Source organism: Myxocyprinus asiaticus, chromosome 44 (genome assembly GCF_019703515.2).
Source record: "Myxocyprinus asiaticus isolate MX2 ecotype Aquarium Trade chromosome 44, UBuf_Myxa_2, whole genome shotgun sequence".
NCBI classification, from domain to species: Eukaryota; Metazoa; Chordata; class Actinopteri; order Cypriniformes; family Catostomidae; genus Myxocyprinus; species Myxocyprinus asiaticus.
The window spans coordinates 27,412,138-27,484,226 of record NC_059387.1 but is presented as its reverse complement, the minus strand read 5'-3'; the positions used below and the strand labels follow the sequence as shown (position 1 = coordinate 27,484,226).

The following is a 72,089-nucleotide window of genomic DNA, read 5'->3' as shown; positions in this document are numbered from 1 at the left end:
TTGATATGCCAATGCAGTCGTGGCCCTGTCCAGGAGCCCGTGGCTGCATGCCCGTTGCACACGCTGCCCCAGTATAACTTGGAGGCATCTGTCGTAACAACACCTGGACACTTGCTCTAAGGGGACCCCTGCCCGCAGAAATGCAAGGTCCATCCAAGGGCTGAATATGCGGTGGTAGATCGGCGTGATGGCCATGCGATGTGTGCCGCGGCTCAATGCCCATCTCGGGACTCGAGTCTGAATCCAGTGCTGGAGCGGTCTCATATGCAACTGTAACTGTTTCAGTGGGACCGCCGTTCTCCACCTGAACGACTCGTAGGTGTGCTCGTCCGTGAGGCACGCTGTCATAAAGACTGAGTCTAACTCCATCCCGAGAAAATAGATGCTCTGAACCGGGGAGAGCTTGCTCTTTTCCCAGTTGACCTGAAGCCCCAACCGGCTGAGGTGCCTGATCACCAGGTCCCTGTGCGCACACAACAGGTATTGAGAGTGAGCTAGAATCAGACAGTCATCAAGATAATTGAGGATGCAAATGCCCACTTCCCTTAGGGGGGCAAGGGCTGCCTCTGTGACTTTCGTAAAGACACGAGGTGACAGGGACAGACCGAAGGGGAGGACCTTGTACTGATATGCCTGGACCTCAAAGGCGAACCGCAGAAAGGGTCTGTGCCGAGGTAAAACTGAGACATGGAAGTACGCATCCTTCAGTCTACCGCCGTGAACCAATCTTGATGCTGGACGCACGACAGAATGCGCTTCTTGAGCATCTTGAATGGGAGTCTGTGTAAGGCCCGGTTCAGCACTCGCAAGGTCTCCGATTCTGCGATCAAGAGCTCATCATGCGCTCAAGCCCCAAATGAGACATGAAACTCGCCCTGGGGCGAGCCACCTGTCTCATCCCAGAACTCGACCGGGGCAAATGAGCGTACTGGGGAATGGGAGGTCCGTGGGGGATTATCCGGCAGAACCACTTCCATTGGGGTCCCCAAATCGGCCCCAGCGCTAACCGACATGGCCTCATACCCATAGGTAGAAGGACCAGGGCGGGGAGCAGCTGGAGTGGCTTTCCCTCTGAAGAAGGAAAGCCGCGACCGCAATGTTGCCATGGTCATGCTCTCGAATGCTCTCTCAGCGTGGCTGCAGCCCATACAGGTGAGACAGCGATCGTGGCCGTCAGAGGTGGAGAGATAGTGACCGCAACCAGGAACTATACACAGACGGAAAGGCATCTTTAAAAAGACATTCTCCATCAGTGCCACTCTTTTAGAGGAAAATACTCTTTTAGAATATACTCTCTCTTTTTAGCTGTTGAAGCGCTCAGGGGCATTCTCTGCACTTCATCTGTGCATGAGGGGTAGAAACCGCTGAAATGCGCCATAAATCCAATAGCATACACTCTCGAGGTGTAAGGAACGGCAGTGGAAATTAGTGAATCTCTGGTCTGAAAAAAAATCTGAATGAGTGGTTGAGCGCCAGCTCCTTTTATACCCGTATGTCCAGGGGAGTTGCATGCAAATTCCACTTGCCAATTCCCACTGGCCTTTTCTCAAAGATCAGAGGTGTTTGGGGCTCCCAAGAGCGACCCCTAGTGTCACTACATTGACACAACGTCGAGTGAGTGACAGATAGGGAACCCAGGTCTGGAATGGATCACACGTTGAAACCAAGAAGTAATCGCATTTGCATAATCAGTGACGAGCGTAATTCGGCAGTTGCATTTCCCCCCCTGACCTAACATTTACTCCACTGATGGTTAGGTTTAGGTTTGGGGTATGGAAATACAGTTTATAACATATGCATTCCTCTTCACTGTATTATAGCCTATGCAGTTGAAAACAACTCCCTTAACAACTTGCTTTTTGTGCCCATCTGTGGACATTACAGCTGGAAAATGGAGCTCACACGTGCCCATATGGCGACGTCTGCCTCTTCCATTGAGCAAGGGGTTGTGGGCAATATTAGCAGAAAATCAATCATACTTTGAATATTCACCAGAGAAAGTATGACATCCAGGCACTACTGACATTTTATTTTTTTATCATACTTTGATTTGGGATACACCAATTTTATTGTCACATTATCACATATATGGATTTAGGTGATAAAGTATTTAAATTAGGATGCATGGCTAGTATCACGTCCCATCGCCTGCTTGTAGTGTAGACACAGTGTGACAGAGGCAGTCTTGAGAGAGAGGACAAGGAATATGTTCTGTAAAAATCCCTGAAGGCAAAAGATATGGCACATTCATATCTTATAGTTAGCCATGGCAAAGGACGAAAGGCTAATTGCCCCAGACTTCAAACCATTTACACAATATGTTTCTTTAAGTTTTCTTTAAGTACACTAAAGCCTTTATCAGCAACATCATCAATTAAATGTTGAATCAAATTGAGGGGCGCACTGCAAATGGCATCCTAGGTGCCAACCGAAAACAAAACTGGTTCAATAAAGTGAAGAGGCAAACAGCAGGGTAGATGTCTGTCTCTCATTGAACCTGCACTCACACAGAGCTACTTTTTACACAGAACAAATGGCAATTACAGAGCATCTGCACACTCTCATACCTGCCATATTTAAACTGTACACAATTTGTATACAAGATATACTAATACATAATAACTATATATATATATATATTTACTCATATTCACACTATTCTACTTAACTGGTTAGATGACAACTTCCCAAAACCCCTTTAAATCAGCAAACAGACCAGACTGACCAGGGTTGGAGACCAGAAAAGACCAGTAAGCCATTTTAGGCTGGTTAATCTACCATTATGTTTATTAGTTGAGCAAAATCCTGTCTTGCCCAACCACAGCAAGCAGGAAACTGAGAACACAATAGTGTCTTGTGCCTGTGGGACTATAGTTTTTGCAGCAGTCTCTCAATGACGACTCTTATGGCTCAAAGACTGAGACCAAGTGCATATAATAAGTCAATTAGACCTTGTTATTTCCCAAATGAGAAAAGTATTTTCACACTTTGACAGAGCTGACAACTAGGAAAGTAAATTTTAAATAACTCCCCAGGCTAGAGCCACTCCTCTTAGCATATCTCAATAAACGTTTTATATTGAAACTGCCTCTGGTCTGATATGAATTAGAGTCTTACATGGCGGCATATTGTAGCACAAGAGTGGCAAGAACTCACAATAATGAATGCATGCAAAATGATTTACTGTGTATAATTAGATTTAGCTTGAATGCGTATATTTTGAAGGTGCATTTCAGTTTCTGAGTGCTATTGACTGCGCTTATGACTTAAAGCAAAAGTGCTGCGCTTAACGCTAGAGCTGTTAATGGTGCATTTAGTCATTTTTTCCCCATTAAAAAAGATTTACTTAGAAAGAAATTAATTGTAGTTTTGAAACACATGTATAAAATCATGACGACTCCTGTGAGATGAGGACTCTAGTCATGTCAGTAACCTTATAAAAGCTATTTTATTCTTCATGGGGCAGGGGTGCCCTCATGGGGGCTGCCATTTTAGAATTGCATGACCAGCTGAATACTACTCGCTTAATCTCAGTAACCATCTTGTTATTGGACACTTTCACTCTTGGATTATATTAATCATGGCTGACTGTGAATAGTGAATTTCTACAGTGGCATCTGTAACTGAAAACTATTGATTTTGAATGATGCTGCATCCACACTACTAGGTGTCACTGTAAGTCAAAGATGACATGAGTAAAAAGTTACTGAGTGCACCGTTAAAATAGGGCCCCAACAAATCAATAAACAACATATCAAATCAATACAATACAGGCATATATCCTATCCAACACTTTATTTTTAAGAATGGAAACGTCTAGGAAAAAATGTATTAATACAGTACAAATGACTGTTGTATGTCAATAACCTGTAAAATGCTTTCCACGTTTTGTTCCAAGTCCCAGTGTTTTCTTTATTCCGTGGTACACAAAAGTTATTTTCCTATTAAGATTATGGTTAGGTTTTGGGTTTCGGTAAGGGCATAGACTTTATACTTAGGTGTAGGTTTGGGGGATAAACATAAAAAAATAAAAAAAAAATCTAAATAACATCATTCCTTGGTTTATTTTTCCTCTGTGGAAGTAAAAGTCATATGTTTTTGTTGTACGAGCTAACTTGTACGATTTCGCCATCTTGTACTATTGTGACTTGCCATGTGATCGAGTTGTTCTTATTGCACATTCCTGGTCTTATTTTGCACAGTTTATAAGTGCACATTATTCCAAAGAAATATAATATATTTTGTCTTTGTAATCTGTATTCAAAATGTAATAAATTGCTCCACCTCTAAAACGACTTTCCTTTTCAGCTGACATCACCAAGTCCTCTAATTTTTAAAACACTCCCTTCAACCGTTTGGCACCAATTTGCTTTGTAACTCCCAATTTTCACAATTCAGTAAATTCCCAATGGATATATTTGGTTTCCACCCCACATTTTTTCTCATTTGCATAATCAATTGCACTTTGAAATATGTCATTTTATGGTAAGTCAAATGGGTTGCAAATGTTGTTTCTTGTTGACTTCAAGTGCAGTATTTTTTTTTCCAAAACTTTAGATTTAAAACTGTATGTAATTCATTTAAACAATCTTGTTGGAAAAAAACTGAGCTAGGGCCATACCTGAAAAGTCATCCATTGAAATATCTCTCCCCTATCATCTTTCTTTCTTTTTTCTTTCTTTCTCTCTTTCTTTCTTTTCCTGATTCAATTAAAACTCTGGTCTTTGTCCAGCTTTAAGTATATCCCACAACCATCTGATAGTCTAAAATTTGGCAGAAGATTAACTTAAATTCCAATCAATTCTGCTCAACAAAGTTTACCTAATGATGTTTCTTTAGTCTTAATGTTAAGAGTCCAATACAGAATAACATTTTTTATTGATTGATTCTCAAACACAATACAGAATAAAGCAAAATATACAAGCACAGAGTCAACCATTATCCCCCTTTAACCTCCATTAATTCCCTATCCCCCTCCCAGTCCCCAACCCAAATCCAACCCCCAACAAACATTCCTGTGATCCAAGCCTGAGTATACACATATAAACATGAAAAAAAGGAGTTTCTCTCCACATGGTCCTCACTGAGAGCCTGCCAGAAAGGTCATGTATTTGTCCCATTTCTTACTATATGCATCTAATCTGCCAAGCTGTTTATATGACATCTTTTTGAATGCCGCAACCCTGCCCAATTCAGTGAACCATTCTAGAAATGAGGGAGTGCCAATTGACTTTCATCCGCTAAGAATGATCTGTCTGCCAATCATTACACTAGTTTGGACCCAGCTTTTTGTATAATTGTCACCTACTTTAATAACTGCCTCATCACCCAATATACATAGTCTAGGGCAGAATGAAATTTGAGTATCTAAAACCTCTCAGATAAAATTCTGGACTCTTAACCAGAATTCTTGAATCTTAGCGCAGAACCACAGAGCATGGGCTATATCTCCATCCTCCAAATGACATTGCCAGCAGGTAGGTGTGTCTTTTAAACAAAGGTTAAACAATATATTGTAGAGGGAGTCCAGTAGAAGCGATGCAAAATCTTAAACTGAATAAGACATACCCTTGCATCCCTAGACATAGTTTTAATATATTTTTTTAATTCTTTCCTACTCCACATCCTCCAATACCAAGTTAAAATCTCTTTCCCATAATCTCTTAAGAGCTGTTAAGGCCCCATCACCAAGACTCTGAATCAACAAGGAATAATACACTGATGCTTCATGCCCCTTTCCAAAGGATATGATCACAACACAAAGACTGTCCAGTTTTAGGGGGCTGTGTACTACCACCGAAAATAGTCCAAAGTAAATTACGCAATTGTAAATACCTAACAAATTGAGATCTAGAAATCCCAAATTGCTGTGTTATATTTTCAAATGACCTAAAAGCTCCATTTTCATAAAGGTCACCAAGTGTAGCAACACCCCTGTCTATCCATTGTTTCCAGCAAAAGAGGGGCTTGTTAATACATAATTTGGGGTTCAGCAATATACTTGAGGAAACATTTGGGTAAGTATCAAAATTGAACATATAGGAAACCTTTGTCTATACTTAATTTAAGTGTGAAATAATGATGAATAAAACATTTTTGGGTAGGTGGAAACCTCTTTTGTCAATTGGTCTATGTAACTTAATGAAATGTAACGAGGTCGTTTACCATTTCAAATAAAAATCTTAGATATTCTATCAAATTGTTTAAATAAGAAAGAGGAATTTCTAGAGGGAGAGACTGCAGTAAATAATTTAATATGGGGATACAATTCATTTTTATAACATTGACCTTCCCAGCCATAGACAAATGTAGTGAAGCCCACCTATCAACATCACACATTTCATTAATGGGTCAAAATTAGCTCTAACTAAATCTCTCAAATTTGCTGGAAATAAAATGCCTAAATACCTAATGCCTTGCTTGGGCCATTTGAGGTGCCAGGTTGGAAAGCTGTGGTAGGGCAATATGCTGTCAGAGCAGGAGCTTCTGATTTAGACCAGTTCACCCTGTATCCTGAAATATTTGGAGAAAGAATGAATAATTCTATGGAGGCTAGGCATAGATCTTCTATGGTCAGAGACAAATAATAATATATATCTGTGTAGAGTAAAAACCACACCTCCTGCTCCAATACCAAGAAAATCATCCTCTTTACTTACTGCGGCTGCTAATGGTTCCAAGGCAAGACAAAACAGCAAAAGGGAAAGAGGACAGCCTTGCCGGGTTCCCCTACTGAGACAAAAATAATCTGAAATTAATCCATTAGTTTGCACTGGCACTGACGGTTGTTTAAAGAGTAACATAATCCACCCAATAAAAGTGTTCCCAACACCTTACATTTCCAAAATCTTACAAAGATAGTCCCATTCCACCAAATCAAATGTCTTCTCGGAGTCAAGTGAAATGGTAGCAATCGGGGTCTGATCATTCGCTGCTGACCACATAATATTCACTAAACGTCTAATATTATCAGAAGAACTGCGACCACAAATAAACCCCACTTGATATATATGTATAATCAATGTAATTAATCTGTTTAATCGATTAGCCAGAATATTAGACAATACTTTTACACCTAATTGGATCAGAGAAATTGGACGATAACGTTTACATTAATTTGGGTCTTCATCTTTATAAGAATGAGACTGATCAGGGCTTGGGTCATTGTTGCCGGTAGTTCACCTTTCTTTAATGACTCTTTTTTTTTAAACTTGTAACATAAGTGGAACCAGTTCTTTAACATAAGATCTAAAAAATTCTGCGGCAAAACCATCTGACCCCGGTGCCTTACCTGTTGGCAAGGCTTTAATTACCTCTACATGCTCTTCCAAAGTAATATCTGAGTCAATAAAGTCTTTTTGATCATTTGTCAATTTAGGAAGTTCTAATGGCTCTATGAAGCTGCTAATATCCTTATCCGTAGACAAAGACGTGGAACTAGAAAGATCAAAATAGAATTCTTTAAAGGCTTTATTAATATCTGTGGCAGAAGTAAATATATTGCCTCCAGTAAACTCCACTGAAGGAATGGTGGAAAAAAGCTCTCTGATTTATGTATCTCACAAGAGGCTTCCCTGCTTTGTACCCCAACTCAAAGTAAATCTGTATTGCCCTAAATAACCAAAACTCTACCTTCTGTGACAAAATAGTACTGTACCTTTATTTTAGCTGAGTCAACTCTCTAAGACCACTGGATGACATTCGGTGATTCAGCTCTGTTTCAGCACTTTTAATACTCTTCCAATTCCATGAATTCCTGTGCTTTGATATATTTAATGAGTGAGGCATATTGTATGATCCGCCCCCTAAGAACTGTCTTATGCGCCTCCCATGCCACGCCCACAGAGGACACTGAGGACCAATTGGTTTCTACATAAACATTAAATTCTGTCTTTAACATTTGTTGAAATGCTGGGTTTTGTAAAAGGGATGTACTGTATTAAAGTGCCATCTATATGTTTTTCTTTTCTCTATATGCGGCAACATCTCTAAACACACCAAAGCATGATCTGAAACTAAAATGTTCCCAATTGAGCAATCAGTGGTAAATGGAATAAGTGACTTAGATATAAACAAAAAAAATCTATTCTAGAGTAAATCTTGTGAACTGATGAAAAGGTATAATCCCTCCCAGATGGATTCAGAAATCTCCAAATGTCTGTAAGACAAAGATTTTTACACATCCTCTGAAGTGTCAATGTTGATCTAAAGGGTCTACACTCTTTTTCATCACTGTGATCAAGGACCGGATCCATTAACAGATTGAAATCTCTACCCAAAACTTGCTTCCAGAAACTTGATTCGCTTTTCAACATTGTCTATTCTTGTAATCAGGGTGGAAATTTTCACCTCCACAGATGTGGTCGCGTGACGTATTTCCTTGAGGCCCTCCATGTCTGTCAATATTTTCATTAGCACTGTCATTACCAACCAGACCCCCGCCATCTTGCTCTTGAGAGGCGTCAGACGCGTGCAACCATAAATGCTTTTTGTCACAATCAAATCGTACAACCTGAGTCTGTCGACAGTCTGACTCCAGTGCAAGGTTAGACTTCCTATAAGCAAGCTTTGGGCGGTTTAACACAAAGTCAGGAGGGCTTAGTGGAACTTCTGAACTCTTGAAATCTTTCCTTTTGTTATAATTCTTAAAACATTGCCTTGTCTTTGACTTACACTTTTGACCTCTCTCGATCCTTTACAAAAAAAAAAAAAAAAAAAAAAAACACTGACTTTTGGCCCAGAGGGAGGGAGAATAACAGGATAGCTTTTTTTTAAATAAGACTCCTGAAATATGAGTGAGAGTGTAAGAAAATTCCTCAGTCTTTTTGATTCCAATGGGGGTGAGAAAATGGGAAAAAGAAGAAAGCAGGAGGAAAGAAATTTGAACAAAGGGATTCCCAACCAAAAGGTGGCACCTCAAGAGAAACAGGATGCCTCTGTCTGATGGGCCATAAGACAGAGCACTCCTTCAGCCATATTTGTTGGAGCAAGGAGCTGTAAAGCAGGCACACAGGAGAGCCTGTAGAATTAAACATGGGGTGTGAGGAAGATCAGCCTGTCTCCATCCTCCCTGCAGGCAGACAATGAGGTAAGGAGGCATTTGGATGCATTGTGCCATGCAGGGGGTTTAAATGAATGCACCCTGCAGAGACATTTTTCCCTGATGCACTCCACTAACTCTTTGTTTAAACTAATCAGCATAGGATAATGATGGGAATGATTGAGATGTGCATCATGGGACAGTCTGACCAAACATGTACTGGAATAAACTGTCATTATTCATTTTCTGCAGAGGTGAGAGAAAGAGGGAAAAAGAGAAAAATAGAGTGTGGAAATAATTTTAACAGCTCACTGTCTGCATCCCGATTCGCAATATTTTATTATGTGCTAAAAGTTTGCACTTCTTTAGCGAAAGGAAAGTAAATACTTTTTGAGACAGTTGAGAGAGGACAAAAAAATCAAGGGGATAGGGGGAATGGGACAGGAACATTACTGACCACTTGGCAATTCTCATTCAGTTGCAAATGTTTTAATCTTTTTGTAGTTTTACAGTAAAATAAATAAATAAATATTATATAGAGAGAGAAAGTACCTTTTAAAATATTAGTATTTTGTTCTGTTTCACTGGCAGATTCACGTGTGTGTGTGTGTATGTATGTATATATATACCTAATAAGTTCATTGCACTCATTTGATTGAGTAAACTCATTCCCTCAATTTCATTGAGCAATGGGGTCTCCCAAAACTTGAGTATCTAAGTTCAATTAACTTGGTTTTCAAGTAGAGTGAACTTCACTATTTGAGTTAACTACATGCAGGTAGACTTAACTCAGATTTTAATTTAAATATTGTTGTTTCTACTGTTGTACATTTTAATTGAATTGATTCAATTTTAGATCAAACAACAGCACAACTCAAATAAAGATGGTAACTGATTCTAGGTCAGTTATTATATAATTATTTACAGAAATGCATATATGCACTTCAGCTGCACATGCACAAAGAGAACTGAGATAGTGTGACCAGGGTCCAACTTGACCAAAGAGACACAGATCACCCTAATGTTGACATTACACGAAACATCTATTTGCAATAAAGCATAAATAATACAACAAAAGAGCTAAAACATCTATGAATTCTTAATAACAATTATTTAAATTCCCCAATCTGTTCCCTCTGACCAAAGAAACATCATTCAAGCAGCAAGGGATCATAGCCTCAATTTTGTATTCAATAGTTTGAGTTATTAACACTTCAAATCTTAAGTCTATGGATTTTTAAGAAAAATAATTTCAATGAACTTCAATATTTGAGTTATGAGTCCAAAACTTGACATTTCAAGTAATACTTAATTAAGGCAACTTGATTTTTACAGTAAAGACAACTTTAAGGTTTACAGTGTTTCTTCATTTTTACATTTTCAAAAAACATAACATGTCCCCATAAACCGCATTTATAGCATAATACCCTTGTAATTACCAGTTTGTAACAAAAAAATAAATAAAAAAAATAAAACCTTCCTTGTAAACCACCCAAACCCACCCACACACAAGTGAATCTGCCAGTGGAACAGAAGAAAATACAAATATTTTAAGGTACTGAAAACATATTATCCTGTGCAATACTTTTCCTTTATAGGTTAATTTATCTTGTTGTATGGTATATTTTACTGGGAAACAAGTCAGTAATAATATTAATTTTTGCTGAGTGTACAGTTCTGGGTTCTTGGGACCCCCAGGGGGCCACAAGGGGTTGCTAGGGGGTCCATATTTCAGAGAATAAAATTAATAATTGCATAAAAAAAACCATTACATTATTTGACACATTACTGTTTCATTCTCATTTATAAAGACTAGCCAATCATGAGATTAATTGTAAGAATTTTATTCTCTTGACAGCTATAGTTTCTCCTCACCACTGTGGAATTGAGCTTGCTCACTGGGGATTGTAAGGAAATAAAAATTTTGTTGAGAAGGTTTCTATTAAACTTTATTTAATTATAAATCCAGCATTACACTAACAGTGAGTAGAAAAATGAAACACAGTCAACTTAATAAAACGTATTTTTATAAATAATATTATAAATATAATTACAAACATTATTATTAAATATTAATATCAGATAATAATTAATCTATATTATTAATAATAATACTACTATTATTAAAATATTAATAGTACTTTAATAGTTTCTTTGGGCTTTAGTACAACGACAATTTAAACGGCAATGAATTAAATATGCATGTTGTCTTCATAATATACCATTTATAAACTCGCTGATTTTCATACACAAATAGGCCTGTGACGAGGAGGAGGGCGTGGCCGGGCCGTAACGATAGACATCCGGTACTGAATCAGCCTAATCAGCCAGGAGAGGGATAAAGAGGAGCCAGGGATGCCAATTCGAGAGAGAGAGTTGCGGAGGACTGCTGAACAGCTGGCTGAGGACCAGTCGACAGCGTGTTTGGGGGCCGGTGAGCCAGTTCTCTCTCTCTCTCTCTCTCTCTCTCTCTCTCTCTCTCTCTCTCTCTCTCTGTCTCTCCCTCTCACTCTTTCCCTCTCCCCTATCCCTCCCCTTGTCCTTCTCAGATTCCCAGGAGGTGAGGAAGACCAGCAGGCGGAAGGTTGGACGAAAGGGCAACACCTCCCCTCCAGGAAGGGAGTGGGGGGGAGTAAGTCAGGTTTACCCAGCCTGAATCGAGCGTTGGGGGTATGTGACGAGGAGGAGGGCATGGCCGGGCCGTAATGATGGACGCCCGGCACTGAATCAGCCCAATCAGCTGGGAGAGGGATAAAGAGGAGCCGGGGATGCCAGTTCGAAAGAGAAAGGGACGCATGAAGTTGTGTGTGCGTGCACATCAGTTTTGTGTTGTGTTTTGTTCATTTGTGTCATTAAAATATTTACGTTGACTGCTCAGCCGGTTTCCGACTCCTCCTTGCCCATTGTGTGAACGTGTTACATGGCCTTAATGAATATGTATAGCCATTATAATTTAGGAAAGGGGTCCCGCACAAGGGGATCATATTTGGGGGTCTTTTGCATCAAAAAGTTTAAAACCCCCTGATTTGGGACACACTAATCCTAATGTTACATACTACAGTATTGGAATCCAACAACTGTCATCTGCTCTGTATTCAAAACAAAGCATTCACAACTCTCACTTGCTCACAGATGGATATCTCTCTCTCTCTCTCTCTCTCTCTGTGTGTGTGTGTGTGTGTCTGTGTGTGTCTCACTAACTTCTTGTACTGTCTCCCAGTTCCTCACTCCTATCCCCTGAGAATTGTGATAAAGAAGCTGAGAGTTGTGATAAAGCTAAAAATGTATTATTATAGAACATCAGCTGTCACAGAAATGGAAGTAAGTGGTAGTTCTGTCAGGGAGACTCGCATGGTACACGTCATCGGTTCATTCATAATTTCCTTTAACCAATCACTGTTCATCTCTTACTTTAAAGGTCTGCCAGCAGCCAACCACTCTGCTGCCTTCAGGTGTCAACGTGGCAATCCTTTCTACAACTTACTATGTCCGACGTCGAGCCAGCTTCGCTCCCCAATGAGCTAATATGGATTTAATTACTGCTCCTTACCTTTTATCCAGGATCAGGAGCTCCTGGCCGCAGCACGTCTGCAATTCTGGAGTCTCAGTGAGATCGCGGCCCTCTTAGAATAATAATAGATATGTTAACGAGGCATCTCCGTCAACCCCGATCTCTCCAGAGTCCAGACCATAGGTGAACCAGCTCACATAACATCTTGGGAAGCCGCCTTCCCTCCTCGATGATGCCGCTGCTCCATCTCAACTTTCATCAAACCTATGGGGCGTAAACGATCAGCAAATCCGGATCTTCATCCAGATCTCAGTCATGTAGAAGACCTCCCTCAGTTGAGCCCACGCATCTACCGCAACTGGAATGCACGACCCGGTGCTGGAAGGCCATCAAAAGCATGCATAAAGGCAGCAGCTGATCCCCATCAGAAATACGCTAAGTTCTCTATCATATTCCTCAATTTGCATTTAGAGGATGATTTAAGGGTTTTAGGCTTTCTACTGCAGTGTTGTCTGTTCATCACAACCCTCATCTGCATCAATATCACATTCAAGCGGCAATATTTCATTTCTATAGAGCATGGGCTCTCATAGTTCATGGTTGGCGATCATGCGTTTACAGCGTGACACCTTGCCATGGCGCGTAACTCAGTTAAAGTTCACAATGCATGATTCAGTCACTGTGTTGCATGCCTGAGTGTACCCCTATCGGGAAATCAAGATCTATTATTCATACATGTCGTGAAGCACAAGTACATATCGTATGGGAACTATTACTCCATTCAGTTAAGATGATGCATTGTTTTGTTGGTCGCTCCTATCGCACATAAATCACAAAGTGTTTCTTACTTCATACATCCACTATAAGGAAGCACCACTTGTAGTTGCATGCCTTTGACACCTAGTGGCAGGCTCCGCTCATTACATTTGCGTTTTTCTACAGTTTATTTCATAACCAGCGCAATGCATTTGGCTGCCTTATATAATCTGTCAAACAGGGGTGTGATTCCTATTCCACAGTAGTGATGGGCGGATCGATACTAAAGTATCAATACTTCCAATACTGATGTGGTTTTAAGAATATCGATCTACAGATAAAATATTGATTATGAAGTTGTTGTTTTTAACAGTGATCCTATTATTTACGTAGATTACATGAATATGAATGCATCTCAGAAGCTTTGAAGTAAAAAAATATTTTCAATTACATTTTCAATCAATGGGACTTTCTAAGCATTGGGGATTTATCAATGTTCCAAATTTCAAAGCTCATTACGAGTTTAACAACTATGTTGGCCTAACTACATTACATTTTATTTTAAGTATCAATGCATTTTAGTCTTTGCTCCATTCACTTTTAATGTGCTTGTGGTTGGGGCAGTTATATTTAGTAGCAGGTAAGTAAGGTTTTGTTTACTCCTTGGATAAATCTGTGCCGGATTAGTTTTTTCACGTGTTCGAAATTTCAAAAGCTCATTATTTCAATTCAGCTACAGTTAATTTTCTGTATCTGCTGGTAAGACATATACTTCCTCATAATGCTTTCTACATTATTTCTACAACTATGTTTGCCAAAACGCATTATTTTTTTAAAGTTACAATGCATTTTGCTCTCCGCTCCTTTCACTGTTAATATATTTGCGGTCAGGGCATCTTACATTTAGCAGCAGTTAAGTAAGATTTGTTCACTCTTGATAAATGTGCTGCATTAGCGTTCTTGCTAAGCTAAATTTTCAGTCGACTGAAGCTTTACGTGTCATGGACCATGCGTTTACGGGCTTTTCAGAGCTTCGCTTCAAACATCACATCATTCACTTCACATACTTCAACCCCATCCAAGGCGGGGCAATGCGCCCTCCTCACCAAAGCAAACATCAAGACGCTTCCAAAACCTATACCCACTCACCCCGCTGACTGGCCCATTTCGGCTTCATGTGGAAAAATGTATTCACTCTCCGGCTCATAATTGAGTGTAGAAGTAGTTCCCACATTTAATTCTCTGTCGGCAGGCTAATCTGGATCCTTCCAATATTTTAAGCTTCTGTCCGTACTTACCCGCTCCGATTCTCTGCTTCCCTATTCCTGTGCCTCTCACAGCTCCACACTGTATGTTTAAACGCTTTTTCCCTTTTATAAGGCATGTAATTTCCCCCTCTATGCTCAAAGTTTACGATTCCGCTTGGTCTCAATATTCTTCATTTTGCAACTCTCACAAGACCCCATTATTCCCAGTGTTAGTGTCAACTGTCGTGCTTTCATTGCTTTCTGTTTTAACATCCGATTATTGAAACCTTCATCCATTAATAAAATGTTGGTGGGCATTCAGTTTTCCGCTAGATGTCGTTCAGGTGAATTCCCCAGTCTTTTCTCTTTTCCATCCATCCGGCTAATTCTAAGAGGTATCAGAAAAAATGTCCCTACCATTCTCATTAAACGGCTTCCTATCACTTTAGACATTCTACACCTCCTTATTCCACTCTCAGAGCAGGTCGTTTTTCTAAATTCGATGACATCTTTTAGAAGCAGTTTTTCTCATGCCATTTTATGGCTTTTTGAGGAGTGGGGAATTCACGTCATATTCTCTAGTATTTCTGCCTTCTCGACTTTTAACCTTTTCTGATATTTTTTTTCTCCCCCCAAAAAACTATTTTTATTTCTTAAACATTCAAAAACAGATAGTTAAATGATGGTCGCATCATTTCAATATCTAAAATTCACGATAATTACTTTTGCCCATCCACCTCGATGATAAATTATCTTAAGTCATAGCCTCACGTTTCAGCTGCCTCCCCCTTACTTATTAATTCTTGTGGGACCCCATGACTTGCACTGGTTCACATCTCATCTTTCTGACTCATTAATACGCTGCGGTCTCTCCCCTTGAGCGTATTCCGGCCATTCCAGGATAGGAGCCGCTACAGCAGCTGCTTCATGAGGACTTCCTAAGTCTTCCATTAAGATGCTCGGACGATGGTTTTTTCATCATTCAAGACATACATCGTCCGAACCTGCATTCAATCAACCAAGCTCAGCTCATATTAAGCAACGCATCAAAGGTACCATTTTCTTACAACACTGGTGGTGGTAGAATCACAAATAGAAAAAAGAAAAAAGCTATGCAACCCTATCCCATACTCCAAGCATTGTTATTCTTTTCAAGGGTATTGCACAACAATGCTCCCTTTCCCCTAAATAAGTTTCAAGCTTTGGTTACTCTTTTCAAGGGTTTTGCTTAACCAATGCCACCCTTCCCTTTATGTGTCATAAGCTTTGGTTATCCTTTTCAAGGATATTGTACAGCCAATGCCCCCCTTCCCTTTCATGTGTCATAAACATTGATTACTCTTTTCAAGAGTATTGCACAAACAAATGTTTGCTCAATTCAGGGCTTTGGTTACTCTTGTCAAAGGTATTGCACAACCCCCACAGCATGGAAAAAAAATGTTTCTAACTGCTCCGTTATCTTTTACAGATTGTTTCCTGCCAACATGAAGACCCAGTTGGTATACCTTATTTTATTTTTTCCCTCTCTTTTGGGGGTCCTAGTATTAAAAGTATTTTTGGGGTAGGCTCCTCGCCACTGCCGTCTTCCCCAGCAGGATTTGATGGTTCACTAAAATGTTCCCAGACTGTCAGACAGGGGCTTATGCCAAAGACACTTTTATTTATTATTTTATTGTTCATCAATAAATTGTTATTCCCTTTATGCTATGCTGTCTGAGTCTTTCTGATAGAAGTTCCCTGGTGTTCAAGGGTTTTATAAAATGGAGCTGTTATTTATTTATTTAGCTGTAGTGAAAGTTTTCAATGATTAATGAGAGCAAAAAATTTCTTGGGTTTGTATCATTGTTTTGGATCAGTGCATGGTATTACAGATAGCTGCAAACAGGAGGCAAGATTATATCAAAACTACTAATACAAACATGCCAATGTGAATACAAACACAGTTTTGTGCTACTGGACAAATAAATACAAAATCATCTACAAACACACAGTCGCTTTTAAAATCCATAATTTAATAAGTGAAGGTCTGCATCACAGTCCAGATCTACTATTTCATTTTAGTCTTTTATTTATGCCTGGACACACTGTTTTTCTCTGCACTGTTGCTTAAGTATGACTCAGCCTAGGAAAATTAATACTCCTAGTTTTTTCTGCATTAGATAACTTGTGTGACTGGCTGAGATCAGTGGTAATTAGTGCAGTGGTTTTTCAATTTTCAAATGCCACATTTCCAGCATGGCGCAATTTTGGATTGCTGTCCTATTGGGTATGCACGTTCCATGTACATGTAACTGGTCATGTTTGTAGGAATAGTATGTGTGTTAGGAATTAATCTGAACTGTCCTCATTCTGCGTCATTATTATGTAGGAAGTTTATAATGGAATTAGTCATGTTCGACAACCATTATAAGAAAGATAAATGACAAATAATTAGATTATTTACCACCATTAAAATCGTAATACAACGTCTCATAGTATCTGCTCACAATTTCTATTGTAAGGATTTAGCTTTAATAAGGGAATTATGATTAACTTATTGGAGTAATATTATTCTCATGGCTTATTGAAAATAATATCACACATATTTTAGGTATAGCTTTGAAGCAAGATCTTTTAAAATAATGTGACGAGATTATTTATCAAAATATACCACAGTCAAATTATCTTGGAATACAAACAAACTTTATTGCTATTCTAAACATAGAAACTAATCTAAGACAAACAAACATGAAACAGGTTGGTGAGTAAAGTGATAGAATGTGAAATAAATGATCAATACAGAGAAAATGAACATTATGGAGTCTGTAGACAATGCCTTAAGAACTATTTATCCTTTGAGTCTAAATCGATTTGTAATCGGATTACCCAAAATATTTAAATAATACACCAGCACTTTCAGCAAAAGTCTGGAGATGTGCTTGCGTGTCGTTGTGTTTCCTTGCATTGCTTGGTTCTTTGGAATTTGAAGAAAGTTAATTCTGGACTCTGTTATGATCGTGGATAGTTGTTGTCTCGATGGATGATGAGGTGGGCTTTGAAGCGAGGCCTTCCGCAAGGAAGACTTGCGACTCCAGTTGGGTGTGTGAACCGTAGAGCAGTGAGTAAGAGGCTTCATCAGGACTTCGTGTCCCGGGTTTCCTTAGACTCTACATAGCACGGAGGCTGCAAGCCACGAGGGCAAGAGCGCAGAGGAGCTGCAGAGGAAGTGAAGAGCAAGAGCGCCAAAGAAGAGAGGAGACCACCACCTTCTTCCTTGGTAGGAAATTTTGATCTGAAATTGGCCGCAACCCCAAAGGTGTCCTGAGCCAATCAGAAGTGGCTTCTCAGAGTCACATGGTCGACTGGTCTGACCTTTTCAAAGTTGATTTACAATCCTTTGTGTGGAGGATTTTTACAAACTTCCCACTCATAATAGTGCAAGTTTAATCATGAGCTTTTAATCTTGAAAACGGTGCAAGAGACATGACATTCGTATTCATCAACATTCTCTACGTAAACAAGCAAGCATTTGCATACTAAATATGACATACTTTCATAAATATTCCACATGTAAGTAAAAAAAAAAGAAAATCCCTGATTACAAATCATGCTGGTTAATTCATTGGTTTTACAACATTACACGTTATATGAAACCTGATTGTCAGGGTATATTATCAGGTTAAGCCTTGAAAAGTTTCCATTCTTAGTAGAATTACATGAATAATACAAGATCAAAGATTATAATCATCGATTTGTCAGTTATAAGTGATTACAAATCGATACACATATTTTAAAAGGTACATCAGGCTATAATCATTAATTTGTCAGTTATAAAAGTGATCACAGGTCATAAAGTCATTTTCAGAATTATCTAGCAAGGCTAGGTATCGAGTACATTTTGGGTCCAAATGCATTCTGTACATTATAGAGGGTTAAACCACAAGTACTGGGACTTTGTGTGAAAAGTTAATGGATTCCTTTTCAGCTGCTGTTTGCAGAATAATGATCACAATGTCTCATGATCTGATGAGTCTAGTTTAAGTGTAGCAAACTGGTTTATATCGAAGGACGAAGGCCCATAACCTCTGCCCTTAGGCTGTCTTTGCAGAAATGGTCTTGATGGCAGTGTCGGGCAATAACCATTCAATGTGGGGGTATTTCCTCAGAAGCATGAAGTTCTCAAGTCATGTGCTATCTGGACAAGTCCCTTTTGTTCATTTTATTGGCCAGATGTGAGCTTCAGCTAGACTTCTTGGCATCTAGTTGAGCAGAATCTTTTAATTTATGATGTTGAGGAATTCCAGGATTAAAAGGTTGGGTTTTCTAGATTCAAGTCATATTTCAGCAATTGTTCGCTCTTCTGCACCTAATATCCTACATGTTCAACCCGGTCCAAACGGGATTCGGACCAGAGTCATCCGGCATGGGAAGCGGGCGCAATAACAAGGAGGCAAAAGGCTAGATGCTTAACACACATGACAAATCTAATCTTGAGTGTGCATGGATTGTTGCAATGAACCGGTGGCCAAAACTGTGCCTTTGTCTGAGAAAAGTGATCTTTTCTGTAAAAAAAAAAAAAAAAAAAAAAGAAGAAGAAGAAAAAAAAGGAAATTACCATTAACAGCAAACAAAGTGCTCGGGCCAAATTTTCAAAACAATGAAAGCCATCAGCAGGTGAAGTCAACTGAACTATAGAGTAAAGCAATAATGAACAAGAAAGAGGGAAGGAGATACCATGGCAAGTAAGATGGAAAGAAGATTAGGAGAAGGAGAGAAAGAGGATCAGCTTAGGCAAGTGAGGTTAATGTGATGGTGTGGGAAGCTCAGGTGCTTGCTGGGCACTTAAAACACTTCAACAGCTCCTTCACAGCCTGCTTATTAATACCAGACTAGACCACACACACTCAAACATCTACTCTTTCTCACATAAGTTCTCAAAAAACACAAACACATAGGCTGTGTTCTGAATGGAATACCAGCTTACTGCATACAGTGTGTACAGTATGTATTATTTATTGTCAGCATTGTTTTACAAATAGAATCAAATAGAAACAGTACACATTTTTCAAATAGACACACTGAAAGCAATAGTATGCTACATTGTTGGCGCCGAGGCATCATCTAGTAAATTAAGTATGACTCAGCCTGGAAAAATTAACGCTCCTAGTTTTTGCTGCATTATATTCCTTGTGTGACTGGCTGAGACCTGTGGTAATTAGTGCAGTGGTTTTTTAATTTTCAAATGCCACATTTCCAGCATGGTGCAATATTTGGATTGCTGTCCTATTGGGTATGCATATTCCATGTACATGTAATCGGTCATACTCGACCCGCTCCGAACGGGATTCGAACCAAAGTCAGCCGGCATGGGACGCGGACGCGCTAACAAAGAGGCTAAAGGCTACAGCCCCTAGAGGCAGTCGCTAGTGTGCCTTTTGAGGCCAGGGGAGTAAGGTTTACGCATACCACACAGCTATTAAGTACCAGCTGGCTCCCGTTACATACAGTTAACGTGGCCACATAAATTTGTCTCAGCAAAACTGAAATACAGGTGCATCTCAATAAATTAGAATGTCGTGGAAAAGTTCATTTATTTCAGTAATTCAACTCAAATTGTGAAACTCGTGTTTTAAATAAATTCAATGCACACAGACTGAAGTAGTTTAAGTCTTTGGTTCTTTTAATTGTGATGATTTTGGCTCACATTTAACAAAAACCCACCAATTCACTATCTCAAAAAATTAGAATACATCATAAGACCAATAAAAAAAACATTTTTAGTGAATTGTTGGCCTTCTGGAAAGTATGTTCATTTACTGTATATATACTCAATACTTGGTAGGGGCTCCTTTTGCTTTAATTACCGCCTCAGTTCGGCGTGGCATGGAGGTGATCAGTTTGTGGCACTGCTGAAGTGGTATGGAAGCCCAGGTTTCTTTGACAGTGGCCTTCAGCTCATCTGCATTTTTTGGTCTCTTGTTTCTCATTTTCCTCTTGACAATACCCCATAGATTCTCTATGGGGTTCAGGTCTGGTGAGTTTGCTGGCCAGTCAAGCACACCAACACCATGGTCATTTAACCAACTTTTGGTGCTTTTGGCAGTGTGGGCAGGTGCCAAATCCGGCTGGAAAATGAAATCAGCATCTTTAAAAAGCTGGTCAGCAGAACGAAGCATGAAGTGCTCCAAAATTTCTTGGTAAACGGGTGTAGTGACTTTGGTTTTCAAAAAACACAATGGACCAACACCAGCAGATGACATTGCACCCCAAATCATCACAGACTGTGGAAACTTAACACTGGACTTCAAGCAACTTGGGCTATGAGCTTCTCCACCCTTCCTCCAGACTCTAGGACCTTGGTTTCCAAATGAAATACAAAACTTGTTCTCATCTGAAAAGAGGACTTTGGAACACAGGGCAACAGTCCAGTTCTTCTTCTCCTTAGCCCAGGTAAGATGCCTCTGACGTTGTCTGTGGTTCAGCAGTGGCTTAACAAGAGGAATACAACAACTGTAGCCAAATTCCTTGACATGTCTGTGTGTGGTGGCTCTTGATGCCTTGACCCCAGCCTCAGTCCATTCTTTGTGAAGTTCACCCAAATTCTTGAATCGATTTTGCTTGACAATCCTCATAAGGCTGCGGTTCTCTCGGTTGGTTGTGCATCTTTTTCTTCCACACTTTTTCCTTCCACTCAACTTTCTGTTAACATGCTTGGATACAGCACTCTGTGAACAGCCAGCTTCTTTGGCAATGAATGTTTTTGGCTTACCCTCCTTGTGAAGGATGTCAATGATTGTCTTCTGGACAACTGTCAGATCAGCAGTCTTCCCCATGATTGTGTAGCCTAGTGAACAAAACTGAGAGACCATTTTGAAGGCTCAGGAAACGTTTGCAGGTGTTTTGAGTTGATTAGCTGACTGGCATGTCACCATATTCTAATTTTTTGAGATAGTGAATTGGTGGGTTTTGTTAAATGTGAGCCAAAATCATCACAATTAAAAGAACCAAAGACTTAAACTACTTCAGTCTGTGTGCATTGAATTTATTTAATACACGAGTTTCACAATTTGAGTTGAATTACTGAAATAAATGAACTTTTCCACAACATTCTAATTTATTGAGATGCACCTGTATATGCAAGTATGACAGAGTTCAATTCCGGGATGATATTAATACCAGGCACCGAAATGTTGCTGCACTTGATGCAACTCATAAAAAGTAAAAACAGGGTGCAACTAAAATTGCTAAGATTTATTTGACGATTGCGGTACAAAAGGCAACAGCTGTTATATACTGAATTTTCTTTACATCCGTATGCTGACATAGCTCAGTTTGGATGTTGTAAAGTTTATGTACATATGGCCTGAACAACCAGTTGCACTTGGTTGATTCATGTTTTGTATGCATCTCAAACCACCTCCTGAGGTGATCAAATTGCTATCCATCTTTAATGCAACTTGGAAGGCATTTACATTTTTACAGTTTATTCAAGATCAGATTGCTTAAAAAAAAAAAAAAAAAAAAAAAAAAAACACGAAGTATAAATACTCCAATAAAGAGATTGCGGTGTTTTGCAAAATTAGGGCCTGTTATTGGAGAATGACTCAGCCAGGGGAAAAAATGCTCCTAGTTTGTGCTGCATTAGATTAATATACTATGGCTAAAAGCTGCAGTGATTAGACATCAAAGTAATCTAAAGCCATGATTTACATTCATACATAATATAAGGACCGAGTTTGATAGTGAGTGATATAAATAGTGATGGGCTGCACTTTAATGCTTGACGCACATGACAAATTTAACCTTGGGTGCATGGATTGTTGCAATGAGCCAGTGGCCAAAACTGTGCCATTGTCTGAGCAAAGTGATCTTTTCTGTAAAAAAAAAAAAAGGAAAACAAAAAGAAAAAGGAAATTGCCATGAACACAGCAAACAAAGTGCTCAGGCCACATTTTCAAACCAATGAAAGCCATCAGCAGGTGCAGTCAACTGAACTATAGAGTAAAGCAATAATGAACAAGAAAGAGGGAAGGAGATACCATGCCAAGTAAGATTGAAAGAAGAGTGGGAGAAGGAGAGAAAGAGGATCTGCTTGGGCAAGTGAGATTAATGTGATGGTGTGGGAAGCTCAGGTGCTTGCTGGGCACTTAAAACACTTCGACAGCTCCTTCACAGCCTGCTCATTAATACCAGACTAGACCACACACACACACAAACATCTACTCTTTCTCACATAAGTTCTCAAAAAACACAAACACATAGGCTGTGTTCTGAATGGAATACCAGCTTACTGCATATGGTGTGTACAGTATGAATTATTTATTGTCAGCATTTATTTTACAAATAGAATCAAATAGAAACAGTACACATTTTGCAAATAGACACATTTAAAACAATAGTATGCTACATTGTTGGCGCCGAGGCATCATCTAGTAAAATAATTATGACTCAGCCTGGGAAAATTAATGCTGCTAGTTTTGATGCATTAGATTCCTTGTGTGACTGGCTGAGACCTGTGGTAATTAGTATAGTTGTTTTTCAATTTTCAAATGCCACATTTCCAGCATGGCGTTTGGATTGTTTGGATTGCTGTCCTATTGGGATTCAAACCAGAGTCAGCCGGCATGGGAGGCGGGTGCGCTAACAAGGAGGCTAAAGGCTAAAGCCCCTAGAGTCAGTCGCTAGTGCACATCTTGAGGCCAAGGGAGTGAGGTTTACACATACCCAAGGGCGGACTGGCCATGGGAAAACCGGGACTTTTCCCGGTGGGCCAGCCACAAAACGGGGCCGAAAAGGTGGCGATAAGCTGAAACGGGCTGCCGCGTTATGCCGAACGGGCCACAAAATTGCGCCGCGATATGCAGAAAAGGACGGGGACAACCCCTAATCAGGCTAATCAAGCCCTCGAGAGGGATAACGGCGACCGGAGGCAGCAGTTCAAGGGAGACAGGCAGCTGCCCTGTATGTGTTTGTGTCTTTTTGTTTAATTTAAATATTATTTATATTGTCAAGCCAGTTCTCACCTCCTCCTTTCCATTTTACCTTGTTACATACACATTTTGTAAATAGACACATTTAAAACAATAATGTGCTACATTGTTGGCACCGAGGCATCATCTAAAAAATTTATATTTGTTTAATTTGATTTTAATATCTTGCATTTTACTTTAAGTTTGTGTAAACAAGTGTTAACCTTTGGCTGTCCAATCAAATAATGAGTCAAGGAAAAGATCATGGCTGATATTACTTCCGTTTCAGTCGTCACAAATGTAGTTTTTCCAAATGTAGTAGGTAATATAGATTTTATGCATAAAGAAACATTATATACTATACCCTTATAGTAAGAGTAGTATGCTATTTTGAGCAATTTACGATATTTTATAAACTTTGATTTTGCATTCTGAATTGTTATTGTTCTTTTCTTTCTCAGCACTATTGTTTTGCCACCTTACAAACACTGATATTCCCTTATAAGTTTTTATAAATGAAAAACTTGTTTTATAATGGTATCTGTTTACGTGGACGAGGTCATACATAAATATGGGGGGAAATGCAACTAGATGAATGGACAGCAGAAGATGAGCAGGACATGAATTTGTTAAGTAAAAATACCGTCTCATGGTCATTAGCAAAAGTAAACAATTTTATATATCCCTCTAATAGACTAATGAATAATGCAAGGGAAATCTGAAAGGGCAAATTAAAATAAGTTTTACATAAACATGTGGAGAAAGATTCAACAAAAGCTAATTTTCAGACACTTGACTGTTTTCTCACAGAAGGCTGTATGTGCATATAAATCCAAGATGAGAATTTCTTCAATTTACCATCCTCAAACAAGAACATCCGCAGCAATAAACTCAAATTGTTTGCTGAGCATAATTTGCCTGCAGTGAGGATTTGCTGTGTGAATAATCATCCAACAACCATTACCATGGTGGCAAAGTTTTATAATTTCTATTTTTATTATTTTGTTAACTAGAATAACAATAAATTTGATAACAGGATTCAGCTGATGATATGAGCCTGAAAGCATATCAAGAACTTTCTTCATGGAAACCATTATTCTGTAACCCTTTTACTTCATTACTGGTACAGTAGCTGGAGATTAGGCTGCTCTCTTCCCAAAGCTGCCAATTCTCATAGAAAGCTTTTACTCATAAAACTCCTGCCAGCTCTACATGAGACCAGAGTAAGGTCTAATTATGCATTTGGCTGTATAATTTCTACATGAGACCAGAGTAAGGTCTAATTATGCATTTGGCTGTATAATTTCTACATGAGACCAGAGTAAGGTCTAATTATGCATTTGGCTGTATAATTAGCTGATGGGGCTAAAATTTGCAAAAAAAAAACAAAAAAAAAAGTACTGTAGCAGTAGTTAGCTAAACAATTTATGGCCTCATCTTAAAAGAATACCTACTGGGGTGTTACTGTATATTGCAACATTATCTTGCCAGGACACATGCCATGAGCTTCTGCCTCATTCAGTTTTACCCTGATTATAAGTAGGCCTATTTACTTCATGGACATCCCTTTAACCCTTAAACGCACACCTTGGGTCTTTAGTGACCCGGGACCTCACTGCACCCCCTGTAACTCATCCATTATTTTGGAGCTGTGTCCACACCTCTTTAGTATTCATCAATCTTTCTCTTATAGTGTAACACACACACACACATGCACACAAAAAGGCAAAATTGCAACACATTTTTTTTTATATAATGGCTTGAGTATACCAGAAATGTATAGGGTCATTAGAGACCCTGGGAATTTAATAGCATTGTTTTTTAACACTTCCATAAATCTTTTATTTTTTTATTATTTAATATCTATATAAGTTTACTATCACTGTCAGGACTCACGAGTCGGGACAAAATAGCTGGATGAACTTAGACAAAGTTTATTGATGAACAGAGAATTCATACAAGGCAAAGTCATAACGAACTGCATACACAGTGCAGGGAAAAATGGAGCTGACGGACACACTAAGGGCAGAAGACATCAGGAACTAAGTGGAGGGCCCACAGTGATGGATGTTCCTCAACAAGAGAAACGTCAGCGAGTCAGATACCACAGGCGAACACCAGTGAGCAGGGATCCACGGGTTCTGAAGGAGGCAATCATGGGCTGGATTCATGAAACGTTCTAAAGAAAATTATTCTTAACTACCATTTTCTTCTTCATTTCTAACCTAAGATCAAATGTAAGAATATTTTGTATTCCTGAAAAAATGTCTTAAGAAAGTTCAAGGGCGTAGATTTGGCTTGAACTTTGGGGGGGTTGCAGCGTGAAGCATTTACCCTTGTTTCCATTGATCATGGTATAAATAATGGGGGGGGGAGAGGGGTTGTACTTGCTTGTTTTGATTATTGAGGGGGTTACCTCTCCCCCACCCCCCTGGAATCTATACCCCATAGAAAGTTCTTATCTTTTTCTTAAGATTTTTCTTAAGAAAAAACTTAAGAAGCATTCTAATTCTAAATGTTATTAAAAATCGTCGTAAATAACATCTTAGAGTTAGGATAACCTCACAGTTGTTTTAAATCCTAAAAGTTAAGAGGAAAAGTGATGCTTTCTCTGGAGTCAGAAGTCATAATGGGCTGTTTACATAGAAATGTGATTTTAGACCAAAACATGTTTTTTGTCTGTTTTGTGTTTTATATTATTTTTTTTGTCAGCTTGCAAATATTAGCACCAAATTCACCCAAAAAATGTTGTTCTGAAGTTTCTTAATGTGGTGACCCATCATGCTTATTAAAACGGATGCGCTGCATTTAGCGCTCTCTTTACGCAGTCTTTAGAATTCACAGAAACATAATAATTCTAACACTAGAAAGCTGAGACTCTTTTCACCACGCATCCACTATCCCTATCCGCCACCTTTTCCCATTTACCTGCCTCGTTCCTACTTTCGGACGTGTTAAAGTTATCATGCTTCCAAAGGAGAACTTATTCCTTGCATTAATTTCCTCACCAAGAACATATTGTCTTTTGAAGTATTTTTATTTATTTTGTTTCATGTCAAATTAAAAGTTATGAAATGGTAACCAGCAATTAAATTCTTCTATGACGGGTAGTGTCATTGTCACACACACACACACACACACACACACACACACACACACACACACACACACACACACACACACACATGTTGGTGCAGCTATCATTATGAGGACTCTCCACAGACATAATTATTTTTTATACTGTACAAACTATAGATTCTATCACCTAACCCTAACCCTACCCCTAAACCTAACCCTCACAAAAAACGTTCTGCATTTTTACATTTTCAATAAAACATCGTTTAGTATGTTTTTTAAGTGATTTGTATTATGGGGACACTAGAAATGTCCTCATAAACCACATTTATAGCATAATACCCTTGTAATTATCAGTTTGTAACATAAAACACACACACACACACACACACACACACACACACACACACACAAGGTGCTTGCTACTTCAAAAGGTCTGTCTTTTTATTCTTAAGAGAAGACTTAAGATGTTCTTGAGAAAATATTTGAGAACTTAAATTTTTTTCAAGAACTGCACTCGTTCTTACGAACTTATAATTTATCCTAAGAACTTTAATTTTCGGAATCCGGCCCCAGAAGCATACACACTGGGCTTGTTGAGAGAGCGGAGCTAGCGGAGAATTCTTCAGAACTGCACTGGCAGTTGTGAATGCACACAGGACAGAAGACACGATACAGGCCCTACTGGCAGACAGAGGTATGGATAAATTCTAGAAACAGGCGGGAGTTCTAGAACCACCAGCAAAATAAACAGGCAGACATAGTCAGAATAATCAACACGCATGGAACAGAGTTTAGTCCAACTAAATGGTGGCAGGCTGAGACGTGTAACACACATGACAAACCAACGAAGACTGAATGAAAAGACAGGAACTAAATACAGTAAGGGAAACCTAACGAGACACCAGTGCGATCAATGACAGACACTCAGCCGTGATAATAATCAATCTTGCGCAACATGTGTGAGCTGTCACAAAGTGCACCAAAACAAAAGCACATGAAACTGACAACCAACACACACCCACGCAAGCACACACAGACAGACTTACCCAGCCACTCAGCCCGGGATCTCGACAATCACAGGCTATATATTTCTTTGTTTATTGCAAGACAAATGGGTACTATATTTATACGAATTACTACTATATCATGTATATTTTCTGTGCAACAATGGTGAATTATCATTAGACCTATCACATATGTGTGCACACATACATAATATAGGCCTACATGCTTTTTCTTGCTCAAGGTGGCACTGATGTTTCAGTGATTGACTTGATTTACATTTGACATTGCTCTTTGGTGAAGAAACAACATCGAAGTAAACTATAGCAAGTGTAACACATGAACATTATGATTTGGCTATTGTCATTTGGGTGTACTTATGTAAGTTGTGCATCTATTTAGACTCAATGAGTGCCGGAGAAAATACAGTACTTGTGTAGCTTCCGTGTAGCTTATGTGTTATTATATGAAGCTCAGCATGTTTGGCAGCCAGTTGCATCTCATGATATTACAGTGTGAAAGTTATGAATCCAGTTCTAGATTTGTCCTGATTTGTTGCATCATCTCTTTGAAACATGAAAAAATAAAACATACAAATAAATTATAATATATTCTATTCCATTATTTTCTAATTGTCTTGAAAATGCTTTGAGAATTTTACACTATCTGGGTTTATTGTAGATCTATTTTTGATAGATATATGTGCCGGGTCTCTAAAGACCCGAATATGTAAGAGTGTTTGTTGAAATTCCCATGCATTTAAGGGTTAACAGTTGCGGGCGGTTTAGGAAGATTTTTCTTATTCTTTACTCTCAACAACAAAGCAAATTCCACGCAAAAGTCTGAGACTACTGGTCAGCATGCTCCTCTTTTGCATATTTTTTTTTTTAATTTAATACAAAAAAATAAAAATAAATCAGCAACACAACAAATTATATTATCAGCATGGAATTTTCAGTAAAAAGTTGAATACAATTTTTATAATAATTTTCATATTCTTAGTTTTTTTTATTATTTTTTTGTTTTGTTTTTTTACCTTAATGACAACATACACAAGCTGGCATGGACTCCATACTTCCCTACTACATAGTAACCTATGCCAAAAACAGTATGCCATTGGAGTAGTATTTCTGAATCCTCAATATTCATAAAAGAGTAAGCAAGAAAAATCCAGATGGCCTGCTATTTCCAGCGAGATTCTGAGGTGGGGATCAACTGCACACTTTACAATCCAACAGGAGCTGAGGAGACATCATGTTCAAAATGCTGGATTTAAAAGAGCGCGAGCCAGACTTGCTATATACCAAAAACGTTGTTCCTTGTGCTTATATAGTGCTTGTTTAACAAAATTAGATTGCATTATTTTGCGGTTGTTGTCATTACATCATATGTACGGGTCACGGGACAATGCCTACATTCCTTGATGAAATATGTCCGAAATCTTTTTATACTACTCACCGGCTGAGAAGTGCATCCTTTATCAAATACAGTACATATTCTGACAGTGCACGTGATGATCTAAATGATCCCAACATAATTTAAGGATGTTCCAAAGAGAATCTTTGGGTGTGTTAATAGAAGCTAGGAAATCTGACCTAAGGAGTTAAATTAGATAAATTTAGAGAGGAAATAGTGCAGAATCTTTCATACACTATTCATATATACATATATACATATATATATATATATATATATATATATATATATATATATATATATATATATATATATATATATATTTTTTTTTTTTTTTTTTTTTTTTTTAAATTTATTTATTTATTTATTTATTTTTATTTGACATCATAACTTAGTTTAACATTTATCAACATTTGTTTCCAGGTTTAAATTAATAAATTCTAAATTTTTCACTGTATGGTCTCAGCATTTAGGACCCCACTGTTGCCTACATACAGCTGAAGTCAGAAGTTTACATACACTTAAGTTGAAGTCATTAAAACTCATTTTTGAACCACTATATTTAACTACTATAGTTTTGGCAAGTCGTTTAGGACATCTACTTTGTGCATGACACGAGTAATTTTTCCAACAGTTGTTCACAGACAGATTGTTTCACTTTTAATTGACTATATCACAGTTCCAGTGGGTGAGAAGTTAACATACACAAGTTAACTGTGCCTTTAAGCAGCTTGGAAAATTCCAGAAAATAATGTCAATCCTTTAGACAATTAGGCAATTAGCTTCTAATATGAGGTGTACTAAATTCAAGGTGTACCTGTGGATGTATTTTAAGGCCTACCTTCAAACTCAGTGTCTCTTCTCTTGACATCATAGGAAAATAAAAAAAAATCAGCCAAGACCTTAGAATATTTTTTTTGGAGCTCCACAAGTCTGGTTCATCATTGGGAGCCATTTCCAAACGCCTGAATGTACCACGTTCATCTGTACAAACAATAGTACTTAAGTATAAATACCATGGGACCATGCAGCCATCATACCACTCAGGAATGAGACGCATTCTGTCTCCTAGTGATGAACGTAGTTTGGTGCGAAAAGTGCAAATCGATCCCAGAACAACAGCAAAGGATCTATATCCACAGTAAAATGAGTCTTATATCGACAAAGGCTACTCAGCAAGGAAAAAGCCACTGTTCCAAAAACCACCATAAAAAAGCCAGACTACAGTTTGCAAGTGCACATGGGGACAAAGATCTTACTTTTTGGAGAAATGTCCACTGGTCTGATGAAACAAAAATTATCTTACCACTGCTACGCCGATGACACATTGTTCTACTTGTCTTTCCAGCCCAACGACACCACAGTGACTGCTCGAATCTCTGCCTGTTTGGCAGACATCTCGACCTGGAACACCACCTGCAACTTAACCCAGACAAAACTGAGCTCCTTGTCTTTCCAGCCAACCCTGCTGTTGAACACAACATCACCATGCAGCTAAAAAATTATTTACAAATATATTTTTTAACTCACAAACACAGCTCTGTCCAGCATTCATTTGTGAATCGCACGCATTTATTTGTGGATCGCTAAATGCATTTGTTGATTCTGAAACAAATCTAGCGTCAAGATGTGCACACAAATCTAAAAATAGGTGGACTCCACCCATCGTCTACTCAAGCTAATCAGATAACGGCCACATTACTTGGACCAAACTTAGCACGTTCTATCTTCAAACAATTACGCATTGTTTTACTATCAGGGTGGAACCAGAGTCACAGCTCTCATGAGCATGGAATCAAGCACATGCAGATAAGCTCCAAGGCCGCAAATTTTTAAAGAAACGGACGTCATCAGAGGAATACTGTGACTTCAGGTTCATTTCATTTTCTCTTGGTTATAAACATGTGTAGTGTCTTGTTAAATGTCGACAGCTGAAAAATGCCCATTTGTAGAGTGTCCTGATCATTAGCTTTATAGCTAACCTGGCTGACTGTATGAGTTGCTTGACTGAAATGTGTCATCAAAACCTTTACTCTTGATGTTACATGGCAGATCCAAACAGACACACTACTAGACAATACAAAAGATTAGTAGTACAGATAGTGATTTATAAAACATGAATCACATTAGATGATCTTAAGAGCACAAACCATAAATTAATACCCTATATTACACAGTGTACAAAATCTGCTATGCTAATAATTTGGTTTCACATTATGTTAATCTATTTAATAAAAGCAGTTGTAAGGTAATATTTATTAGAATTTTGCATTTTAGCACTTTTGTGTGAATGTTTTAGGAGGTACTATTAAGGGGTCCCTTTCTAAAATACAGCATCATGTTCTGAAAGTGATAATTGACTCATTAGTTATTGCCATCATTTTCAGATGTTTCCCCTGTGTACTGCCCATCAACTTTGAGCTCTTGACTCACCAGCTCCAAAACTCAGTGGTTCTAGCTCCAATACAGGACATCTTTTAAAATGTGTAATATGAGATTCTTTATTTTTCTGTTATGTCATATTTCTTTTAAGTTACAATGTCATGTCTTGAAATGAAAGTGCACTACAAAATTTAAATAAACCGTAACATTGTCTTTGGGTTGACTTACTTAAAAATGAAAATTCTGTCATTTACTCACCCTCATGTTTGTTTGTTTTTTAACCTGTACTATTTAGTTTCTTCTGTGGAATATGAGAATACATTGTAAAATGTAGATGCTGCTAATGAGGCTGAAATGAAAGCGAGGCTGTCAGTCCCTATCATAATTCCTGGCATCTCCTTTTGAGTTCCTCCCACAGAAGAATGTCAGTCATTTGGGTTTGGAACAACATGAATATGAGTATAAATGATGACTCATCTTTGCCGTTTAGTTGACAAATTTTTTATTGAGTTCTATCAAGGCATTTTGAGGTAAGTAGGTTTTAAAGAGTGTCTGATTTTTGTTTTTTTACACTTTAAAACAAGTCTGTTTACATTACAACTGGAGTGCTGGCATTTTGCTTGAGTTTGTTGTTCATGAACATCCTCATTGCCACATCATGGTGTTGTATCAGTTGTCTGGGATAGATACGCCTAGTCAAGGTAAAAGCATTCTGCATAAATTATTGGAAAAAACAACAGTTACACGTTAAAAACAAGTCCATTACTGTATAGAAAAGAACATGTTGCACAAACAAGATTGGGCCATGGAGCTTTGTAATGTCTTACCACCAGTAGCACAAAAGTCCCACAACTGTTTCCACCTTTTTGTGATGTGGAGCAGAGAGCACCAGTTCTCCAGTATCCTCGCAACTCTTTTATTATTATTATTGTTGTTGTTGTTGTTGTTCTCCTGTATCTCACAGCCCATATACTTCCTGAGTAAATAAGTGAAACATGCATTGTTTTACAAGGTTAACATAATTATTTATTGTGAGTAACATTGGACTGGCCTGCCATTACACTAAATGCTAAAAATATAAATCCTTTGAAATATTACTTGATGATTTTTTTTTAATACATTAACATAATGTGAAACCAAATTAATGCCATGGCAGATCTTGTACACTGTGTAATATAGAGTAATAATTAATGGTTTGTGCTCCTAAGATCATCTAATATGATTTATGTTTTATAAAGGCACTATCTACTACTGATCTTTTGTATTGTCTAGTAGTGTGTCTGTTTGGATCTGCTATGTTACATTAAGAGTAAAGGTTTTGACGACACATTTCAGTCAAGAAACTTGGTTAGAATTAAAATAGCAGACTCATACAGTCAGCCAGGTTAGCTATAAAGCTAATGATCAGGACACTCTACAAATGGGCAATTTTCAGTTGTCGACATTTAACAAGACATTACACATGTTTATAACCAAGAGAAAATAATATGAACCTTAAGTCACAGTATTCCTCTGATGGCCTCTGTTTCTTTAAAAATGTGCGGCCTTGGAGATTATCTTTGGCTGTGTCTCGTTTAAAAGGCTGCATGCTAGGTAGGATGCGTCCTTTGAAGGCTGCAGTATACCGAGTGTCCTCCTTTAAACAAATCTCGTTTAAACAAGACGGCCTTCGTAGGACAAATGGAAACGGAACGGAACACGGTTGCTATGACAGCATGCCACTCTTTAACAAGCAGGAGAGCTTTGAGTGAGAAGGGAACAGAGTCCCTTTAGAAGGGAATGTATGAGGTACATTTTAGAAGAGTTATGATGATGTAAAGAGAAAAGAAAATAGATTTTACAGGTGTACTTTTACTCTAATACTTTAATTATATATTAATATAATTATACATATTATATACTCTGCACCCATCTACTGAGGTACTTCAAATTGGGAATTAACATTACTTGCGTTTGAACATCATATTTACGGGAAATTGGCATAATATGTTTTTAGACATTTCCGTTGAAGCAAAGAATTGTGGGTTGTGAGTGCCCACCAAGGATACACTTCATGCATCCTCTGAATTTCCGTGAATGAAGGTCGCATTCGAAGGCTGCATTCGAAGTGTCCTACTCGCTTTTATGAAACAAGACAGCCTCGATGACGTATGTGGCCGATAAATGCGACCTCCGGAGGACGCAGCCTTCCAAAGGAGACACAGCCTATATGTACTTGATTCCATTCTTAGGAAATAGTAAAATGAAGCGTGATTGGTTGAAGATAGAACGTGCTACGATTGGTCCGAGTAATGTGGCTGTTATCTGATTGTCTTGAGTTGAGGATGGGTGGAGTACACCTATTTGTAGATTTGTGTGCACATCTTGACACTAGATTTGTTTCAAAATCAACAAATGTGTGTAGTGATCCGCAAATGCACAGGAAGCGATCCACAAATAAATGCATGCAATTCACAAATGAATGCTGGACAGAGTTGTGTTTGTAAGTTAAAAAATATATTTGTAAATATTTTTTTTATTATTTGCAAATCTAATTTATTTGTGAATTCACTTTATTTTTGTGAAACTCCTAACATATATTTATAAATCTCATTCTTTTTATTTGTGAATTAATTTCATTTTTGTGAAACTCCTTACATTTATTTGTGGATCTTATTCAATTTATTTGTGAACCAACTTCCTATTTGTGAATCTCTTTCTATTTGTATGTTAATATGCAACAATTCCATCTCCATACTTGACAGTCTTGGACGCTCTCGCGCGCTGTCTGCGGAATCCTCATGCGCGTGCGGTCGTAACTTTGGGCAGCGCGCTCTCAGTATTTGCTGCACGAGGGAAGCTCGCGCGGCGGAGCTGCAGGGTAATGAATGTGGACCTATCCGCCCTGTTCAGTTCGGGCATCATCTGCCAGCAGCCACGCCGCCGGATCCCACACCGTGGACGTCATATTAACGCAAGAAAAGTGCAATAGAGTGCCGCGACAGTATGATTGTTCTGTTCGGTGCATTAAATCCCCTTCTTTTCTTGATTGTCTTCGGACTGTATCCATCATCGGTAAGTTCATGGTGATGAGTTGCAATCTTAAAATATTCGAACATAACGTATTTCTTTGTAATTATTAGCCTATTATTTTATTAGACTGCATATTCCTCAGAAGGAAATAAATTATATTTTTTAAAACAAGTTAGGTTGTTAGTTGACTCCAAGGAACATAAATTCATTTGGTTCTCCGAGAAATGATACCGCAGTATTATATCATCATAGCATATAATATACAAAGGTTTCATGGAAATAAACATGCTACGACAGTTGAGATGCTGATAATAAAGTTTGGTTTAAGGAATTTATTATTGCCACTTTTCCAACATGCAGCATTGTTTGTCTGTTTTTATTTTTTTATTATAATTTTTTTTAATGTTTTACTGTTTTAATAAGAATGTATTAGTGAGTTTATAAGAATATATTTGAAGTGATATATGCAGAAAATATGCATCGAAATAAGATTCGTGTGTTCTAACATCGACACCAACGTTTAAATAGTTTAGATGCATATGACGCAGCACTTTGTTATTATTTCACCTACCAGTCTTTACAATGATGTATTGCTTAATTCTGGTCCACTGCCGTCCAGAGTAAATGAAAGAAGTAATTCTTCTTTGGAAGGTGTTCAATGCTTTTATGCAGCGGTGTGAAAGAAAACTGCACAGTATTTTCATTTAGAGAAACTTAAAGTTTTACTGAAAAAATACAATATTATAATCTGCAACAAGTGCTAAAAAGTGTGCGGTGATGTGCTTTATATGTTTAGTCATGGACGGAGAGGAGCTGTCCACACTGCCGTGGTGCTGAAGTAACCACATAGAGACATACAGCATATGCAATGTCTGCATGAACCAGACAGTGAATTGCTTTTGACTGAACAGTCTGTTTGGCCATTGGAAAACATAGTGCTTTTGTGCTGTGCACTTTTTTGACTTCCCCAGACCAGTTAAAATGCTTACTAGAACTTGATCATATTTTACAATATAGTATCATCATTTACATTTTATATGTTACTATTATTGTTGTAATGCACACAGTACATAATGTATAACTACAAGCGGCTCCTCAAAATAATTATACAATTAATTATTGTAGTTTATAAGTATAACAATGTACTTACGATATAATTACTATGTAATTACTATAAAACAGGCCCACTAATATCACGTGGGACCGTTGCTTGTTTAAATATGTAGTCTTTAAATGTAGAAAAGTCAAAAAGAAATGCAAATCTCCATAGACCCCCAGCAGGAGGGCTGTTTGGGTTACTTTTTTGCTTTATGAACATGAATGGATGGCTGCTTGATGGGCTTCTAATTACACTGTTGTAGCTCATGGGATGAGTGATTCATGGTGATTAATTTGATGTGCCGAAATGCTCTTTTTATGGTGGCAAACTGCATTACACACCTAGGGGACACAGCTCTGTTGGTGGAATTCCAAACCTATTAGATTCTGCCCTATAAATATTGCCATTGTGAATTGGAAGGCATAGTGTGTTTGCAGGTGTTTTTTGTGTATGCAAGTTACTAAGGTCTTCCAATGATCTTTATTTGTTTCTTTATGTTTATTCACTTGCATTGTGATTATCTAAACATTGCAGACAGATGTATTGCTAAGTTAATATACACATGACTGATCATGCGATGTAGCCTCTTTTATCTTTCTATGCCTCTATATCTCGAGTTCACTATCTAAGAAGTACTCAGATTTTGAGATATGATCTAAAGGTCAGAGTAGTGATACAATTTCTCTGATTTTTATCTTTCTTTCTGTCTGATAAACTCAAATTTGCTGTTCTAGTTTGTCTGTAGGTTACCATTCCCCTCCCACATACCTTGTGAATACTACAAATGAGTGATACATACAATGTAGTATCATTAGCACAGGTAAACATTGCAGAAGGAAGGAAGGAAGGTACATTTAAATTACCTTTTGTTCAACAGGATTAATGCAGCATATCACAAACTTTAGTGTCACCAGCTAAATGACAAAAATAAATCTTACAGTGATAATAATTATATAAGCAGCAGGCAAAGCCTTTTAATTCTCAAACAGGTGTTGTTTATATCAGTGCTTGTTGCAAAGCATGACAGCACCATATACTGGTGAGAATGAAACAGTATCAGACTTTTTTTTTTTTTTTTTTTCTGCAGTGCATTACATTTTCACAGTATAAAATATCACATAAAAACCCCTGCATTTACTAGTATGTGAGCACTCCTATAGACAGAGATGTGAACACACAAGCCTTTAAACGAATGTTCAGGCATAAATTATTTGAAATGTCTCATAACAGAAACTGTGATTTCCATTTGGACAGAAATGTCTATTTGGAAGACATGATCATCAGTATCTGTATAGTCAATGTTCCAACTCTGTTGTATTTTCAGACCTCACTCTCTGTCTGGAAGGTGCGATTTGTTTTCACCAGCACAAATATTGAAGTGGATGTGTATGTCATACTCTGTGTGACTGTTAAAGAATCCATCATTTAATAACTGAAAGCCATTGGTGAAATGCAGCTGATGTTGCTTGTATGCAAAATACACACGTAATCTTTACATCACACAGCATTATGAGGCATTTTGGCTTAAATTACTCAATTACAGAAATTATTGCTGTCTATAGATATTAGTTTAGTTTAGTTTAGGGTGTGTGTGCGAATGTGTGTGTGCCCATATTTGAACTTTAGGGTCCAAAAGTTGGAGACCACTACTGAAAATGCTTCTGTTTTGCATTTTTCTATATTGATATAACATTTTCATTTTATATCATTGAAATAAGCTTTTAATTTTAATATAATATTGCATTTTCTAATTTAAATAAATAATGTTGCATTACAGATTGTAAATCAGATGACGAGTTGGATCCAAATGCAGAGTATTTTATTACCAAAACAGTAAATCCAAATACAGAACAAAGGGTCAAAACACCAAGCACCAGTCCAAAAGAAAGGCAAACAAATCCAATATGTGAGACAAGAGCTAAATCCAGGGCAATAGGCAGAAATAATCCAAAACCAGTAGAAAATTGAGGAACAGAGGAAATCGCTCAAAAATTGCAGAGTAGAAACATACAATACTTCGCAATGGATGCTACTGAGAACTGGGTATTTATACACAAGCAGAGACTGATTAGAGAATGAGCAACAGGTGTTTTGAATGAAGTCCAATCTGAAATACGATAATTAGCAGGCAACTGAAGCTTGTAGGAGACAGGATTGATTTGTTTGAGGATTTTAAAATGGATCCACATACCTGGGGCTAAGCTTCCTACATGGTAGTTTAAAGCGTAGGTCCCAGGTGGATAACCACACTCTCTGACCACGGCACTGGATGGGGGTGGGTCTGCGGTGGTGGTCAGCCTGAATCTTTAGATGTCTGACAGCTCTCTGAAGATGAATGTGAGCAGAATCCCAGGTCTACCAATTACCTACTGCCGGAAAATCCGATGGTTCACCAGACCATGGAAATAGAGGAGGTTGAAAAGCCAGAACACATTGAAATGGAGTCATCTTGGTGGAGGCATTGACCAGAGAATTATGTGCATATTCTGCCTATGATAGATATCTTGTTGGTTGTTGCTGCAGTATGAACGTAGATACCATCCAATCTCCTGACTGAGCCTCTCTGCTTGGCCGTTGGACTGTGGGTGGTAACCTGAGGTAAGACTGACATTAATGTTTAGGTGGTAACAAAAGGTTTTCTACACTCTGGAAATGAATTGTGGTCCTCAGTCTGATACAATGATGTCAGGTAGTCCATGCAAACGAAAGACATATTTAAAAATCGTTTCAGCAGTCTTCATGGCGGAAGGCGGAAGGAGCACCACCTGCAACTCAACCCAGCCATGACTGAACTCCTTGTCTTTCCAGCCAACCCTGCTGTTGAACACAACATCACGTGCAGCTGGGTGCAACTACAGTAACGTCTTCCAAATCGGTCAGAAATCTAGGGGTAACCATCGACAACAGACTAAATTTCACAGACCACATCTCAAAGACCGCAAGATCATGTAGATTTACACTCTACAATATCAAGATGATAAGACCCTTCCTCTCTGAACATGCCACACAAATGCTTGTCCAGTCACTTGTCATAACTAGACTGGACTACTGTAATGCTCTCATTGCAGGCCTCCCGGCATGTGCAATTAGACCTCTGCAAATGATCCAGAATGCAGCAGCACATCTGGTCTTTAATGAACCAAAGAGAGCACATGTTACACCACTCCTTGTCTCTCTCCACTGGCTGCCGGTTGATGCACGTATCAAATTCAAGGCTCTGATGCTGGCATACAGAACAGTCACTGGGTCTGCTCCAGCATACCTAAAATCAGTTATGCCGAGCTACGTGCCGACTAGAAGCCTGCGGTCGGCTAAGGAACGTCACCTTGTTGTACCAACACAAAGAGTCACCAAAACACTTTCCCGGTCTTTCAGCTTCATCGTACCACGTTGGTGGAACAACCCTCCCAACTCCATCCGTGAAGCTGACTCACTCTCTGTCTTCAAAAAATGACTAAACACATCTGTTCCATGAGCACTTAATCAGTCATTTAAAAAAAAAAAAAATTCCTGTTGCACTTTATTCTGTTTGAATACTATTATGATGCTAGTGATACTTTGTAATTCAGCACTTTTCATACCACTGTCTCCTAAGATGATTCGCTTATGTTTTCCTCTTTTGTAAGTTGCTTTGGATAAAAGCGTCTGCCAAATGAATAAATGTAAAATGTAAATGTAAGGCAGTTTCTTCAAGGGAATTAAGTGGTAAACCTTAGAGAACCGAACCACCACCACCATAATAGCTGTGTTGGGGTGGGGGAATCAATTGCAATGTGCGACCAAGGGCATTTGGAAATGGGCAGTGGTTCCAACTGGCCAGCCGGGAGCTGCTTATCTGGCTTGGATTGAGCACAAGTGTGACAGCCTTTCACAAACACAGTTACATCTGATATTAGAGTGGGCCACCAGAATTTGTTTTGCACTAGTGTTACCGTTCTTTGAATACCACGGTGACCTGAGCTTAAGGAGGAATGAACCCACTGAATAAAATGTTTTCATACCTGCTTGGGAAGGTAGACCTTTTCAGGTGGGCAGGTCCTAGATGGTGGGTCAGTAGGTGGTGTACGCTGAATCTCCTACATTATTTCCTACCTTACAGGAGCAACCACCAGGGACTGTGGAAGAATGGCATTGTCAGTACTCTGTTTCAGGGGCAAATCATATAATCATGAGAGGGCATCTGCTTTTACATTTTTGGACCCTGGTGTTAAGGAGACAGTGAAGTTAAAGCAGGTAAAAAACAAAGCCCAACGTGCTTGTCTGAAATTCAGCCACTTTGCCCCCTGAATGTATGCTAAATTTTTATGATCTGTCAACACTAAAAATTGATGTTGAGCTCCCTTTCTACCATTCCTCAAATGCAGATTTCATGGCCAGAAGCTCACGATTCCCTACACCATAATTTTGCTTTGCGGGTGAGAGTTTGCAGGGAAAAAAAGCGCAGGGGTATAGTTTTTGTGGAAGGCCATGTCTCTGGGATAGAACTGCCCCAATGCCACATTCTGAAGCATCTACCCCAACAACAATGTTGGGTCAGGGTGTTTTAGAATGGGCAATATAAACGATTACCCATCTATTAATCATGACCTTGAAGATGTCATTGACAAATGCTTGAAACACTGAAGGTGAGTTGGCAAGCCCGAATGGTATTATCTGGTATTCATAGTGCCCCCTATTGGTGGAAAACGCTGGCTTCCATTCATCACCCTCGTGAACTCTGACAAAATTATAGGCATTTCTGAGATCCAATTTGGTGAATCCTTTGGCTTCACGTAACTGCTCAAGTGCTGCTGGGACTAAGGGCAGTGGGTGTGGGTACTTTACGATAATGGAATTAAGACCCCGGTAATCTATGCATGGTCTCAGGCCCCTGTCCTTCTTCTCAATGAAAAAACCCCCAGCAGCAGCAGGAAAAGTAGAAGGGTAAATAAAACCAAATTCTAAAGCCTCTGAAACATACTCCTCCATGGCCTGGGTCTCTGGGGCTGACAAAGGATTAACTTTACTCTTGGGGGGAATTGTACCTGGCAAGAGTTCAATGGCACAATCATGTGGTCGGTGAGGGGGTAGTTGCATTGCTTTTGACTTACTGAATGCTTCAATCAAATCTGAATACACGGAAGGTATTTTATCCTTGCAATCCTCAGCTGAATTTTCTATACAGATGGAGTGGCAAGGAGCAAGTACCTCGTGTCGCAAGCATTTCTGGTGACAATGGGAATCCCATCTCTGGATCTGCCCCTCACGCCAAGAGATATCTGGGTTGTGTTTCGAAAGCCAAGGGAAACCTAAAACAAGTGGATTTTTGGGAGAGTGCGTGACCAGAAATTGAATCTCCTCAAAGTGAAAAGTTCCGATTTGTAGAGTGAAGGGGACAGTGGAAAGGTTGTTAGAACCGGAGCCCAGGGTTCGGCCAGAAACACGAACATGAGGCACACAAGGAACGGTAGATAAAGGGAGTTGTTGTGAGTTCATAGTCAATGAAATTTCCAGCTGCTCCTGAATCAATTAGAGCAGAGATTATGATTTTATTTTTCCATTAAATAGTAGCTGGAACAGACAAATGTCTATTTTCTTGCATGACACATGACTCGTTACACACGGTTATGGGTTTTGTGGGAGTGTTGGGCAGGATCCGAAGAAATGACCAGATTCACCACGGAACAAGCACAAGCCCTGATGCCGACAGCGTTGTCTCTCTTCAGTACTCAAACAAGCTCTTCCCACTCGCATGGGTTCAGTGGCAGCAGTCACTTTGGTAGGTTCAATGGATGTGCTATGATCGTTAGTGGGTCGGCGCGCTCTGAGAAGATTATCAGTCTTAATAGTCGGATATATTGGTCCAACGTGAGATTTTCATCTTGGCAGGCAAGCTCTGACTGTACTGCATTATTGAGTCCAATATGATATAAAACTTTTTATGTTTCATCTGTCCAACCACTCTGAACATCTCGGCTGCAGAGACTCAGCCTTGCTTAATGTTTAGTAAGTGGTTCCCCGCCTCCTTTCCTCCCACGGGACAGTCAAATACTGCCTTGAAGCGAGATGTTAAAATTTTCAGCGAGTAATGGACCTCTCTATTATTCTCCCAGACTGTTGTAGTCCACTGTAGAGATCTGTCCGTTAATAGAGAAGTGATAAATGCCACCTTGGATTCATCAGTGGGAATATTTTTGGATTGTTGGGCAATATAAATAGAGCACTGCAAAAGGAAGCCTCAACATTGATCGAAGAACCATCAGATTTATCTGGCAGTGCCTTGTGGGGGTTACCTGAAGATGGTGGATGTGCTAGTGGCAGCTTTGGTGGCAGGGCAGCAGTGGCTGGTTCAGGTGCAGTCTGCTGGGTGGTGGTGTGTACAAATTTGAGGATCTCCTACATAAGATGGGAGAGCCTTCCTAACTCCGCATGGTGTGTTGAGAGAAGGGAAGCTTGTGAGGCAAGAACAGCATTCACATTCTGAGAATCCACTGGATCTGTGTTGGGCGAAGTATTCTGTAAGTCAGATGACGATGCCAAAGGAGTTGGATCCATGTGCAGAGTATTTGATTACCAAAACAGTAAATCCAAAGACAGAGACGTAATCAAAATACAGAGAAAATGGGCAAAACACCAGTCCAAAAGAAGGGCAAACAAATCCAAAATATGTGAGACAAGGGCTAAATCCAGGGCAATAGGCAGAAATAATCCAAAACCAGTAGAATATTGAGTAAAAGAGGAAATCACTCAGAATTTGCAGTGTAGAAACATACAATACTTCGCAATGAATGCTACTGAGAATTGGGTATTCATACACTCACACACAAGCAGAGACTGATTAGAGAAAGAGCAACAGGTGTTTTGAATGAAGTCCCATGTGATCAGTAATCAGAAGACTGAGACCTCTGGTGGCAAGGCAAGTGTGTTGCAGTGGATATGACATATTATCAGCATAACAATTTGAGTAAAAAACATGAAGTTCTGATTTTCTTAGTGTATGGCATGTCCCCCTTTTGCTTTAATTCTCGAGGTGGCAAGTTTTTACAAAACCTGATGATCCATGTTATCTCAACATGATTTGAGAATGTTCCAAAGAGCATCTAGTGTGCTTCAATGGATGGCAGGAAATCTGAACTTGTGAACAAAAGTTAACATGGTTATACATTTTCATAAATTTTCTCACCTAGAAATAGTGCAGAATCTTAATCTTTTTTTGTTTTGTTTTTTGTTAATATTATATATATAAATAATAATAATAATAATAATAATAATTTAAATGTTTCCAAATCCTTAAAATTTCTATTTATCTGTTTTAAATAAAGTCAGATTTTTCAGTGTGGTATCAGACTTTTGGACCCCACTCTACAGTAAATATAGACACTTTATATAGAGCGCTGGGTAGAAAAGTAAGAGAAATTATGTGAGTAGAAAGAAATAGAGATGGAGGCAGTCAAGGATGACGGCAGTAAATTCAATGTGTGTGGGGGGGGGCATGTATGACATGGGATGCCTTTATCCTCAGTTGGGAATCTTATCAGTTTGTCCTCTCAGGTGAATCCTCAACAACCTCCCTCTGCTCTCCACCCTTTCCTTCTTCAGCCCAATTCTTTCTCCCTGTACTGTTTTTTATTTTGTTCTTTCAAGCCCTGTTTGTTTTTGCTCTTTGTGGCTCTGTCAAGTGCAGTTATGTGTCTTGCATATCAACTCTCAGCCTAGACTGTACAAATTATACATCAAAGCCAGGGAATTGGATCAGTTACAGCGCAAGTGGATTAAAGTGTGAGAACATTGGCATTACACTGACTGACAGAGACACACCCACCTTTATGATGTCACGGGTCCTCAGGTCCTGCATTAGACAGATTTCCAATAGATAAGAGTGGCTGTATAGTGTGGCCTCCTTGACTTTTCAGTCTACTTAAGCCATTTACTTTATTAATCTTCCAAGAAACTGCTGTCTGTTATTGCCCGGAAAAGCATGTGTTTAACTGTTAGTAAGGCCTTCACGTCTTTGACATAAAAGATAACACTGGGTTTTAGTATTCCTGCAGTAGCTTTGCTGTTAATGGCTATCTCAAGGCTGCACAAGAGAAAGGATTTATAAATTCCTTTGAATTTGTTTAAGGGATGAAATGCATGTATCATATTTTTTCTGTCTAGCAAACAGTCAGCAAAGTAAATGAGAGTGTAATAATGATAAGTTAATGTGTGCGTATGTAAGTCAGGTTTGTCCAACATTTTGGGGACCAAATGTCCCCTCAAATACAGTAAAACCAGAAATCAGCTACATATATTGGGACCAGCCAATGTCTCCACATGGAAAATGGCTTAATAAACATATTTAATAATGTATTAAAGGGATAATTCACCCAAAAATGGGCAAAAGTGAGTGAAACGGTGTCGTTATCACACAAGGTTTTAAAGGTGAATGTTTGATAGAGGTTTTAATGAGTAAAACATTAACAAACTTTAACTTAAACCTAACCAATAGTGTCCTAAAAGCAAATGAGAGGTAAACAAAACAGACATCCTTACCCTTAACCAACACCTAAACCTAACTGACAGTGTCAGGAAAGGAAATCCAATATAAAAGCACATATTCTGAAGAAACCACGAAATTTCATATTGCTTCTATGACACTTTTGTCTCATGAGGTGAGCTACCGCATAAGATAATGATGTAGTAATAAGTGTGTAAATGTAGGTGGGTCTGTAATACAAGTATTTAAATGTATCGTTTTGTAAATGATTACTTAGAATAAAAGCATTTCAATTCCATATCATAGCAGTGTGAGTAAAAGTGCAAAAAATAAGTGTTTATAAAGTCATAATCAGCCATTGTAGTTGTGATTTTTGTAGCAGTGAATAAAACGCACAGTTGTTGTAGCGTCTCTAGTGTTAATTTCACCAGAAACTGTGGCGAAATGTAGAACGCAGCACGTAAAATTGTGTTATAGTAACATTCATTCTATGAGACTAGGTTGAAAGAATGACAATAAAAGTGAATAATCACTAGGGACAGAGAGCTTGGAAATTCTTCTAAATATATCCTTATGTGTTCTGTAGAAGAATGGAAGTCTCAAGAGAGTGAGTAAATGAAAACAGAAATTTCATTTTTGGGTGAACTTATCCTTTAATGAAAATTCACAAAATGAGAGAGGATTCTGTGAGGTTTAGGGAGAGGGTTAGGGAATAGAAAATATTATTAGCTCAGTGTAAAAGCAATAGATGTCAATGGAAAGTCCCATCCATGGCAGTAAAACAAATGTATTTGTGTGTGTGTGTGTGTGTGTGTGTGTGTGTGTGTGTGTGTGTGTGTGTGTGTGTGTGTGTGTGTGTGTGTGTGTGTGTGTGTATGTGTATGTGTGTGCGTGTGTGTGTGCAGACGATTGGTCCAAAGGAGGGATGGCAGGTGTACAGTTCTGCTCAGGATGCAGATGGACGCTGCATCTGCACTGTGGTCGCACCAGAACAAAACCTCTGCTCCAGGGATGCCAAGAGCAGACAGCTCCGACAGCTGCTGGAGAAGGTTCTCTTGCATAAATACTTTTATCTCTCTCCTTCTGTCTTCTTCTGAGGGGTTTCTCAAAACCCGTGATTGGATGACATACTGTAGCTAAAAAAATAAAACATATTTACATTTCATGAAATAACCATGCATGCAAGGTTGCAAATGAGCAGTGTTAAAGCTTCAGGTAAGTTTAGGTTTTGAGCTTTGGTTCTGTGTACATGCTGGAAATGCTGCATCAGAGCCAGTGCATTTGCCAGCCTGATCTCACATAAAAATCGGCAAGTGTGTACCGATTTTTCTGGTAACACTTTATTTTAATGGTCCCAAGTAGATATTTAACTGACTATAAGTGACTTATCAACTGGCTTGCTATAGCAGGTAAACAGTGTTTCAACAAACATTCAGTAGACTATCAATAGCCTATTTAACAGCAGCAAAATAACAGCTTCTCGACTGACTTGATAAAGCTAATAAACAGTGTTTCAACAAACATTCAGTAGACTTTCAGTTGCCTGTACAGTATATATATCTTTATTAATGACCTTTTAATGAACTGATGTTCTCAACAATAATGTAAGTAGGTCATTAATAGAGATCTATATACAGATGGTGTTACCATTTTTCTTTAGATGAAATCTGTATACTTTGACCGAATTTGAAAACACTGCCTCCAGAGGCTAAAGTGGTAAGTGTTTCAGAGCATATAAACAAGTGTGACATCCATTTATATCCTGGAAAGGTCACCAGGATATGTTTTCAGCTGAACAGGGTGTAAAACAGTGAAGAGAAATGCTTATTTTATTTAATCTACCTCCCAACCAAAACCCAAATCTAACCCTAACTATTAGTAGTGACAAAATGCAAACTCCTTATCATGCTCATGATTGTTTATACAAAAGTGATCACTTTCTCATTTGAATGGGGATTGAACTGTGGTCTCACGTGCAACTGATGCAATGCTCTACCAGATGTGCTACGAGGGAAAGTAACTGTTGTTGAGCCATTCCAAATACAGTGCATCCGGAAAGTATTCACAGCGCTTCACTTTGTTACAGCCTTATTCCAAAATGGATTAAATTCATTATTTTCCTCAAAATTCTACAAACAATACCCCATAATGACAATGTGAAAAAAGTTTGTTTGAAATCTTTGCAAATTTATTAAAAATAAAAAAATGAAAAAAAAATCACATGTACATAAGTATTCACAGCCTTTGCCATGACACTCAAAATTAAGCTCAGGTGCATCCTGTTTCTACTGATCATCCTTGAGATGTTTCTACAACTTGATTGGAGTCCACCTGTGGTAAATTCAGTTGATTGGACATGATTTGGAAAGGCACACACCTGTCTACATAAGGTCCCACAGTTAACAGTGCATGTCAGAGCACAAACCAAGCCATGAAGGCCAAGGAATTGTCTGTAGACCTCCGAGACAGGATTGTATCGAGGCACAGATCTGGGGAAGGGAACAGAAAAATTTCTGCAGCATTGAAGGTCCCAATGAGCACAGTGGCCTCCATCATCCGTAAATGGAAGAAGTTTGGAACCACCAGGACCCTTCCTAGAGCTGGCCGCCTGGCCAAACTGAGCGATCGGGGGAGAAGGGCCTTAGTCAGGGAGGTGACGAAGAACCTGATGGTCACACTGACAGAGCTCCAGCATTTCTCCGTGGAGAGAGGAGAAACTTCCAGAAGAACAACCATCTCTGCAGCACTTCACCAATCAGGCCTGTATGGTGTGGAGTGGCCAGACGGAAACCACTCCTCAGTAAAAGGCACATGACAGCCTGCCTGGAGGACTCTCAGACCATGAGAAACAAAGATTGAACTCTTTGACCTGAATGGCAAGCATCATGTCTGGAGGAAACCAGGCACCTCTCATCACCTGGCCAATACCATCCCTACAGTAAAGCACGGTGGTGGCAGCATCATGCTGTGGGGATGTTTTTCAGCGGCAGGAACTGGGAGACTAATCAGGATCGAGGGAAAGATGAACGCAGCAATGTACAGAGACATCCTTGATGAAAACCTGCTCCAGAACGCTCTGGACCTCAGACTGGGGCGAAGGTTCATCTTCCAACAGGACAACGACCCTAAGCACACAGCCAAGATAACAAAGGAGTGGCTCCGGGACAACTCTGTGAATGTCCTTGAGTGGCCCAGCCAGATCCCAGACTTGAACCCAATTGAACATCTCTGGAGAGATCTGAAAATGGCTGTGCACCAACACTCCACATCCAACCTGATGGAGCTTGAGAGGTCCTGCAAAGAAGAATGGGAGAAACTGCCCAAAAATAGGTGTGACAAGCTTGTAGCATCATACTCAAAAAGACTTGAGGCTGTAATTGGTGCCGAAGGTGCTTCAACAAAGTATTGAGCAAAGGCTGTGAATACTTATGTACATGTGATCGTTTTTTATTTTTAATAAATTTGCAAAGATTTCAAACAAACTTCTTTCACATTGTCATTATAGGGTATTGTTTGTAGAATTCTGAGGAAAATAATGAATTTAATCAATTTTGGAATAAGGCTGTAACATAACAAAATGTGGAAAAAGTGAAGCGCTGTGAATACTTTCCGGATGCACTGTATGTCAGATGGGAGATAAGGCATGTCAGTCTGTTGCCAATCCTAGGGTACCAGAACTTTCGGGAACAGCATGCCGACTTCCCGTGTGATCATGTTGGCATTTACTCACCCTTATGCCATTCTAAACCCAAATTACTTTCTTTCTTTCTTTAGTGGAACACAAAAGGAGAAATATTGAAGAATATACTGGCCAATTTTTTCCATATAATAAAAGTTACTGTCTCACTGTAATCCCGATTTTTTAAATGAAGGGACGAATCAAATACATTTTTGTGGTAATCAACATTATGCCACAAATGTTGTCGATTGTGCTTAACTTGTATTGAACCTGTGATATTCCTTTAAAGGCTATGGATCTGTCAAGCTCCAAAATGACAAAAAACAACATTAAAAGTACCATAAAAATTCAAAAATGTATTAATAAATATGTTCCTACTCTGTAGCTCTCAAATCAAGCTTGTAGCTATTGATCTCGGTGACACTTGGTCACAAACAAACATGTGAACCAATGGTGTGTTGCGTTAAATAGTGCTGACAAACCATTTTTGTAGCCCATACAGCTTTTGTAGTCCATTTCAGAGCTTCATGGGAGGGGAAAATTATTAGTGATTGATGATTTAAATTTCTGTGTGTTCCTCACACAAAGCTATTGCATAGCTTCAGAAGGCCAGGAATATAGCACACAAATAATATGGACCACTTTTATGATACAAGTCCCTGTTTACTTTCATTATATTAAAAAATATTTGCCAGGATATTCTTCACACGGAGGAAAGTCATACAGGTTTGGAACAACATGAGGGTGAGTAAATGATGACAGAATCTTCATTTTTGGGTGAACTATTCCTTTAATGGAAAAATAAAATGCCCATTAAAATCATAGACATATTCACAATGTTGTTTAATTTTATATTGCCAACAAAATCATTGCAAATATATCATGAATGTTCAATACATCAGCCAGCTCTACTATACACTGACAGGTTTTTATTATTATTGTTATTATTATTATTATTATTATTATTATTATTATTTAATGTCTTTATATCTCTTTCTAGCTTTCTTTTCATTCTGTCACACAAAAACTCACACACACATTTGGCTTGAATATATTGTGTGGACAACTAATGTACTGTTTAGCCTGATGGATTCATTTCAGAAGCTACTGTAGGCCGCCACTAATACAGTGACACATATACTCAAACACTCATTCCCTCTCTTCCTCTTTTTCATTCTCTCCATCACACAATGCATATTTCTCCCTCCCCCCATCCCTTTTTGTTAGTCACATTCCCACTTTCAAACACATATGCACACATATACACACTCCAGTAAAATTCTACATCAAGCGCTAAAGGGTGCTTTCACGGCGTTAGCGAGAGGCTGATTTTATGCAGGTCATTAATACCTGATTTTATGATAAATTATGCATGCCTCAATCCAGCAGGAGCCCAACTGCTGTTAATATTGATATGTACATTTATTAACGCCTCAATTTTTCCCTATAGCCTCAAAGAAAGCCCAAGTCTAAGGAGAACACTACTCATTCATGATACATGGATTTCCACTTCTCTCATGCCCCTGTCAAGGCAGCTAATCAGAACGTTTGACAGGAATATACACCATGAGATTGGAGTGACCACTCAGTGTTTTTCTTATCTGCCCCTTTTTAAAAATTAATTAATTAGAGTCTGTTTATCCATAAGGGTCTGCAAAAAGTCATGTGACTTCCAAGTATCTTCCATTATCTCTTACCCAGACCTGCTGAGGTTAAAGGCTAGTTCACCTAAAATGTAAAACGCTGAAATGTCATCATTTACTTATTCTCATGTCACTCAAATACATATGACTTTTGTCTGTGGTACACAAAAGAAAATATCTAGCAGAATATCCAGGCTGTTTTTAGCCTTTCAGAAAAAGTCCATGTTGGCCAATGACAAAAAAGCAGCATAAAAGTATGAAATAGTCCAAATGACTCCAACACTATTTTACAAGTCTTATAAAGCCATAAATTAGTGTCAGAAAGAGACTAAAATTTAACCTTGAAGTTCCGGAATGTAATTTTGAATCACTACTGTCAAAAAACAAACAAACAAAAAAACAGGTTTATCGAACACCACCCCCATTTTGAAAGCTCCACATAGCCACAAAGTCTGCACTTTTTGAGGAAATCAACCTACGAACTTCTTACTTATAGTTGTCTCTGCATAGTTAACTTGCAATAGAATAGCAGTATTTTAACATTAAAACAATTACACACATTACCTTTAAGTAACTAATGGGTTTTGTAAAACTTCCTAATATGTGGTTTTGTGACACAGGTGCAGAACATGTCTCAGTCCATTGAAGTTCTGAACTTACGGACACAGCGAGATTTTCAGTATGTCATGAAAATGGAAAATCAAATGAAAGGATTACGGACCAAGTTCGGGCAGATCGAAGAGGACAGGAAAACAATAATGGCTAGAAATTTTAAGGTACGCTTTTTGTAATATGAAGTTGCAAAGATCCTCTAAATGCAAATGTCAGCATTCAGTTTGTGACACTGTCAAGTAAAGTTGTCATTTTATTTGTATCGTGCTTTTCACAGTACACAAATTGTTTCAAAGCAGCTTTATAGAAAATAATGCTGTAATATTTGTAATGTCAAAAATATGTTAAGAGTCCTCATTGAGCAGTTTTACATTTACGTTGTAAATGTTAATGTCAAAGGTTAAATTATAATGGAATCTCTCAATAACAGCATAAATGGAATGTTTCCACTGTTAAATTTACTGCGGTCAACATGTGTAAATCGTAATATCATCAGTGTGTGTATAGGTTTGGCTATTCTTGAGAAGGTAACATTTTTAATAATGCCCTCATAAATCTAATGGAGCATGTAAAGAGCCAATTTGTAAAACATTTGAAGTGGTCTTCACTATTTGAAAGGCATCACCTCTGTATAAAAAAGCACTGCATCTATGAGATGTCCTCACTAATAGAGGGCAACCGACATTGGCGGATTATGACTGGCAAGGGCCCCGGGGCCAGATTTCTATAAGGGCCCCCTCTGTCCAATTATCTTTCAAAGTTGAGATCCACGCAGTCAATTTTCATTGATTTATGTCTCTTTTAATACCTGTTCTGTTATTTACAATCAGATTAACTCAAACATACAGCACGGTCATGTTAAAGAATCTGCTCAACCGAAACAGGTTTGCTGAACAGCCACTGTTCTTAAAGAGACAGTAGCATTTTAATGTTTGTTATACATAATGTAAACTCAATGTAAATACTTGTAAATAATAAAACGTATGCATACAAAAAACAGGAATGTAACAAAATGTGAAATGAATATGTAAACATGCATATATTTAAAGGGGCAATATTACATTATGACATATTTTAACTTCAACAAACACTTTAAGTATAAAGAATTTAACAAACAGACTCCTACAGCATGTACAGTACATATGGGTATGGGAAGGGCTGAAAGGTGTGGGGCTCAAAAATAGCAGTCATTTGGCCATTTTTTTGTAAATTCTTCAGTTCAGCCATCAATACCATCATGCCTGATCTTCTCTCAACCAAACTGACCAAGCTCTACGTTCCCACCCAAATCTGTCGATGGATCACCAGCTTTCTGACCACTTGCATGTACATACGCCATTCTGTTATATGTCCTCTTATTTGTAAGTCTATTTACACTCTTATCTTGTTTTATATTCTGTCTCAATGTAATGTTCTGTGTGAACTTGTTGCTACTATCACCAAAAAAAAAAAAAAAAAAAAAAAAATTCCTTGTGTAGGTGAGAACACTTGGTAATAAAGCTCATTCTGATTCTGATTCTGATCTTCTTTTACCAACCACCTAAGCCCAGTTATTTTTTGTAATATTGGGGAGAAATGCAGTTATAACAATGAATAGTATAATAAATGTTTTTGTTCGACAGCACTTTTCATACAAAGCATAAAGCTTAACCCTATAAAGCCTAAAGTATGAAATAATAGTCAGAAAATTAAAATTACACATTTTTAAAGAGTGGCTCAATTTTTAAAAAATTAGAAACAGGAAGGCAAAAGGTTCCTATAAACAGGCTGAGGGCCCTCATATTCCCAGGGCCCTAGTAAGGGGGCCTTGTATAAGCTGATAGCTGTGGGGGCCACATATTCAAATGTATATAAACATTTGTTTTTAAAGTTGATGGGGTGCCAGACCTTGTAGCCCAAGTTATGAAGATGGATGTATGTGCTGACGGGGCACATTTCCATATAATCACATTTTTCTTTGCATGCCCTCGCTTCAATTTAAAACACTTCATTCTAACACCATCTAACAACATCTTTATTTAATCAAAACAACTAAATATTCATTGAAGTGAGGATACAGATATAGATGAAAGATTTAGAACAATGGTTCTCAACCTTTTTTGGATGAATGCCCCCCTATTTCATTACCTGACCTTATGCTGCCCCCTTCCACCCCCATACTAAATCATGTGACATAATCTGAAAGATGAGAAATTGTGTTTTTATATATATATATATATATATATATATATATATATATATATATATATATATATATATATATAAACATAAAACATAAAGCTAAATATTTTTGTTATTTGATTAATTTGCTTGATGCAACTTACAGTTTAATCTTTTTATTTTATTTATTTTTTTTTTTATAAATGTAATAAATTCAGCAGGCTTTCGCACTATTAATGTGAGACCAAACCTTGCATTTCTTGAATTCAATCAGATGAGAGCTATATCTAAGGCCTATAAAATGAAAATGCAACGACAGAAACTAATAATAAAAGTGATATTATTGTTATATTTCAAAAATAAGTGAAATGACCAATGATACTGCATATTTTGTCCCACTGAAATGCTTATTCTACAGTACGGCATTGATTTAGAGTTGGATGCAAGTTCTTTACAGTGTTTTTGGATATAACGATTTTGTTCTTTTGAACACATGGGATGGAAACGCGGATTTATTCACACTTTGTTCTTGCGATATTCAGATTTTTTGCATAAATTAAATTCGCAACTTGGATGGAAACATAGCTAATGATTGTTTTTATTTCACCTCTAGAGGTAAGTAGTTTTTATCTTGCTTCTTATGGAGACCAGAACCAATAAACAGTCCAGTGGCGATTAGAATCATCATGGTGGCGCCCAGTGGTTAGTCAAGAAAACTGTAGAATCAAGCCATTTCTAACCTTAAAGGTGGTCCCACACTGGATGAGAAGTGCCATGCTGCGTCGTGGCTAAGACAAGGCACGGTATCAAACACTGGGCACATCAATGCAGTTAAGGTGGCAGAGAGTACACACAAAAGGCTAGACTAAATAATCCAAGTCCTTTGATAATGATTTGGGTTGAATTTAATGGAAAATATGCGAGTTGCGCTCCGTGGTGCAGCAGAAATTTGAGCAGCCTCCGGAGTCATAGCTGGGTGCTGCCAACAGACACAGAGTGGCAGCGGCGGTGTGTGTACCTTCATTGAAAACAGCTGTTTCGAATTGTAGAACGTGCCATGTCGTCCACCAGACACGTTTGGTGTGCGACCCCTTTTGAATCCTCTACCGCTGTCTACAGAGGAATGAAAAAAAAAAAAAAACTGTCATCAGCTATCTGCATTTTTACAGATAACCGATAGTTCCAAAACGCAACTATCAAATCTAATTAATCCAAAGAAGAAGAAAAAACTATATATCGGTCTATCTCTACTCCCTAATATAGAGAAACCAACCTGTGTGTGTGTGTCTATAGGAGCTGAAGGACCGTATGGATGAACTACAGCCATTGATTCCTGTGTTAGAGCAGTACAAAACAGATGCCAAGCTGATCTCTCAGTTCAAAGAGGAAATCAGGAATCTGTCTGCTGTGCTGACAGGTATCCAGGAGGAACTGGGAGCTTACGATTACGAGCAGCTATACCAAAGAGTTCTCAGCCTGGACAGCCGTCTACGCAACTGCATGAGCAAACTCAGTAAGTGCTGCTATCGACAGTTATCATAGCTATAGACCTTTATGAGGAATTATCCCACTCTTTACATAAACAGTTAAAATAAATCAAACAACCTGACAACCTGGTGATGTTGACATCATGATCACTTTGTCATTTTATATCAATTTAAAGTAGCATATTGTGCAATGTTATAGAATTTTGATTGAACCCTCTAATGAAACAGGTTGTTTATGCTACTGTGCCTTTAAGACTTATTTGTGTAAACATGTTTGTCTAACCTCTTCACATATGAAATGAGTAACAACACCCTGCCATATTGAATTTTAAATACTGCAAAATACAGAATAGTTGTTGAAATATAAATGTGGGTGGTCAAATTTTAATGAGCCCATGGTCTTAATGTAAACACCATGACGATTTCTGAATGACCCATTTTTGCTGCTCAATTTCCATAATGGGAGGACTGGAAAGGGAGCTTTGAATTGTGAATGTTACAGTATTTTTTTACATAGTATATTAAAATATTTTATTTCAAAAGAGAAAGATACATCCTGTTATCCATAAGGCCTCCTAAACACAGAATGTTCTTTTTTTCTTTTTTCAAATTCATATTCCATAAGGTACATCTTGTACAGTCTATAAAATAGTCCCAAAGTGATTCTTAAATTAAAACAAAAAAAGTATCTTATTTAACCAAAAAAGTTTTTAAGTAACAGATATATCGCTGACTCAACTTTATCCTTATCTGATCTGTCAATTATTTGCTAACACTATACAATAAGGTTGTATTTACTAACATTATAAAATTATTTGGGAATCATGAACTAATAATGAAAAAATTTTTTAAGCATTAATTAATCTTGGTTTATGGTAATTAACATAAACCAAGATTAATGAGTGCTGTAAAAGAATTGTTCATTGTTAGTTTATGTTAACAAATGTAATTAACTAATGTTATCGAATACAACCTTATTGTAAAGTGTTACCTATTATTCTTAGTAAGCATCAAGTAACACAATTAAATAACAATATGTCTTCCTCAAATGATATCTGTGATTCTTAAGATGTGCTAAAAACCTTACAATATTAATAAATTGGTTAGGCAAATTCAACAGATGTTCCAATATGTTATTAATATCTCTGATAATTGCATCCTGTCATAGGGAGTTAGATGCACTAAGCTTGAACATCATTAAAAGTTGTGTTGTTTTGCAAAAAAAAAGTCACACTCTTAAGAAGCCATGAAATTGCTTTTAGGAATTTAGTCATTTGAAAAAGGGAGGATGAAATTCATTGTTTGTTTATTTCCAGCATGTGGGAAATTAATGAAAATCACAGGCCCTGTGACTATAAAGACATCTGGGACTCGGTTTGGCGCATGGATGACTGACCCACTAGCATCTTCGAGAAACAATAGGGTGAGTTGCGTAGGGGCGGAGCTGCTTGCATTCTTCATCTGCCTGATGAATGTTCTGCCATATACAGTACCTGATTAATTTTCCTCCTTTCCAGGATTACTAACATCCTGTGTGCACCTCATGTGAAATAATTTAGTTTACAGCTCACCTACATACTCTATTTGTCATTTTGCCTCAGGTTTGGTATATGGACACATACACCAACAGCAAAGTGGTACGAGAGTACAAAAATATTGCAGACTTTGTCTCTGGCTTGGAATCGCGAACCTATTACCTTCCCTTTAAATGGGCTGGAACCAACCATGTGGTGTACAACGGCTCCTTGTACTACAATAAGGAACAGAGTAACATCATCGTCAAATACAGCTTTGAGACTGGACGGGTTCTTGCTCAGCGTGCTCTGGAATATGCCGGATTCCACAACGTCTACCCCTACACTTGGGGGGGCTTCTCAGACATTGATCTAATGGCTGATGAGCTGGGTTTGTGGGCCGTATACGCCACCAATCAGAATGCGGGAAACATTGTCATTTCTCAGTTAGAACCTCAGACATTGGAAGTTCTCCAGACGTGGAACACGGAATACTCGAAAAGGAATGCAGGCGAGTCATTCATGATCTGTGGAACCCTCTACATTACCAATTCCCACCTGACTGGGGCCAAGGTGTATTATTCGTACAACACAAAGACCTCCACTTATGAGTACACAGATATCCCATTCCACAACCAATTCTTTCACATCTCCATGCTCGATTACAACGCTCGAGAAAGGGCACTGTACGCCTGGAACAATGGACACCAAGTCATATTCAATGTCACGCTTTTCCACGTCATCAAAACCGAAGATGATTCATAATGGACTTTAGGATAAGCAAAGAAGGAAGGACAATGCAGTTTAAATTTATGCTGTTTTTTCTACTTATTCATGTTTTTTTTTCCCCCAAAGCAAATGAGAAAAATGTCCTTTATCATAACTTTGCCACAGACTGCAGTTTAAAATGAGCATCTGTGACACACAAAAAAACTTGGATGATGAACGAACTGAATGATTTTGAAGTTGTTTTATTCATCGGCTCTGGGGTTGGGCAGTATGACAGAAATATGTCACTCATTACAGATTCTGCTACACCGTTTATGCCGCAGTATATCCACAGTGCAATTTTCGACACCAAGCAGAAATCTATAGCCTACTCTCCAAACTGTATCACTGATGGGCGTTTCCAGTGCAGACAGATCCACACTTAAACGTTTTCATTTGAAAACGCATTAATTTCGCTAAGTTTATGCCTACATCCACTTCGAAAATGGAAACTTTTGAAAATGCCCTTCATAACCACATACTTTGGAAAATTATGAAGTAAGGAATCTGAAAACAGAGTTTTCAAATTTAAATGGATTAGTGTGGACGCGGCTGTAGTATAATTGTTGGTTGTTTACGGTTGCCAAGCAACAACACAACTTGGTGAAAAGTTATAGAATTCAACTGATGTGCGACACACAAATGTCGGCTATTTTACAACAGCCTCAAACATGGGTCATCCAGTCATACTGTATTTATAATTTATTATGGTTTAGAGTCTTGTTTTTAACTGAAGTGTTTGTTATAAGGTTAAAATGGGAAAGGAGGAGGCGGGAACCGGATAAACGGTCAAAATAATATTTAATGAAACAAGAAGACACAAACACAAATACACACATGGCAGCAGCGTGTGGCTCTCTCTCTCTCTCAAACTGTTGTATCCCGCTGCACTTATCCCTCTCCTCGGCTGATTAGCCTGATTGGGGGCTGGGCGTGCGTAGTCACGGCCCGGCCCTGCCCCGCCCTCCTCCTCGTCACAGTGTTGTATAATGTATAAAGTTTTTGTTTTTGTTTTTGTTTTGTTTTTTATGCCAGACTTTTCATTCATTTGTCAGTCATAAGATCTTTTGGTTTGCACCCATCAAAATTAAGTAAATTTGATTTTTTTCTTCTTGTTAAAGTTGTGAAGTCACTAAGATTATCAAAAAGGACTGGATAAATGTTCAACGCAAGTCTTTTATTTTACACACTTTTCAGTCTAACACAACAAGATTTGCTTTTCAGCACAACACAAAACACACAGAACAACTCTGTTGCGTGTTGCTTGCTCGCTCTCTCTCTCTCTCTCTCTCTCTCTCTCTTTCTCTCTCTCTATCCTCCAGCATTCTGGATTGCCCTTTTTCCCTCTGCAGCTCTCATTGCAACACAAAACATCTATTAGAGATAATTTCCCACAGGTGTCAATCTTTACCGCTCTTCCTCTCCCAGCCTCACTCTCCACAGTTGTCGCTCAGACATGCCCCCATCACCACATGTGATAAATAGCTACTCATACTGTTACCATGATATGAAGTTACTTATACCGTGATATAAGATTTTGGTCATACCACCCACCACTTATTTGCTCATAGCTGCTCTGACAATTAGGCCTTACTTGCAATATTTAGTTACATATGAGCCACAGACGGATTGCTCTACTGCATGAATGTCTGATTCTTTTTTGTCATTTATTATCTGTTGTGTGGTCTTTGTAAATTTAAACTGAAAATCCCATTTTCAAATATCCCCTTAGTGAAGTGGTGACTTTAATTTTGCAGACCTGCCTGGTAATCTCCTGTTGTGTCAAATTTAGTTGTACGAGCTGTAGAGATCAGAATATGAACCTATGTAAATGATTTGAACATTCATTGTCACTGTGAGAGGAAATTTTTTAAATTAAATCTAGAAACCAAAACAATAAACCAACTCAAATGAAGGCATAATTCTACATCCACCAACATAAACAACAGAGCTGGTGGTAGAACAGAAAAGAGCTGTATGCAACATGGAGCAATTTTAGCTTGATTTGACCTGAAATCACGGTGGTTATAATGAGGTAATTTGCTGATGATTGTGATAAGCCACAGTTGCATTCACATTCATCAACGAGGAACACTTCTCACTTGAAGACTTTGAATGCTGTCCTTTGGCATTTTCAATCAGGATCAATCAATCAATCAAGGGCACAGGAGCTGGAGGGATGGTTCGAAATCCTCTCAGCAATTTCCTCTCCCTTCATGCCCGTGTCAAGTCTCCCTGTCTGCTGGGGCACTGGAAATTTAAATGCAATTGTCACCACCGTCAATTCAGCACTGGTAATAGATCACCCACAGGGATTTACTACCCTTCTGTTTACTCCTATCATGCCTAGCGCATTTCTTATTAATATTTGCCCTGAACTACCGATATCATGCTTCCAGCAAGTGTCAAATTGCATTGCTTTTAAGTTTTTAACTAGTGCTTTTTTTTCCAGATTTTTTTTTCCAATGTAATTTTTTTTTTAAATAACAAATTACAAAAATGAAGATTATGTCATTATTTACTCGCCCTCATGTTGGTTCAAACCCGTATAGTGTGGGAGATGTTTGGCAGAATGTTGGCTTCAGTCATTATTCACTGTTATGGAAAAAAATGCAATGAAAGTGAATGGTGACTCAGACTAACATTCTGCCTAACATCTCCTTTAGTGTTCCATGGAAGAAATAAAGTCATTTGGGTTTGGAACAACATGGGAGTGAGTAAATGATGATAGAATTTTAATTTTGAGGTGAACTATCCCTTTACATAATTTACATCTCATAATTTCTCCTGATCTTTTGCATTCCTATAAAATTACAGAATATTCAGTACTCTGTATTTTTAGGCCAAGAAAATATTGTATTTTATTCTTCATGAGGAAACCACTGGACATCGCATGGGTCTTGGTTGCACCGGTGATAAGGACTATTTCACAAATGTAAAAAGCTATGCTCACCAGAAGACCAATATCTACAAATTAATATAAACATAATTTATTATCAGAATGCTATTTTATTATCACATCACATTATTATTACAGTATTATAACTATTTAACCTCCACAGTAATAAACTAACAGTGTCTGTAAAAGCAGTAAAATGCATTTCTGGGCTCTATTTCCAAATATGACAATTATATTTTAGACCCATTTTTACTTTTTCTGTAACAGACAGGAAAAACATGCCAGTGGTGGAATCTCAATTTGTTTATATCAATCAAATGTGATGTTTATAGAGGTTAAATTCACAGAGTGCACCCCATTACAATAAATATGTTTTATTTAGCAATATTCCAAACTTTAAATGTGACAGTTGTACTAGGGACCATGCAACTTTCTATTTTTTATTAGCCTTTTTTGATTTTGGAAGGCTTGGTCAGCCAACAATTTCTATTGAACTTATATCAAGTGAAGATTATTCTGAGTAACTGATTCACACATAAAATTAAATTTTGGGTCTGAGTAAAAAAACTATAGCACATAATAACCAAGATCGTTTGATGAAATGCAAATCTATTCTCCATCTATGTGGAGCAACCTCTCCCCTGACTTGTCCAAAAATGAAGGCTGAATGAAAAAAAAAAATTCATAGGAGAATGGACAATACGTAAATAAAATTAAATAAATACGTATCACATTTCAGTAAACTTGAGAAGCTTGTTTTTATTTTAATGAGTTTTCTCATGCAGACTGAAAACATTGAGTCAAAAATAATGGGGGAAAAAAATCTAACACCAATCTGGCTTCATTCTTTCTCAGGAAGACGTCTGTCCCTAACAATGATCTAAGACATCTGTCTTTAATGCCGAATTGGCGTCTGTCTTTTTCAGGAATCATTACTTATGTGATTATGCAAATTAATATGAATATTGCAGCAGCATATTTGAGTCTCCTGCTTGGGAGTCTCAGATCTTAACTAGAAAGACATCAACTTCTTGAAACGCTGCTGTTTGAAGAGAGCATCTTCTGTGTACCTCTGAACCATCAATCAAAAAGCAAATTGGGCTCAGCTGTGGACGTTTTATGTCTCAAATGTGTTTAAATAAGCAGGCTTTTTTCCGACACACAGACTTAGATAAGAAGACACATCTGGTGGTAAACTTCCTTTTTGATTAAAGTAATTCCCTGTTGTTGTGAAATTAAACAATTTCTAGTAACAGCTACAATGGTTTTAAAGTTTTAAATATCATAATCTGCAAACAATGTTGCAAACTATAGGCAACGTAACCATTGCAATGTCCGTTCACGTAAATTCCTGTACAGTGTACAGTGGGAGTTGAAAGTCCATTGACAATAGGGCTGTCACAATTATGAAATTTGGCTGACGATTAATTGTCAAACAAATAATTGTGATTATGACAATTGTCTGTTTTAGAGCTATGACGATTAATTGTGTCTTTTAGGGCTTTCACGATTACTTGTCATATAAATGGTCATATATCTTAAGATGCTTGTGTGCTACATACACCTTAAGTCATATAGTTTTACACATTTAACTTCAAATATATGAATCAAATAATAAAATAGGGATATATATACACACACACACACACACACACACTTATGAATGACATAAAAAAGAATGTTTTAACATAAAAAATATTTCTAAATACTTAAAATATGTCTCTCTTTTCGGTCAACTTTAGTTTTGGTCAATTTTACATTTACACTGTTGTTTTTGGAACTCATATATTTAATATAAAAATTGTAAAATAAAAATTCAAATAATAGTTATATTGTATAATACAATATAATATTATATTGTGCAATAATAACATATTTCTATCCTAATTTCTTCACTTTTACACATTATTTTAATGCTCTTTGATTAAACCTACAAGCCTTATTTCTCAAGAAGCAAAACCTTTGAGATTTTGTTTCATCATTTTATCACTCCACAGAAATAGAGTAAGTGTGCGTCTCCTCTGTGTCACTGAGTGTCATTAATACTGTGTGTATGAACCCATTATGACCATGACATTTGCCATTACACGATTAAAGTGAAGCCGAAGTGCTTTGCGTTCACTATCAATGTTATATTTGTTCATTTATATTTTTGCGCTTCAGAAGTGTGACACGTGCTTTTCCGGACATGAGCTGCTCTGGTTGAGATCTGCGGTGCAGCTCAGTGACGCTCGGAATTCAACTTAATGGCACACAAACGTGCTGTTAATGGCATTTATATACTTGCTTAAAATTCACTTATTTGGGCATTAAAATGTGATTGGAATTTGAAGTGCACAATAATTGCGGTTATCTCAAATAACCATGGTTAGATCAAATAACAAGCGATCAGACGATTATTTAATAATTACGACAGACCTAACTGACAGTCTGGGGTTCAAAATCTAAATTAATGTGGCAACTGAAAATTTGAAATTTTTAAAAAAGATGCTAAAATGAATATAGCAGTATTTGGTCTGTTTTCTACCAACATTTATTAGATTGCTTCAGATGACATGGATTAAACCACTGGAGTCTTATGGACTACATTTATGCTGCTTTTATGTGCTTTTGGAGCTTCAAAGTTTTGGTCACCATTCACTTGCATTGTATGGACATAAATAGCTGAGATATTCTTCAAAAAAATCTTCACTTGTGTTCTGCAGACAAAGAAAGGCATACACATCTGGGATGGCATGAGGGCAAGTAAATGTTGAGAGAATTTTCATTTTTGGGTGAACTATCCCATTAAGATTCTGGACTCTTTCTCAATCACATATCAAATATGCAAATTTGTGACAATGACTATGTTGACTCCTATGAAAGATCAGACATTTTTTTCACTCTTTGTAAACTTTTTCACACAAATTGCTGATAAAATCATTTGAATACACCCCGCTGTAGACAATACGTCATGGTTACTTTTGTAACCTCCGTACCCTGATGGAGGGAACGAGATGTTGTGTCGATGTAGTAACACTAGGGGTCACTCTTGGGAGCCCGAGGCACCTCTGGTCTTTGATAAAAGGCCAATGAAAATTTGCAAATGGTATTTGCATGCCACTCCCCCGTTCATACGGGTATAAAAGGAGCTGTTATGCAACCACTCATTCAGGTTTTATGCTGAGGAGTCGATATAAGGTCCGGCCATTTCAGCGGGTAGTTCAGTGTTGTGGCAGGAGGGACACAATGTCTCGTTCCCTCCATCAGGGAACGGAGGTTACACAAGTAACCATGACGTTCCCTATCCGTCACTCACTCGACCTTGTGTCAATGTAGTGACACTAGGGGTCCCTATACGAAACGCCACAACTGGCTGAACTGTGTTACGTGAACTGGCGGTGTGTGGTGGGCAGACTGCTGTGTGCCTCATAGCCAGCACACCAGGTCGACACGTAACCTCCCCCAACATAGTTATGAGTGTCGAACAGCCCTTTTTGGGGACAGGTCGACTACCCAAAGATAGAGACAGGCTTAACCCAGTCGTGGCCTCTTTTCCCCTTCTCTTTTTCCACTCCTTAAAAAAGAAGGGGGATTATCCCACTGGGTCTAGTCGGGGGGTGTCCCTCCCAAGGGGAAGACACCACGGAGACCACACCTCGCCCAAAGAGAGGGGGGGAAATTTAAGTGAAAGAATACGTCACATGGTTTTTCCAACCATGTGGAGAGCCTTCAAGGTAGATCCTGCCCAATGGGGGAGGAGTTACTACAAACATGGAGACTGGGGCAGAGGGGTTCTGCCCAAGGAAGACGCAGTTTGCCAGCAGGGAAACAAACTAGCGGAATATATATATCGCATGGGGTAAGCCTTACAGGGAACCACCATGACGTGCCTAGAGACCAGTTCTAGAGGAACCCTGCTCGTAGAAACGAGAGGTAGGTCCAAGGGCTGAAAAGACGATGACAGACCGATGTGATTGCCACAAGGTGTGTCCCGTGGCGCCATGCCCGTCTCGGGACTCGAGTCTGGAGCCAGTGCTGAAGCGGCCTCATATACATCAACCCGAGCGGGGTGGCCACTGCCGAGGACGCCATATGCCCCAGGAGCCTCTGAAAAAGTTTCAGTGGAAACGCTGTTCCCTATTCGAACACCTTCAAACAGGCCAGCACTGACTGGGCGCGCTCGTCATAAGGCGCATGGTCAAGGAGACTTAGTCCAACTCCAAACCGAGAAAAGAGATGCTCTGAACCTGGAGGAGCTTGCTCTTTTCCCGGTTGACCCGAAGCCCAAGTCGGCTGAGGTGTGAGAGCACCAGGTCCCTGTGTGCGCACAACACGTCTCGAGAGTGAGCTAGGATTAGCCAGTCATCGAGATAGTTGAGAATGCCAATGCCCACCTCCCTTAGCGGGGCAAGGGCAGCCTCTGCGATCTTCGTAAAGACAGGGACAGGCCGAAAGGGAGGACTTTGTACTGATACGCCTGACCCTTGAACGCGAACTGCAGGATGGGTCTGTGTCGAGGAAGAATCGAGACGTGGAAGTACGCATCCTTCAGGTCTACCGCCGCGAACCAATTTTGATGCCGGACGCTCACCAGAATGCATCTTTGCATCAGCATCTTGAACGGGAGTCTGTGTAAAGCCTGGTTCAGTACTCGCAGGTCCAAGATTGGCCGCAACCCACCGCCTTTTTTCGGTACGATGAAGTAGGGGCTGTAAAACCCTTTCTTCATCTCGGCTGGAGGGACAGGTTCTATCGCGTCCTTCTGTAGGAGGGTAGTGATCTCCACGCGAAGGGTGGCAGCGTTTTCGCCCTTGACCAAGGTGAAGTGAATACCGCTGAACCTGGGCGGGCGCCTGGTGAATTGAATCACGTAGCCGAGTCGGACGGTCCGGATCAGCCACCGCGATGGATTGGAAAGCGTGAGCCACACGTCCAAATTCCGCTTGAGGGGGACCAAGGGGACAACGTCGTCGGACGTACCGGCAGGTGGGGCCTCGCGGCGGGGCGGAGCGCGAGGTGTCACAGCACGTCATGGCCGTGCTGAGTCCAGGGACATCAAAGCACTTACCTGGCTCTTTGTGACCACCCCCGGAACAGCCTGGGACGGGGGAGGAAGAGGCCTGTCCTCATAACCCGTGGAGACTGCCACAACGGGGGCAGCTGTGTGCCACAGCTGGGCACTCAGGGGTGGAAGGGGCACTGCTGGAGCACCAATCCTGGAAGAAAAAGCCCGTGGACTGTAGTTGTGGTGACGACCGTGTGCACCGGGTATGTGACCCAGGGAGGAAGGAAGCCGCTCTTTTGCTGAACTGTTGGGTACCGCAGCCACTTGGGCGTGCGGCAAAATCAAACAAAAAGGCAACAAAAGATTTTCCACCCGGCCCTCCACTGGGGGATGGAGTGGTCTTCCTACCAGCTCCACGTGAGTGGGTTCCCTCGTCCCTGGGTTGCCTGTCTCAGGGGCGCTTCAAGGACCTCCGTGGGTTCTTCAGTGCCAGCTGTGAGACGGGTGGCATCGGCTTCCTGCGGTGGGCTCCACGCCGGGGCCGGTCTGAAGGGGCGGGCTGCGGTGGAGCCAGTGCGGTCACCACAGGGGGATGCCCTTGGTGACGAGCAGACAGGATGCGGGATCTTGAGCTGCGCCAGGGCAGGATGTGCCGGATTGCCTCTGTCTGCTGCTTCACCATCGAGAACTGCTGGGCAAAGTCCTCGAGGGTGTTGCCGAATAGGCCCGCCTGGGAAATGGGGGCAGCAAGGAACCATGTCTTGTCGGTCAGTCACCGAGCGCAGTTCCTGCATCAAATCTGTTCTTTCCGAGTGCAGTTCTTTCAGCGCCTTGGCTTGGTGGACCTGCAGGAGAGCCATGGTGTGCAGGGCAGAGGCGGCTTGTCCAGCAGCACTGTAGGCCTTAGCCGTCAGGGACGACATGAGCCTACAGGGCTTGGACAGGAGCTTAGGGCGTCCATGGCAGGTGGCGGCGCTCCACGGGCATAGGTGCACCGCGAGCGCATTATCCACAGAGGGAATCGCCGTATAGCCCTTGGCCGCCCCACCATCGAGGGTAGTGAGAGCAGGGGAACTGCGGAGTCGGGGCCGGGCAGTGAAAGATGCCTCCCATGACTTTGTCAGCTCCTCATGCACTTCCGGGAAGAATGGCACTGGAGCGGGCCCGGCTGCTTTGAGCGGTGCCGTGAGCCCAGAAACCAATCATCAAGCCGCGAGGGTTCAGGAAAGAGCGGAGGGTTCCACTCTAACCCGACGCTCGCGGCTGCCCAGGAAAACATGTCCGTCATTTCGGCATCGGCCTGTGACTGGGCGATCGTCCCCGAAGGGGGAAGCCCAGTTGAGGCTTCTGCATCCGACTGGACAAGTCCGCTCTCTGATGCCATGCTCGAGAGCTCATCATCTTCGCGAGCTCCGAACAAGAAGCCAGACTCGCAATGAGACGAGCCAGCGAACTCATCCGGAAGCCCGACAGGGCAGACGAGCGTGCTGGGGAATGGGAGGTCCGCGGGGAGATACCTGGCTGAGACGATCTCATTGGGGTCCCCAAATCGCCCCCAGTGCTAGCCACGCTGGCCTCATACCCGAAAGCAAGCCACGACCGCAACGTTGCCATGGTCATGTTCTCGCAGTGAGAACATGAACCATTCACATACGCTGCCTCCATGTGGGTCGCGCCCAGACACGAAAGACAGCGATCATGACCATCCGAAGTTGAGAGATAACGACCGCAACCAGGAATAACACACAATCGGAAAGGCATCTTTGAAAAGACGCATCTTTAAAAAGACGTTCCGTGTGCACTCTTTTAGAGAAATATATACTCTTTTAGAGGGGAAAAAGGCTCTTTCAGAAAATACACTCTCTAGTTTTTCTGCCGAAGCGCCCAGGGGCGTTCTCTGCAGTGCACCAGTGCAGAGGAGGGAGAAGCCGCTGAAATGCGCCGTCAGATCCAGCAGAGGGGAATGAACAGTAATATTCAGCTCAATGAGCATGACCGTTCGGCTCCGAAGAGAAAATCTGAATGAGTGGTTGCATACCAGCTCCTTTTATACCAGTATGTCCGGGGGAGTGGCATGCAAATACCACTCGCCAAATTTCATTGGCCTTTTATCAAAGACCAGAGGTGTCTCGGGCTCCCAAGAGTGACCCCTAGTGTCACTACATCGACACAACGTCGAGTGAGTGACAGATAGGGAACTTAGATTTACTTTTATCCCACAACACCAACTTCCAAAAACTCTACAAAGAATTTAATGTCCAAATTTGTGAATCATCCACAGAAATTGATCAACACTTTGCAACGACAACTCAATTTGACCAAAGAGACGAAAGCCAAGCCTTATGATACATGTTCAAACTGAATTTAACAGCATTTAATGCACAAACTTTGATTATTTCCCTACACAAGCCTAGCATTCTGGCTTTCCTTTTTGCCAACTCATCACAAGCCCAAACTAAAGGCGAGAGTAATTTGCAGGCAAATCAACAGCGGTCTGCATTTCATTATATATTGAAAAGAGTTTTGAAAAACCACTACTGATTTCCATATCAATCACACTAACCTTTCTTTCTTTATGCACCTGTATACAGTGTGTCTATGTGTGCGTATATGTGATTCATTTCACACAACTCCCCAGTGTTGTAGGCTATTATTGATATTCTTTGTGATTCCTCCACTGCTAGTGTCACCCAGTGTTATGTTATGAAATGTAAAGTGTTATGGTTTCCCCCCTGACAAAGGCACATCAAATCTCTGTCAAGGATCTTTGAAATGGAGAAAGGTAAGCGCCTGAGGAAAATGTTTGCCACTGCCTTGAATTTCAATACAGACACAAGGGAAAGACACGGTACAATCTCCAACAGTCCGTTTCTGGATAATCAGGTCAAATCATATTGAAAGAAATGCTGTCATATTAATCTTCTTTCCAGCAATGTCCAATTACCTCCCATTCCATGAAATATTCCAACTATTATTATCCTTATCACTGCGGTTTCTAATCTGTCTTAACACACCAGCAGACAGAGTTTCTCACCCTTGAGGTTTTGCCAGTGATTAGAATGTGAGATTGCTGTCTTGTGAAAATCCCACATTGACATCATCAAGAGGCGATAAATGGACACAAACCAAGTAGGCGGTGGCACACGTCATTTGTGGTCATTTGTGGGTGAAGCAGCAAGTATTATATCAATTTGCCCAGCTCAACTACAAAGGTAGTTTCATAACTGAAAAGAATAAACAAAGGTGCAGACTAATCAGTCTGTCGATTGAAAAGTTATGCAATATTGTCCACTCAAATGAACCCGTTCCTTAAGGAGGCAAATTGATGGAAATCATTTTCAGTGTTTCTCTCTTTTCTTACCTGTCACATGGAAGCATGAAAGTTTATTTTATGTTTGCAAAAGTTAATTAATCAAGGAAAAATGTCTCCTACTGTTCTAATTATATATATATTTTTTATCTCTTTTTAAATTAGTTTAGTGCTAGGAAACACTTGTTTCAGTAGTTCTAGACATTTGGGGATCTAACTTTTAGAGTGGGCATAACATCTCGGATACATACATAACCTCGGTTCTCTGAGATGAAGGGAACAAGACTTTGCGTCCTGCTGATGCATATGGGGAGTGTCCTTCTAAACGACCTAGTTGAAACCCTTCTACAATAACGTCAATTCTAATATTGGTTATGGTGTTTGAGCCCTGCCCCTATAAAAGCAGGCGCGCAAAAACCATTCCTCTGAATTTTCTGACTGAGGGACAAAGAGCACAAAGCTCGCACCTCAAAGAACTCTGAGTCTGTAGTGTGGCCAGCATTCACAATGTCTCATTCCCTTCATCTCAGGGAACCGAGGTTATGTACGTAACCAAGACGTTCCCTTACGATTCAGTACACTAGACATTGCATCCTGCTGATGCATATGGGGAATATATGGACGCATATGGAGTCCCATCTCACTGCACTACGTGACATAACCCTCCAAGAGAGGAAGCATGATGCCGCAGTCCCACGGGACGGTGACCGACATGAGTATGCTGCAAGTGAATGACCCTCATGTTCAGCCAGGAGGGGAACACTCAGAATATATATATATGAACTATGGTCATATAGTATGAATTAACACCTTCACGAACCCAGTCGGTAAGGAAGTTTTATTTATAATGAAGTGCTTGTGACTTTTGGGAACACAGCCTGAATGCAGGTGGATGTGTAAAATGATGGGAAGCCCGTACTTAAAAAAAAGGGCATAATATACATATGATAAAATAGCAAGCACTCTAAACAGAGAGGACTTGCAAAGAGAGAGATATTACATCCAGGTTGTAAAACCTTGCAAATGTGTTTTGAGAGTCCATCCTGCTGCAAAACATATGTCTTTTAAAGATCAACATTCATCCATGCCCATGAGGAGGCCATGCCTCTAGTTGAGTGTGCTTTAACACCAATTGGGCAAATCTTACCCTGCGACTCATAAGCCAGGGCAATCGCATCAACTATCCAGTGAGAAAGTCTTTGCTTGGAGACGGACATTCCTTTCGTGCATCCTCCATAGCACAAAGAGCTGATCAGACAGTCTGAACTGGTGGGTGCGCTAAACATATATGTGTAGTGCTCGCACAGGGCATAACAAATGCAAGGATTGTTCCTCATCCAAATTAAATGGAGGGGGAAAGAAGGCTTGAAGCTGAACCACCTGCGTTCTGAAGGGTGTGGTTAGAACCTTAGGTACATTTTGGGTTTGATAGTGGCTTTTGAAGGACCAAGACCAAACTCCAGACATGAATTGTCGATTAATAGTTCATGTAAATCACAACTCGTTTTACTGAGGCCAGAGCCAGCAGTAATGCGGTCTTAATAGAGAGCACGTGCAAATCAATAGAGTCCAAAGGCTCAAAGGGGGGCCCTGCGAGCTCCTTTAGGACCAAAGTTAGGTCCCAAGTTGGGACTGTAGCCGGCCGAGGGGGATTTAACCATCTTGCTCCTTTAATGAACTTTTTGATTAAATCATGTTTGCCTATAGTGGCGTATAGTAGTATTTTCCATGGCGAGCAGTTCAAAATCTCTATCATTTCTGGAAACCATGACTGATTGGGCCATTTCGGCACAACCAGTAGAATCGTTTCCTTGTCCTCTCGGACATTGCATATGACAGAGTGAAGGAGACACACCGGGGGAAACACATATTTCCTTCAAGGCTAGGAAGACAGCCGATAGCTCCAGGTGGTTGGTGTGCCACGCCCTCCTCGCACCTGTCCAGGTGCTGAGAGACGGGCGTCCATCGCACACAGCCCCCAATCTGTGTTGGAGGCGTCCGTAGTCGCCACTTTCCACTTGAAATTCTGCCCCAGCATGACACCTTGCTGGTAAAAGGCAGGCTCTGTCCAAGGTGCTAGAGCAGCTATACAACAGCGAGATATAGTGATGCACATGCGCCCATTGCACCACGCATGTTGTGGCACATGGCGCTTGAGGCAGCAGTGAAGAGGTCTCACATGTAAAAGTCCTAATGGAATGACGGCAGATGCCACCACCATAAGCCCCAATGCTTTTCTAAACAGCCTCAGTCGAAGTGTTCTCTCCAGTCTGAACTGAAACAGACACTGTAGAATGGCCTGAACATGCTCACTCATGAGGTGCATGCACCTGCCCATGGAGTCAAGGTGGACTCCCAAAAAGGAGATTTGTTGGCTGGGGGAGAGCGTGCTCTTCACACAGTTGACAATGAGGCCCAAGCTGTTTAGATGTTAAAGCAGTAAGTCTCGTTGCTGGCATAACAGAGACTCTGATTGGGCCAGTAACAGCCAATCGTCGAGGTAGTTCAAAATGCACACACCGTTCAGTTTCAGAGGGGTGAGAACCGCATCGATGCGCTTTGTGAATGTGCGAGGAGCCAGAGACAGTCCGAAGGGCAGTACTTTGAATTGATACACAGTTCCCTCGAACGCGTATCTCAAAAACATCCTGTGATGTTGTACAATTTGGACATGAAAGTATGCATCTTTCAGATCTGTCGACATAAACCAATCATGTGGGTGGATGTGCGATAAGATCAGTTTCTGAGTAGTTATTTTTAACGGTCAATTTGCAAGTGTGTGATTCAAATATCTCAGATCTAGGACTGGCCAAAGCCCACCGTCTTTCTTTGGGACAAGAAAATAACAGCTGTAAAACCCTTTTTGGGTTTGACAATTTGGAACAACCTCTGTCGCGATTTTCACGAGGAGATTGTGTATTTTGGTTCATAACACTGCCGTGTCTTCAGACGAAACCGTGGAAGACAAAATGCTGTTGAAACAGGGTGGCCAATGTGCAAATTGGATCGTATACCCATGTTTGATCAATTTTAGCACCCAATCTGAAATACCCATAAGGGCTAGTCACGCATCCATGTAACGGGACAGAGGGCAATTTGGTTTGTTCATTGTATGATATAATGCGCCACTCACCAGTAGGAAGCAGTTGTGCACAATGTGTGGGCTTTGAAGAGGAAAAAGCTCTTTATTGAGAATGTGTGAGCATCTTGTGCATGTGCAACGAACGCCATACTCTTTTTTGCATTTTTTTATTTAAATGTGAGACACAAAAACAACATTTTGAACAATATTGTGAACAACATTCTGAACAGCAGTATTCCTTTCCTGACAAACAGCAGTGGGGAGGTGAGGAACAGTGTTGCGTGTTTCCAATCTTCGGAACAGATCCAGAAGGAACAGCGAGCTCTGCATTCCACTTCAAAGGGCTTTTACTGCAGGTGGGGGATTCCTGTCAGCACTGATGTGGCTGTTTTCATTTGGGCCACGGCTTGCTTGGCTTCACCGGTAGCATATTGCAACCGAGGCCTGCATGGGGCTTTTAGCCGGGTGCTGACCCGAAACAGAGCAGGAACGAACTGGTTGTGAGATATTACTCTGTTTCATCATAAATTGTCTAGCCTGCGAGTGTTGTTGAGTCACGACCTAAAGCTCTGCAAATTGATCCACAGAGCCGCCGAAGAGACTGGCTGGAGACACTGGAGCATCAAACAGAGCATCTTTTTCCTTGTCACGCATTTCCATGAGGGTCAGCCAGATGTGTCAATCCAGAACCACCAGATTGCTCATTGACTTGAATGGCCTGTGCAGTGACTTTCATGGCATATAGCTCTAAGTCTGTAGCGGTGCAAAGCTCTTTTAATGTCTCTGGTTCATAGCCTTGCTCATCCATTTCCTTGAGGAGCTTCGCTTGAAAGACTTGGAGCACTGCCTTTGCGTGGAATGCTGAACCAGCTTGGCCCACCACTGAGTATGCTTTTCCAGCCAGTGCAGACATAAATCACCACAGCTTGGAAGGATGAACGTGGCGTGATTTCCATGCCCTGCTACTTGCCGGGCAGAGGTGTGCCGCTACCACCTCCACCACCTTCCCATGATCCACATTAGTGAGGATGGAATCGCTGCATGAGCGAGCTGAATAGGGCACACACCAGGATTTTGACAGTTTGTTATGAACTTCTGGGAAGAACAGGCAGATCTGCAGAACGTGGTCGCTTGATGACGTCCGGACTGTTCAGGAGACCACTCGAGATCGAGCTCTTCGACCGCCCTTGAAAGGACACGAAGCATCTCCTTGTCAGTGGCGCATGCACGCTCCTCGCCCTCACTAGGGGAATGGGCGGCTGCGTCATCCACTGACTACTCGCCAGATGACATCATCATCATCCCCAGCGTCATATCTGTCGAACGAGATGAGGCTATATGCTCCTGCAGAGGGCCGAAGCTTGTCACGCACATAATGTATCTGCATAGATGCAGTTCATTGAGGGGCTCACAGGGTGTGTGCCGGCACGAGGTCCACCTCAAATTAATCCTGCTCGACCTCTCGGCCCTGGCGTACCTCCTCGTGTGATCCCTTGGGAGTCACAGAAGAGGCGGGTGGGAGAGCGCAGGAGGCTGAATCGTCCTTCAGAATGAGGGCAATTCACAAGCGAAGCGTGTTGAGACTCATGCCCTCACAGTGAGGACAGTCTGTCTCCATGAGAGCTGACTCTGCGTGGTAGCGGCCCAGACAGCGGGATGTGCCTTTCGCACAAGGAACACTTTTGGAACAACATCTTTAAAAAGACACGAACACGTAAACAACTCTTTTAGAATGTATATACACACAATATATCAACAATTGCTTATAAGGATACACTACTCCTGCCAAAGCATTGCGGGGAATCAGGATGCTGAAGCAGCAGAGCACTGCAGGGGAGCAGAGAGTCTTCTCGTTGCCATGAAGATCCCACCCGCTGACTTGTGTAGTAAATGGTGAAGTAGAGGGCTTCTAGACGAGAGATGAAACGCTGTTCTGAAGGAAGAAAATTCTGAGGCATGGTGTTTGTGTGTCCGCTTTTATAGCGGACAGCTCAAACAA

General features: G+C 39.7%; 1 protein-coding gene across 1 annotated transcript; it reads left to right on the top strand.

Annotated features, from left to right (window-relative positions):
• Positions 1-34,311: 34,311 nt before the first annotated feature.
• On the top strand, positions 34,312-55,915 carry LOC127434391 (noelin-3-like). Its single transcript, XM_051687095.1, has 6 exons — positions 34,312-34,434; positions 44,855-44,998; positions 49,892-50,047; positions 53,337-53,556; positions 54,847-54,953; positions 55,132-55,915. The coding sequence occupies exons 1-6, from the start codon at positions 34,366-34,368 to the stop codon at positions 55,807-55,809; spliced, it is 1,374 nt and encodes a 457-aa protein (XP_051543055.1). The 5' UTR covers positions 34,312-34,365; the 3' UTR covers positions 55,810-55,915.
• The last annotated feature ends 16,174 nt before the right edge of the window (positions 55,916-72,089 follow it).

What these genes read in the sequence shown, in the direction of transcription:
- LOC127434391 (XM_051687095.1), top strand. Translation starts at nt 34,366, where the DNA reads ATGATTGTTCTGTTCGGTGCATTAAATCCCCTTCTTTTCTTGATTGTC. An exon ending in CAACTGCATGAGCAAACTCA is followed by an intron (nt 53,557 to 54,846) that starts GTAAGTGCTGCT and finishes GTTTATTTCCAG; the next exon opens with CATGTGGGAAATTAATGAAA. An exon ending in CATCTTCGAGAAACAATAGG is followed by an intron (nt 54,954 to 55,131) that starts GTGAGTTGCGTA and finishes ATTTTGCCTCAG; the next exon opens with GTTTGGTATATGGACACATA.